Source organism: Amphiura filiformis, chromosome 2, assembly GCF_039555335.1.
Source record: "Amphiura filiformis chromosome 2, Afil_fr2py, whole genome shotgun sequence".
Taxonomy (NCBI): domain Eukaryota; kingdom Metazoa; phylum Echinodermata; class Ophiuroidea; order Amphilepidida; family Amphiuridae; genus Amphiura; species Amphiura filiformis.
In genome coordinates, this window is record NC_092629.1 from 88,269,542 (window position 1) to 88,341,630 (window position 72,089).

The 72,089-nt window shown below is 37.7% G+C and overlaps 1 protein-coding gene and 1 long non-coding RNA gene across 2 annotated transcripts; both read left to right on the plus strand.

Moving 5' to 3' along the window:
- The first annotated feature begins 4,043 nt into the window (after nucleotides 1-4,043).
- LOC140144400 (uncharacterized) lies at nucleotides 4,044-48,625 on the plus strand. Its single transcript, XM_072166214.1, has 16 exons — nucleotides 4,044-4,166; nucleotides 6,964-7,081; nucleotides 13,217-13,261; nucleotides 14,994-15,050; nucleotides 17,145-17,290; nucleotides 17,599-17,694; nucleotides 18,311-18,374; nucleotides 19,650-19,820; nucleotides 30,303-30,482; nucleotides 31,350-31,495; nucleotides 32,121-32,222; nucleotides 34,118-34,181; nucleotides 34,844-35,010; nucleotides 35,743-35,877; nucleotides 48,000-48,063; nucleotides 48,432-48,625. The coding sequence occupies exons 1-16, from the start codon at nucleotides 4,044-4,046 to the stop codon at nucleotides 48,623-48,625; spliced, it is 1,872 nt and encodes a 623-aa protein (XP_072022315.1).
- A 13,909-nt stretch (nucleotides 48,626-62,534) lies between these two features.
- On the plus strand, nucleotides 62,535-66,661 carry LOC140137527 (uncharacterized). Its single transcript, XR_011856859.1, has 3 exons — nucleotides 62,535-62,673; nucleotides 63,541-63,555; nucleotides 66,628-66,661. It is a non-coding gene; the product is annotated as an uncharacterized lncRNA (long non-coding RNA).
- The last annotated feature ends 5,428 nt before the right edge of the window (nucleotides 66,662-72,089 follow it).

Consider the following 72,089-nt stretch of genomic DNA (forward strand, 5'->3'; position numbering starts at 1 on the left):
GAAGATCTTTTTGGATCTGGATGCCTAAATACTGACAAGTGTCAGTATTTTCCAGGTCGACTCCAAGCATGTTGTAGGTAGGAATATCTTGGTCTCTGCGTCTTGTAATTCTCATGGTCTGGCATTTACTCGGGTTGAATCTCATACCCCAGGTCTCAGCCCACTTCACCATGGTGTTTAAGTCATCCTGTAGAATCCGCGCATCTTCGGGTGTCTTGATGGATCTGTAGACTAGACAATCGTCAGCGAAGAGCCGGGTGGTACTGGAGACGTTTTGATGAATATCATTTATGTGAAGGAGGAAGAGGTGCGGTCCCAAGACCGTACCCTTAGGTGCACCACTCAACACGGGGACCCAGTCATAAGTTTTTCCATTCACAACTACACGCTGGAATCTCTTGGTCAGGAAAGTACTAATCCAATTTTTGGTATTAGAACGAACTCCGTAGTAATCTAACTTGGTCAGAAGACGTTGATGGGGCATGACGTCAAAGGCTTTAGAAAAGTCAAGTATAGCCATGTCGGTAGAAAGTCCTTTGTCAATATTTGATGCTAAGTCATGGGTTGTTAAAATCAGCTGTGTTTCACATGATCTGGCTCGGCGAAAAGCGTGTTGGTTTTCAGCAAGAATATTAAATTTGGTGAGGTGCTTCATGAGGTTACTATCGATGATGTGTTCGATAAGTTTGCAGCAGGTACACGTTAAAGAAACAGGTCTGTAATTTGCTGGTGCAATGGTGGAACCTTTTTTGAAAATTGGAGTTATGTTTGCTCTACGCCAGTCCAGCGGAAGATCACCAGTGTCCAACGTCTGCTGGAAAATATGCTGCAGAATTGGCGCTACTTCATCAGAAGCAATCTTTAAGGCCTGGTTCGCAATCAGGTCAGGTCCGATGGCTTTGGATACATTGATGTTCTGAAGAAGTTTCCTAACGCCATCTACGTTGATCGTAATTGGAGGCATATCAGGATACGGACTTGGTTGCATCTGAGGCAGTGTTGCGGGATCAGGATCTTCATGTGTGAAGACACTTTCAAATTGCTTACCAAGGACTTGGGCTTTTTCTTGATCATCTGTGTAAAGTGTACCATTAACCTTCAAAGTCTGGACACCAATGTTGTCGCTTCTGCGAGAACGGACATATCGCCAAAAGCCTCTGGGGTTATCTGATTCCATAATGTTTTTAACATAAATTCTGTGGGCACTCCTAATCTTCCGGTCAGTGTCTTTTTGCACTCTGTGATACTTCACCCAATCGGATTTCTTTCCTGACTTCTTAGCTCTGATGTAGAACTTTTCCTTTTTACTGCACAGCCTTTTCAATTTTGAAGAGAACCAAGGAACACGGTTGTTCCCTCTGATTAGTCTATGGGGAACATTTGTAAAGACTCAGTTGGTTAAATTATCTCTGAACCAAGTCCAATTTTCCTCAACTGTTTTAGAGGATGGATTTCTCTCAAAAAAGTCTTGCTGGAGATCATTTACTTTGGTCTTGAAAAGATCATCATCCAAAGGGGGATCTTACGAGATGGTTTCTGCTGAAGTTTAGTCTTTGCAGCGAGGTTGGCCAACACTATGCTGTGATCACTTATGCCAGCGTAGGGTCTAACATCAGATACCAAGGATGGGTGACTTGTGAGCAGCAAGTCAAGGACGTTTTCAGTTCCATTTGCATCCCTTCTGGTAGGGAAATCTACTAACTGAGACAAATGATTGTCATCTATGACATTCAAGAGAGTCTGTTGCATGGGATTTTTGTTCGCCATACTGGGAGTTTCTTGCCATGTCAAACCAGGGACGTTGAAGTCACCACCAACTATAATTAGTGGTGAGCTAGATGAGTCAGTGATCTTACTGAGTGAAATACCAAGTCTTTCAATGGGTTCAGCGGTGTCATCCGGAGGTCTGTAAAAACTACCAATGAGGACGGTTTGCCCGGGCAAGGTTGCCTGGCACCAGAGGAGTTCAATGTCATCCACAGAGAGATCTGTCCTTTCAAAACAGGGGATGGTGTTTCGCACAGCCACAAACACTCCGCCACCATGGGAAACTCGGTCTTTTCTGAAGATTTGGAGATAACTCGGGAAAACTTCAGCGGATGAAATGGTAGAATCTAACCAAGACTCAGTCCCTATGATGATGTCACTGGTATTTGTTTGCAGAAAGGTTTCAAGGAGGGCTGCTTTGCCACGAATACTACGGCAGTTCACAATGGCAATCTTCAACTTGCTGGATGAGTTAATTGTCTTTTTATTTATGTTTTTATTTTGAGGGGGATTTGAGCGAGCACATGGTTGGTCACTGTTCCGGAAGGGGGGCAAGGCCCTAGCGGATGTATTACCAACAGGGGTATTCATCGGTCCACCAACACAACCCGACGGTTTACCGACAACTTTCCATTCACCTTCAGATCTTTTAATGGTGATGGGGGAAATAGTATGCTTGCTTGTTTTTTCACACTTCCAAAGTCTGTCAGATCTGCGCAGTTTGATTGGCGAGACCTTAGCGTTCGGAGCACACCTCGTAGATTTAACAGGGCTAGAGGTTGCACCAGGAGGAATATCTGTATCATTTAATGAGTATAAACTATCAAAAGAGTTACTAAGCTCAAAACTATCGCTGACACTGTATGCAGAGATGAAAAATGTTGAGTCAGTAAGGTTAACAACACTACACGCTGGACAATGCCAAACAGCATCTGGGTTAGCCTCATGAAAAATCAAGGTGGTATCGGAGGCTTCGGAGCAGTTAAAGTGGAACCAAGTGTCACAATACGAGCACTGGATGCACTCAGTTTTTACTCCATATCCACAAAGACCACAGGGCCATTTAGGTTTTCTTCCTCTGCGCTTGCGGTCATTTACTGCCGCTGATGTTGAGGGAATGGTGGTACTGACTGAATTAACAGATGGAGGACCAGGGTTCAAGTTTATGTCACCTGCAAGTAAATTAACCAAGATGAACAAGGGAAGCCTACCTCTGGGGTAGCCAGTAAGAGGAGATGAGCTTGTTTTTAAGCCATTAGCTTGAAATTGTTTGAGAGCACTTGAGGTTGAGATGACGTACGCTGACTGCAAATTTACAACAGTCGAATTTGGCAGGGATGGAGGATGAGGAACAACAAAGTCAATGTCAATTGAGTTAAAAGTTGCATCAAAAAACGGAAGGATCCTACCGTAATTACAGGAACCAAAGGTGAAGGATGTAGCATTTAAATCCAGGCGGAGACGCAATCCAATAAGACCAGACACAATGCACACAAGCAGTTGTGAACTGGGTGGCGAAGTAACCTTTCCGGCGATGTAACGTCGATTAAAAAACATGGCACCCAAACTTTGTAAACAACAATGGCGGCCGGTCACGTGAGCCTCGTTCACAATACACAATTAATTAAAAACTGCAGGTAAAAAGTCACTGGTTAAAAAGTCACTCGAAGGCGATATCAAAATGGCGAAAATTTAATAACACTTAATCAATAAAGAGACGGTTAAAATCCACGGATGAGGATGGCAAGAACAGTGGTCAGAAAATTGCGGTGGAATTGCGATGAAGAAAAATTTCACGACTGCGGAATTCAGCAGACTGTTATGACGCAACTGCATATGGCTTCCAAATCCAATGGCGCGAAAACAAAAGTCAGTTAAAATACAGCTCATGTGGTCGTCAAAAATCCAGAAAAATGTAATCCATGTATGCGCAAATGTTCATATAAACTGCGGTAGGGTAAAAATCTCGATGAGAAAACCAAAAGGGGAAATTTATACAATTTTAAAAACTAAAAACGGGAGCTTCTGAAAGTATGACCACTCTCCTCCGCGAGGGCGCTCTAAAACCAATTGACCAATAAGGTAGCGCGGTTTTCCCAACGCTGAAAAACAAATCGCTATCACTCCGCGATATAATATAAATTCCACTTAATTGTACATCTTATACATCACATTTTCGAATTCCTAACTTTTACGATTCATAGTAATATTGTTGTTCCTTATTTGAAATAGGCGATAAGTACACGTTTCCTGCGGTCTTTCCCATTGCTGGTCTGATGCCTCAAAAGGAAGATTTGAAGAACTACTTCTACTATGAAGGTTCTATAACCACACCAATGTGTAACGAAGGCGTCCAATGGATTGTGTACGAGACACCAATAGAAGTATCGTTGGAACAGGTTTGTTGATTGTTTGTTCGTTTGCATTGGGGACTTGTGTATATTTCAAGGTTGATAACATGTCGTATCTTATTCGGAATGCAATTTGGGGTCTGATATGCTTTCAAAAAATACTGTGCAAACGTTGCTATCCCTTTTTGAATAAACGTTTTCGCCTTTCGTGCGAGTGGTCACGTGTTCTTATCTCCGCAGGAAAAACAATCGCTCGATTTACTGAGCTCCTTACTACTTGAAACCCTATGTTTTAATACAGATATTAAAAGATTGAGCTGCTTGTTGAGCACCTTAATAAACTCAGGAGAGTAATTAACAGAGCTCCTGCAATTTTCAAAAATGAAGGCCTGCCTGTAGCTCATCTGGAACAGGCGGGGCAGATGACCCATGATAAAATATTTCTTTATAGTCGGTTCCGATCAGGGTATTAAGCCCGATTGTTGGCTACACTTATAAATGTCCCAATCAGCTATCTACGGCGACCCCTTTCACCGAGTGATTTTGTGCCTGGACATATTTTCGTGAATGTATCTCCTAGATTTCAGCTGTTAAGGGATGGGCCTATAGGATTAAATACCAAACAAACACATTCTTGTTTATGCCGTAATATTGTAGTCTTTCAACCCTTTCACAACTTCAGCTGTGTAACTTACACAAATTCCCGCTAAAAAGTGGTTCTTTTAATTTTAGATCGCATTGGACTTTTCGTACTGATCGTACTATAAATGACCACCAGCCTATATTGTTCTGATCACACTATAGACTGGGATTACATGTGACGTCATTGCCAGGCAATTTGTCTCTATTGTTCCTTGCCCGGAAATATGCCCACGCAGTCATGTTGTGTTCAGGGACCGTGCTTTTAAAACGCCCGCCAGATCACAATAAGGCCATTGAACTGTGTAGTGTTCATACGTATTCGCTGAAGTATAACGGTAGCACGTTCCCTTACCGACTCATTAATAATGTGTGGAAACAGGTCAGGGACGGCATTCTGATAATTCTAATCCTTTCTTTTGAGATCAATAGATAAAAGAAAGGCCTTGAACACAGGTGCGTGGTTGTAGATACTAGTAATTTTTGATCATCAAAGCTGCTGGCATAAGAAATTTTGAGGAGGCAGCGCTTATTATTTCTTGTAAACACAATCTAATGTGGTACTCACTACATGCAGAAGGCCGGGTCTGCAAATGTTCAGTGCATGAAGCTAGTAAAGATATAGCTTCATGTTCAGTGTAATCAATTAAAATACTATGGCTGGATATCAAAAAAATCTCGAGGCATTCCTTCTTGTTATAGACGACAAGTATTAATTTTTATATTATTATGACAAAATCCAGTCCCTTCTCAATTGACTAGGCTCCGGAATTTGGCTTTCGTTTCGAAAAATAAATCATAGGGCCTAGAGGCCATGATATAGGCCTAACCTAAACCCATATTCGGTATGCAGAAACCTTCACAGTCCGGGCGGCGCTTGCACTCGCATAGCATTAAACAGGCAAAGTTCGCTAAACTGAGGCCTGCTTCAATTGCCAACCTTTATCGAGGGGCGAGTTTGAGGTTTCATAGTCATCTATTACCTATACGTCAACGCGTTGAAACGGCTGTTTCGCTCGCGCATCTATGCGGTGTCTTTAAGCGCGTGCGAATGTACACCAGCGCTTTGATCGAACTCTAGCGAATGAGGCTTTACTTATTAAAATTCGTACAGTACTGACGTGACGTCACTGCCACATCAGGGGGAAAATGGTATTGAACATCGCAAACCAGCCAAAATTTGTCATAGGTTTGAATAGCTAGTAGAAAAACCGTGAATATAGTGTCAGAAAGTCTCACACATCTCAGTATAACCTTGTCGTTAATGTGACACCGAATGCGGCGCCATTTTTGGAATATATCATACATTTTTGGTCAAATGTAGGCTAAGTAGGCCTAAATCATGAAAATCGCTTAATCGGAATAATACCAACCAGCAACGGACATTAAGACAACACTACGTGAGAAGTTTGAGGTAAGTAAAGCTTTTCCTTGTTATAAAAAACAAGGAAAAAGCAGTCATTTTTATCACAACGCGATATATTAAAAAGTACATTTTGAGAGGGCCTACGCTGGTACTTTTGATTCTAGTTTAAAATCTGTTCATCACCTGCAGTCCGATTTGGTATCTATGGTTTCATCAAAGTCTTGGGAACTAATGTGGATGGTATTTTGGTTAACAAAAACGATACTGTTAAAAATATCGGTATTTATGCAAGCGACATTTCTAGTATGTAAAATACATTGAAAATTGTCGGCTAAAGAGTCCATAAGTTATAATCTACATTCCAAGCGGAAACGCTTTTCAAAAACATACCACCTTTTTTCGGGCAATCACTGAAACCGAAATATGAAATTCCAGGCCATCTGTAAAAAAGTGCGTGGGCGGAAATGACCATGAACTTGGGTCACCGAAACAAATGTTTATATTGGTGCCAGGCCTTTCATAGTGATACAACAATTAGCCCCCAATAATGGCTTTCAATTGAACCGTTATTTATTAAACTGCGATTTTTACTTTTTGAGAAATCAATGAACGTATCAAAAAACTTTTCGCAAATCGATTTAAAATTGCCCAACCCGTTAATGCTTAGATATGCTTGCTTAAGAAAAATTATCTATTTCTAAAAAGCTGCTCTGGAGTTTATATAAAACAAGTAAACATTAACAAGTTGCCCGTTGGAGACGAAACAATCCATATACACAACCATGTCCACATATTTGCCATTAACAAAAGATCTTTATTATCTTTTCTTTTTTCGCATAGTTGCAAGCTCTTCGTTCCGTGTATGAAAACAAGAACGAAGGTGGATCGACGAATACGCATCTGGCTGACAACTTCAGGCCACCGCAACTTTTGAACGGCAGGAAAGTTTACGTCGCTGGTAAAAACGTTTAAACAAATTATAAATCAAAACATGATGAATGTCCAATAATAAACAAATCAATGTTGATATTATTATTAATAAAAATTGCGGGGTATTATTGGTATTACTAAGGCGTACGTAGCAAGTTGGTGTATCAGAATGTCTGAAAGTTAAGTGCACCCTGCATGGTTTTATAAAATGCTGTAAAATAACTTGTAGGATAGCCATATTACTAGCGCACAACTGATGCGCGATTATGTTAGATCAAATTTTAGGGGTTTGAAGGGGGAAATCGGTTCTGAACTTTAAAGAAGTATATATTTGGTAAGAATGCACCATGCAGTAATATATGTAATAAAAATGCTGCATTATGTTTACATACATGCAAGCATGCCCCATTAGTCCTTACGGAATGAAGAACAACAATGTATTTATTCTTAACATGGTAACATATTATCGATGGCAAATTTACCTACGACGCATGTTTATTTATTAACATCGACCATCGGTCTACATTTTACCTGCATGCAACCTTGCAACGTCAAGTCGTAGTCGTCGTTGGTAACTCATTGATTAGTTAACAATGAGTGCGTCTATACGAGCACTACCTACGAAATTACTTTCGAGTAACTCTTCAGAACTTGGTCAGTTCACCACACACGAGGAGACAAAAATCCGTGATCGGTAAAAAATCCGTGAAAAATATGTAGTCCCACACATACTTTTCACGAATTTTTCAACTAGTCACAGATTGTTCACGTTAAAATGTCTCCCAGGGACAGAGGAACTGACTTACACCTGTTACTTTGATGCCAGACAGAACAGAATTTACATGGATAAACTTATCTATGCCTAAAGAACTTGAACCAAAAGTAGGATGGCCCCTTTTCTTCTTGCCAGCTTCTTAGTTCCCAAAGGAAAAATAATCTTTCTCTGTCCCTCCATGGACTGTCCCTCAGATGACCAGTTTGTCATAAAATACCATTATGGCGAAAAATTTCGAGATACTTTTCACTACTAGTGAAAGGTGGTTGAGCTAAATGTCCGCTCCAACATTGTTTCCAGAAATAGGAGTGGGAGTGTATTAAATACATAGCATAATCTATGAAACCCTAATGTATAACTTTCACAGGAATTTGATCTTCAAAACGTAAAGTATGCCAAAGATTTTCGCACATATGATTGCAGATGCGGAGTCACATTGTTCAGTCCAACTTTCCAGGAAGTGACCTTCGCCTGAGGAAATTCGTTGTTAAATGTTGACGGGTGGTAGCAGGTCATGTTGGAAGCAGCTTTTGGTCATGGTTTGCTTGAATTACCATTTTTTTAAACTTAAATGTTCAACTTAAGTGATTTGTTTATCATGTAAAAAGTGTCTCATCTGGCACACTCGAAATATTTTTGTGCAATGTATCCATTTATTACCAGCAAATAGATATATCGGAAATTCAAATGTGTTTACTCTTTGTGTTCATTCTTATTAGCTTATTATTAAAATTGTGAAGCAATTAATAAAACAAATTAGGTAGTCGCTTAATTGCGCAGTATCATCTTTCATCTCTCATTATTTCTGCCTTTCGTGTATTTCGTCAACAAAAACCTCATTTAGAGAGATGGTTACATACCACTAATAGGCCTGGGCGATACATGGAAATACGACGAGTAACTATTTGTTTGCATGGCATCTGAAAAGACTGCGCTGAAATTGTTCAAGTTATATAGCCAAAAAAGTACTTTTTAGGGTTTGATGCTTCAAAATGGTATATTTTCTCTCCTTATATGGCATTTTTGTTGTAATAGTACCAAAATCCATACGCACGGCTTCGGTTTTTAGTATATACATACTAGATTTCGCGGTTCTCGGGCTGGGTGGTTCTCATTATAGGCCTATCTCTAATTACCAGACACCCGTTACCCATATACCCGCCCTGACCTTTTAAACTACGATGATATAGGCCTGCGTCTCTTAGTGATCAATTATAATGGGCTATAGGCCTTTATACCTGGTTCAGGTCCGATGATGCTTTGCGATACCCGCACTGCGCCCGTCGGTACTCCGCGCACACGCCCGTTGATACGCCGCGTACGCGCTCTGCGAGCACGCGATAGCTCCGCGCGCACGCGATAGCGCGCGGACAGACGGACAAACTCTCTATAATTATTAGTACACTAGATTTCGCGGTTCTCGGATCGGGCAGTTCTTGTAATAGGCCTATGTCTAATACCAATATACCTGCCCTGACCTTTTTGACTACTATGATATAGGCCTAGGCCTACGTCTTCCAAGGAGGATCCCGAAAATACCCCGAAATTAGTAAACGCAATAACGCCTAATATAACGGGTTATAATGCCTTACCATAACTGATTATTTTAATGTTAACCATTTTGGAGGACCGCGGAAATAGTCATGTTCTACTGAAATAGGCCTATGCACTCGTTCCGTATTGAAATAGGCCTATTGGTCCGATGAGATGCACCTGGTAGTCACACTGTTAGGCCTAATGCTTTCAGTTGCACACACTGCTACCCGTTGCTACTCAGCGAAAGCGATCCGCGTGCACGCGATAGCGCGCGGACTCAGCGCAAGCGCTCCGCTCGACGCAATAGCGCGCGGACTCAGCGAAAGCGCTATGCGCGACGCGATAGCGCGCGGACGGACGGACGGACGGAAAACAAGAAAAGTCTCAGGTCAACCTGTGTTGAGTTTTTGATCATTTGGCATCTAAATCATATACGGTAGTTTCACCTGATATTAGTGGCATTTAACTGTGAGAGTTCTCAATATGAGAAAATTCCACCCGAAATAAGCCATGTTCCCATTGAAACCCGTGTAATACATAATTAGTGGTATTTAACGATATGCTTTATGCGTATATATGTGACACTGTGACACAATCTTGTCCATGGTGGTCAAATCTGGCTAATTTTAAATTGAGATAAAGGCAAAATATGGAGTAAAAACAATAAAAAACATAAGAAAAAAAGACGTTACAAAACGACAAAACTTTAGAACCTATTATGATAGACCTTTGGCGTTTGCATTATATGATAGGATAATGTTTGTAGAAGTTATATTCAAAAATGCTGTATTCAAAAAATATTGTATGATAATAATACATGTAGGCCCAATATGTAGAGGCCTGTAAAATGATAACATAATGTATTGAACATGAAATCCCAATCAAAAATATTGTATGATAATAATACATATAGGCCAATATGTATAGGCCTGTAAAATGATAACATGATGTATTGAATATGAAATCCCAAATCAAAAATATTGTATGAAAATAATATGAAAAGAGATAATAACAAAGAAATAAAGGCAATTTGCCTCACCTCTTTGAGGTTAAAGATAAAAAAAAACATTCAAAAATGCCTCCTTTGGTCTCCATGGACCAGATCTTGTCACATGTATAAACTGGGCTCAAAATAAAACTTATAAGGTCATATCTTAAAATCCTGTCCATAAAAATAAACCAGAATTACACACAGGATTACTTCAATACTCTAGTCTAAACACATGTCAGTAACCAAGCAGTTGTCCAACTAACACAACAGCAAAATGCACTGACACGGAACAGCTTCTTGGACCACATTCACATGCGAATAATTGGAACCCAGCAAAAGAAATATGTGAGAATGCGTACCAGATCCTTACACAGGTGATAATTTCCAAAGAGTAAGTGGAATAGTGTGGAACGGGACTGCTTTTCACACACTTTCTTCAAGAAACAGGACTTTTTCCACACTATTCCACTTACTCGCAGATTTCTTGTGTTGGGTGCCAATTATTGGGCTGTGAATGTGGTCCAGGAAACTGTTCCATGTTAGTGCATTTTTTATTGACAAGATTTTAAGATATGACCTTGTTTCTTTTTGAGCCCAGTTTACATAAGTATATAGACGATCGCCTATTCTAGTGGCGTGACACTCAGAGCAACGACTTTTAATATTCCGGAAGGTCTATACTTTAAATTTGTATACACTCTCCCTTTTTGGGATTGCGCACTTTATTCGAAAGATAACCGCGATAAATGTTGTAAATATATGCCTGACTTACATTGGTATATATTTATTATATGAATCATTCAGTCATAAAATCAGAAGGTAAAATTATAAATAAAATCTGGACTGGATCGCAATTGGAGACGGACCAAGTGTCAACCGGCAAGAAATATTCGCCGTAAAGTAGGTATGTAACAGGATTAAATATATACCAAAGGTGTGGGTTTACACTTTTAAATGTATTGCCCGCACTATAAGCAGGCTGCACTAACCTGTGTATGTGAGCTATTACCGTATTTAGTGAGCCAGCATATCCGTGAATATGGCAACCAGTCCAAAGATGGTGTCGTGCTTCTGGTTGCCATGTACTACCCCCCCCCCTCCCACGACGCACATGGGTTTCAGTTTTTAAGTTGCTAAATCGTTCTTCCCCTATTAGATGGTACGTGAACTCATAAGTTGTAATTTTTGTAATTAGTTTGTTATTATTTTTTCATATTCAATGGAGCTGATTTCCATGAAAGTGTAATTCATTATATTTTCCATCAAAAACTGCCTATTGTAAATAATAATTCAGCTGAATAAGATATGGAAGGCATCAATTGGTCAATGATGTTCACGTGACATGTCATATCGATCAGAAGAGAACTTGTCCCAACTCGGCGAAGAGACATTGCTATTGGAAAAGTGACAGGCATATGGTCTGTAAAAAATACGTATAAAGAACCAAACTTGTGCTTCATGCTTCTGAACTAGGATACTATGGTTAACATTTTGTTACGCCACTACTTGGTTTTTGGTATCCTGTTTGCCGGTATGTTTTTTAAGATTTTGTCTACTTATATCTGAGTTTGATCATAGCCTGTGTATTGTGTGAGGTTTATTTAGATTACGAAATTAAACTTCTAATCGACATGAAAGACGAAACTTGAAACCATGTTGAGACACTTTGTGCTTCGGGCTATGTCGTACTAGAGGGCTCTACCAAGCGCCCAAAGATTATATTTTCCCCTGCAATTAAACACTCAATTATGCGCTCAATTTTGCGCTAATGTTAAATCCATCCCTTGAGTCCATGCGTTGGTCGCAGTATTGAATCACGTGCGTAAAGTCAATCACACAGAGCGTGTACGCACGCACGCGTACAGGGCAGTTTGTCGGTACGCTTGCAATACAATCGTGGAAAAAAGCTTTGATGTGTACTACGTATACCGAACTTGAGGTAAACCCAAAATATAGCCAGAGGCTTCTCCATGAAAAGTCCAAGTTTTGATATATGTTTTCAAACTGTCAAAAGCTATCTTAAGAACCACTGAACCAATACAAGGCTCGTATTGTATGCATTTTTCATGCTGATTCCAAATATATATGGTCGTGAATACTTACAATTTTTATATAATTTAAAAAACAACATTGAAACTTGTCTTATGCAGTCGACACCAGTGTGGAAAGAGTTAATCATAAGATACCACTTCAGTCTATAACATTTTCAATTTTTTAATTAAAATTTTTAATAATTTTGAAATAAATAAAAAATAAACATAAATACAATTTATACTTTAGGAATTGAACACGAACTTGCCAGATGTCCTTCAATTTCAACTGATGATGCATGCAACATTTTTATTAACTTCAACTGCGTTTATCTCTTTATTAAAAAATCCCTATATTTAAGAAGAAATTCAATTTGTTCAAAACAAATAAACATGGGATTATTATTATAAAATTTCTAGTGCTATCTCAAACAATCATCACGTTTCTCACTGTGTATGGTAGATAAACAAGCAAAGTAGATTTTCAACAAAAACATATATTGAGATAGTTACCTCAATATTTCGATGTGTACAACACACATTCTCATCAGTAGGGCTGCAATGATGAACTGATGAAGTTGAATGTCCTGCTCTCGATTTCAATATATGTTTGTGTTGAATGACAGTTTAAATTTACTTTGCTTAATCATCACATTATTGTCACGTTTCTTGACTTTTCCAAGGCCTTCGACACCATCAATCATGACATTCTTCTCAGCAAGATCTATCACTGTGGTATCCGGGGAACACCCCTTGCTCTACTCTCCAACTATCTTCATGATAGAAAGCAGTTCACTTGTTCTCAACTCTTCTCTTCTCTTCTTGTCTCAGGTGGTGTGCGAATGGATCCATCAATGGCCCTCTTCCCTTTCTACTGTATGTTAATGATATCTCCTTTGATTCAAAATCATTTTCCTATGTATTTTTGCGGATGATACTAACATCATCTTTTCTCGTCCTAACTTGGACACTTGGTCAAAATTGGCAATGAAGAACTTGAACATATCTTAAATTGGCTTAAGTGACTTTTTTAAAACTTTACCTCAAAGAGTACACTCACGTACAGTTAAAATACCTTCAAATACAATTATCTGATTCATCATTTGTCGATGTTTCTACACGAATATTATTGACGTAAGTGTCAATATCTTCATCTTTAATTTCCTTTGACTTATACAAATTACTGTAATATTCTACGGTCTCATTGAGTATATCATCTATATTCGTAATACATGTATTGTTACCATTTTCGACTTCTAATTGAATTCTTAACTACATTATGTTTTTCAAGGCTCAAAAAGTATTTTGAATTGGTTTCACCCTCTTCAAACCATTTTACTCTAGTTTTGCTTTGGCTTTAATATATTAATTTTTGTACAATTTTGCATCTTTGTGGGTTAGCATACATTTCTTATTTTCCAACAGATTGTTTTTGGGACTTTTTCTTACAATAATCAATAGTAAAATCTCTTGTTTTTCTTTTACGCGACTTCCATATTAGTTATTTGGACAATCTTTCACCGTCCCTCTTGCATTTACTAATCACATGTCAAAGATTTTTTTTGCAATTTGGGTCTTCGGTGAGGAAAGAATTGAATTTCCAGTAACCAGAGCCTGATTTTATTGTTCTAACTTTCAATTTCAATGATATTGTGTTATAATCTGATTTTCTTGTAATCCTGTAGATTTATCGCGGTAGCTTTATTAAACCAAAACAATTATTTCAATCGGGTCATAACTTTTGAAGATATGGCCTTTTCAAGAAATGTACCAGTTTTCCACTCAGTCCATGGATGCGGTTTGCTACTTCATGCTACGGAGTGACCTGCTAGATCGCCAGACCTCATATCACTTGACTTCTTTCTTCTTTTTTCGGGGGGCCAAAACCAAAAAATGACGTCTATGAGCGAGGACCATCAGCTAGCCTCCAAGATCTTCGCAACCGTATTACTGCTGCATACGCATGTATCCGGTGCACAAGGATGGTACGCAACGCAATTGATACCAATTTCTGAAGCCTGAATTAATCAAGGAGGCAACAGTTAAGAACCAAAGACAACCCAAACAGCCCTTTTCAGGGCTAACTTTTATTCCAAAAAGAGAAATGACTTATGTTGTACGAATACGAAAGCTCAACATTTTCAATTGATCGTCGGCTTTTCATCCCACCTACATACACTTTAGGTAGAAATCATCAGATTTATAAAGTTTACTTCGAGTACTGTTAAATATCAAAAATAACAATTTTTAATGATTTGCCATAAAATGTGTATTACATTGCGAATTTCAAAAAATCAAAATTATTTGATATCAGAAGGCCATTCTTCGTATTCAGAATGCAATTCAATATGTCTGATGTGCTCTAATGTCCCACAATAAATACTGTTCAAACGTTCATACCCCTTCCCTTAAAGCTAATGATTAAATGTTTCTGTACATATCACACTATATTTGATTAACTTTTCGGAAATAGGAGAAAAATTACACAGGAGAAAGAAATAAGAGAAAAATGAGGGTTCGCTTTTTGGGGAGATACCCCAAACGTGATCCTTTCTGCGTCCTCAAGTTTCTTATAATAATATAACTCTTATCGTATTTGTATTTACAGCATCACATGCGGCAGACTGGAGCTACCACGGATCTAATGGTAATGAATTCATGTACTGTAAGATAGCAAACATTAATCAGAAAAATTCGAACCATGCTTTAATATCATTTATGAGGTTGCTGATAAAGATCGAGCCAAAGGTAGTTTTCCCACACTTGTCGCTATATTAAAATCATTTTGACATCGCTACTTTCCAAACCTGCAAATGGGCATATTACTGAAAAATTACCCATCAACATCAACATAGCAAATATCTGCAGACATCCACATCCACACACCCGTCACTCTCACCCCATACCCTCCAAATATACACTTTCACATAATTCCATGCACACCACTTACACACTCCGCCCGTCCATAAACCACTACACACATATCCGACACAAGAACAGGGCATACCTTAGATTTCAAACATATTAATAACTGTTGACCTCACACACCGACATCATCTGGTAAATAATTACATTGTACAGCAGAGAAACTAAAATCAATACACGGGATCGATACGCGTGTATGTGCTTTACATGATTTGATATTCTTTGATACCGGGGTAGAAAATAATATCTCCCGTAATTTTTTTTATTTTAAAGAAGCCAATTTTAAGGCTTGCACTTGAATATATGTGTTGAAAGAATATGCTAGTCGTTAGCTTGCGTATTGAGAAAGAACCGTGCGTTTTGAGCTCAAAAACTGACAAAAATTCAGATTCTATATGTGCCGAACAAAAAAAATGACAGCTGCCCTCATTCGTAAACACTCGGGTCACGGAAGATACACGGTACTATAGCGCAGTGTAGGCCACTGGTGGAGGCAGTCTAAAAGCAGATGACGCCATGACGTATGCCATGCTCACTGACATAGAGGCCAGTCACCAGGCTATTGTCAATAGCCTTAGTCGGATGTCCCTCGACCCATTATGCGTCTCAAAACTATTAAACAGGTCGGAACAAAATGGTCATGCGTGGCTGTGGATTCAACCTACCATCATGGCGATTTCTGCCATGAAGATATTGGGGCGATGACACTGTGCCTCACTCCCTACCTATAATCTGACCAGATAGTCATAATCATTGTTTTCCAGGACCCTCCAGTTGGCCTGATTTGATCCCGAAGCACTGTGCTGGTGCGGAACAATCACCAATAAACATCGTACCAATTACTGCAGAATACAGCACCTCTGGACGTATAGAGTTTCATGGATACAGTACCCATGATATACCTAATCCTTCACAGATGGATTTTACGAACACTGGACATAGCGGTAAGCTCTAGTGGTAAACACTAATCCTAGCCGAAGCCAATTATCATTCTGCTGCAATCACATGTATTCCATTTCCCATATACTACGATTTGTGGCCAAGGAAGCTATGGCCTGGGCTATGGCGTCTGGTTAAATATATAAAATAATAAAATACATTTTGGATTTATATAGCGCCCTTTTCCAGATCTTAGAGGACTCAAAGCGCTGTAATTTCACTGCCATGGTGAATCATCACAATCAGATCGCATCAACTACTAGGCCGCGGCCGGTTGCAGCTTAAACCTATCCGCACTTAGATTGTAGCATCCACCAATTTTTGATAACCAAACAACTATTCACCGATTTTTGAAAGCAGGAGGAGATCCCAGAGAAAACCTGCGAGAGCGAGCATGAAATCAGGATAAACCAAATGCACATACAGTGGTGCAAGGCGAGGGAACTAGCACTGCGCCAACTCGATCTCCCGCGAAATGGGTTATCTACATCCCCAGTAGCGTATAAGACAGGCATGGTGTTCTCTGTCGACCTGGTCTCCTTTTCCCGTGTAGTGGTGTATACAGGGCACTCTTTCTACAGGGTCCTTCCTCTGATATCCTGAGAATGTTTCCTAGGAATCGTAGCTGTCATGACCCTATCATAACTATCGTCTAATCATTTTCCTAAACCTAACATAACACTAACTAAACGCTATCCTTATTCGTAACCTAAAATGCTCTAAACTCTAACGTTAACCCTTTTCGGACAAAGGAGCTGATCCCATTAAAATAGCAAACTAATCCTGCATGAAGTACATAATGCAGTATCTATTAGTACATAACATGCAGCAGATACCGTCCCCTTATTTTTACTGCTGTCAAAAAAATATTTCTTGGTAATGTTTCTCATTTTAGTTCAAGTAGCCCTTACTGGAGATTTTTACATTCGAGGTGGTCCTCTAAAGGCGACCTATCAGACAGGACAATTTCATTTCCACGTGGGGAGCGACAACTCTAAAGGTTCGGAACATACAATGAATGGAGAGCAATATCCTGGAGAGGTTTGTATGTACAATGTGTTTTGGGCGTGGTGGGTGGGATGATGTGGAGGGTGTGTGGCTTTGAATGTAGAGTCGGTATGTGGATGGGGTGGGGTTGTGTAGGTATATACAAGGTGTTTGAAGTAGGGATGTATGTGTACGAGGTTGGATGGGGATATGTCGTGCCGGGTTGTGTGTGGAGGATTATACAAGCACTGAACATCTCATTGCAACAACTATCGATTTCTGATTATACATCATCATTCATAATGTGTTCCTTGCCGAGAACGTTAAAACAAAACATCATCATTCATATTTCCTTCAAACAGATGCACATCGTCCACTGGAATCGAGATAATTACAAGTCGTTTGAGGAAGCACTTGGGCATAAGAACGGTGTGGCAGTACTGGGAGTACTCATAAAGGTAAGACTATTTCAAGACCGTTAATCTTTTTTATCATTATTCTGTGCAGATCAAAATTTTAAGTCATAATGTATGATTTCGGTCACATTTTAATTTTGTTATTCTTTATCACATAACAATTAGTAACAACTGTCAAAAAATGACAAAATAAAACATTTTACGCCGAAATAATGAGGCACAGTTAACGAAAATTACTTAACTATGCCGCTCTGTGGGTTCGAACCCCGTCAGGGCCAACGCGTTGTATTTTAGCAAGCCACTTTTTCTTGCTTGCCCGACTCCACTACTAAGGTGTGAAATGAGAAGCTCAATAGTTAGGGTTATACCTGCGTCGTTATTGGTGGCCTCAAATGGTGGGATAGGCATATATTTTAGTGGCAGCGGAATAAATATAAAGCGCTTCCCATGAATCCAAGGCGGATCTTTATTCCGACTTTATTCCGTCTTTCATCAATAATAGTATTGATACTATAGTCATGTATCGAGTAAAGGGTTTATTTGACGTTGGTGCAGTTACAAATTATTGGGTTACTAATGTAAAATTGTGTCTTCGATCTATTTTAACTTTTATTCTAATTTGTTAACCTGACACTGTATATTCTTCTTTGATACGCAGATCGGCAAACGAAATCCTACATTTGATAAACTTGTGAATGTCATAGACAAAGTTAAGTTCAAAGGTATGCTCAAGGATTGCTATATTAGTCATTAAGATAATAAAAATGAGGCAAATATAACTCAAATGCTAGAGTGAACAATATAGCCCATGAGAGTGACAGGTCAAGATCTTATATAGATATAAGCATATAAAAGACAGCCACCTAAAAGCACTATAAAAGACAGCCACGTGGGCCAATCAGGGTTCACAACAGAGAGATGGGGCGGTACATAGATGCATTAGACTTCGAATCTCTTTAATGAATATGGATGACAGATGCAGTCTTGCACTGGCCTGGGAAAACTCCTTTGAGAAGCAAAGCTCAAACATCAGGATGAGTGGTCTTGCAAGTCCTAAGCTGCACTCCTTCAGGACTCTTGCATGGATTTCATTAGGACCAATAGCTTTTTCGGTTGCATTCCTAGGAAGCTTCCTAATATCTTTGACCTTGAAGGCTATATTTTCCATTGACTACGTTGCTGAATGCTGAACTTAAGGAGCAGGTTCTTCTACGCTGGCAAGCTGACATTTAGCGGCAAATGTCTGGCAAGATTTCAGCTTTGTCTTTTGATGTAGTGTAGATTTGACGCATATCCTTCAGCATAGGAAAAAACATATGATTGACAGAAAGAATAGCATACAAACATGACAAAGAATCACACCTAGTTGTAATATATATAGGTCAAGGGTTAATTGTCAGTTTTTATAGGGGTCAAAAATTAAAGTTGCTCTGATTTACCTGAAAAGTTGTAGCAAATGGTTCGTGTACCAAAAGGAATTCAGAAATATGATAGTTTACATTAGCCCCGATGTCTGGTTGATGATTTACGGAGACAATGATTGCATATAATGTCGATAATATCAATAGGATCAAATTGCAACTTATGGTGTTTGATCTGACTTCCCTTTGGTGAACGAACAATTGCTGTAACTTTCACGAAAATCGAAGTAACTTCAGACTATGCAAACTGGAAATTGACCTTTGAGCTACATGTCGTATTGAAAAAAACATATATGTCATCCATGAGCACAACCGAATAATTTTGAAGTAATATTTGAACGTTTTCAATTTTGACCCCTGTATAACCCAAGAGCTTCAGAATCAGTAGGTCTCCGAGATATAGAAACAACAAAGCGGGCACTACTTTTGAGTCAAGCTAAATATTCCCATTTCAGCACCAGTCTATAAATTTTAATGCTTCCACTGCCACTTGGTAAAACCTAAACTTGTGCGATCTGTTTTAGATCCACCCATGTTAATATTGTTTTATTGTTGTTGTTTTTTCTTTGGCATTAGGCGACCGTTACACGCTCCCTATGGTGTTTCCCATTGCTGCTCTAATGCCTGATGCTGAAGATTTACAGCATTACTTCTACTATAATGGTTCTCTAACCATGCCACACTGTAACGAAGGGTTCACATGGATTGTGTACAGGGAACCAATTGAACTATCATCGGATCAGGTGTGTTGGTTCTTTCTTTTATTTTATCCGAAATCACAAGGTGGATATTTTTCACGGTTCAGAATTAGCTTTCAATTAATATCATAAATGCATAGCCGTAGATCACGAGGGATAGAGGGATAAATCCCCCCCCCCAATATTTTGCCAGGGTGGTGGTCCATACAATCATCCCCCTCCCCATGTTAACACCTAGGAGTTTCTGACCAAAATACCTCATATTTGGTCATTAGCTCCAAAAGTGCAGATTTTTCACACTTTTACACCATATTTCATCAGTTTAGTTTCAATATGGCATAATTTTTCACGTGATTCACTATACTTCAAGAAATCTTTTCCAACCCTATCTCCCAATGTCCAAAAGAAATCTCCGCAACTGAAACGGACCTCAAAGAAATAAGCCTTGGTGGCAAAAAGGATCCTTGCTTAGAAAATATTGAACGGTCATGCAAGGATCAAATTCCAAAATTATTTAGAGCTTACTCGTACATAAAAGTTCTACGTGCTAACTTCAATCTAGATAGTTAAATTATAACTAATTTCTTTCTTATTTAGCCAAAATCTGGTGTTGATCGCATGTTCCTTTTTGGCCAGTCATTTTTGACATTTTTTTAAAATGACAGGGCAATATTATCAAATTATAGTCCAGTATCAACGATAAGTTAATAATGACACCCCCCCCACACACACACACAGGACTAAACCAAACCAACTTTTTTAGCTTTCATGGCTATATAACACATTCAAGATGTTACCATAAAATATTCACCGGCACTCCGGCCATATTTAAGGGCACACCAAATTATTTCTCTCATTGCAAGGATTCAGAAAAAGTATAGTTTGACCTACCTGTGAAATACCGTTCTTGAGTTATAAGCAAAAAGTCAAATTTTAGGGGTAGTCTTTTTTTTTTTGGCCACACAGGGGCCAAAAATTAAAAATGCTTCGATTTCAACGAAATTGGTCTCAAATTGCTTGTCACGTGGGACATAATTGTTCTCATGTCGCACAAAAAATACTGTTCAAACGCTCATACAAGTGCCCTTAACCATAATTATACATTATAAATTTACCCTGTCGAGGACGAAAATATCCACACCCACGACCATATCCACATGCATTCGCTCCTTAACAAACGATCGTCTTTCTTTCTGTGCAGTTGAATTCTCTTCGCTCAGTCTATGAAAACAAACTGGAAGATGGATCGACGAATACGCCTCTGGTTAACAACTTCAGACCAACGCAACCTTTGAACTCCCGGAAGGTTTACGTTGCTGGTGACGTCGACCCGTACGCAAGAATTCGTCTGTTTATAAAATAGAATTATTAGCTGATTATAATTGAAGACCGAGTTAAAAAAAAAAAAACTTGTTTGCGTCTGACGTCAGAGCAAAGGCGCGACGTGATTGGTTGCTGACCTGCGCAGTACGGAATTTTTTTTGGTCTGGTTGACAGGACGTCATACGCAAACTATTTTATTTTCAATTCGGTTATCAATTATAGTGATTGGAGCATTAACGTAGCGATCTCCGAAAAGTTTGTCGATAAGTTCATTAATTTCTCAAAAAGTACAAATCGCAATTTGACAAATAACGGTCAAAATGAAAGCCATTATTAGGGAGGCTAATTATTGTATCATTATAAACGTAAACATTTGTTTTCGGCGACCTAAGTTCATATTCATTTACGCTGTTAAAGATCGCATGAAATTGCATCAGCGATTGCTGAAGAAGAGATGATATGTTTCTGAAAAGGGTTTCCGCTTGGAATGTAGATACCTATTGTGAATCTAACTGTCCGTGATTTTATTTATAAGCTCTTTCATCTGACAATTTGCAACGTATTTTTTAAAGCACATTATTTTCTTTTGTCAAAATCGGAGCATTTTTTTATTTTTGACCATTATAAAGCTACAAATGTGACCTTGGGCCTTTTTTTAGCATAATATGTCAAACTATACATTTCCTACATCCTTATGACTAAAGAAGTACACTGGTATGGTTAGAGTAAACTTGAAATTTGACCCTCTGTAAAGTTTGATAAACTTTCCCCCATCCCCCAAAGTTACGGATTTGTATATCTCTTGATGTCCACTATCTCTTGTAGCAGTACCTGCAGCTTTTCTCCCAATTGGTATCAACCAAACCCCTCACAACCACCCACCCCTCCTCCAATTGAGGGATCGGACTCATACATTAAACCTGGCTTGCCAGTTTCCTGATGAAGATAAGTTGTGATCAAAAGTACGTCTTAAAATGTTTTGATAACTACTGAGATCATAGGTTAATATAATTATTTTATGAACTTTCATTCTATTATGTCTGCATGGTGCAGCTTTAAATCATCCGATATTCATTTTTTATTAGCCTGTCGTTGACGTATTCATAGATATGATATCAACATTATTATCTTTGATTGACTCGACATGTACACAGCCCACCAAATGTTGGAATGTGAAATGTTCTCATATAGACCATTAGGCCGAATTTTTACCCTGTCGCTGAGCGATGACTGATTGAATTTTGACCAATGAAGTGCCGCGCTTTCTGTTGCATCTGGAAAGCGGCTTACTTCATAAGACAATCCCTCATCGCGCAATTCGCGCAATTCAAATTATGACTCGTTAAGTTCACAAACTGATTATTGTCAATAATAATTGGCGAAATAAGATGGAAGGCAGCCATTGGTCAATTATGTTCACGTGACATAACAAGTCACATCGATCAGACGTGAAAATGTACCCACTCGGCGAAGAGACGTTGTTATTACAAAAGCGATAGGTACATTATCTGGAAAAATATATGTATTAAGAACCAAACTTGTGCTTCATTCTTCAAAATTTCGGATACAATGATTAACCTCTTTTTACACCATTACTTGGTTGTTGGTCTCCTGTTTGCCGGTACGTGAGTTTTTCAAAGATTTTGTGTGCTTTTGATTATGTAATGTGTATTGATCAATGTTTGTTTCTACTCTAGGTATTGATGAGGTGACCTATGGTGTCACATGGTTACATTCAGACCGCCCTCTGTTGTTTCAAAGCAGGCAAAATAACACAGAAGTGTCTATGACAGACCACATAAATCTCTTTAAAACTCAACTTTTAAAAACCTTTGAAGTTTTGTGTGATATTATGTATATAGCTTGATGCATTTATAAACAAGATTGATACCATTTTTTGTATTATTTGCTTTGAAACCAAAATTAATGAATAAAAATCAACTTCTTCCATGTAAACTATAGTGATTTTTGCCTGACAGTTTTGATCACAGACCAACAGAGGGCGTATCAAATGTAAACACATGTCACCTCATCTATAGAAATTAAAATGTAATCAATAAAATTGAAACATATTGAGATGATTTATGCGTTAGCCTTTGTTTTACTAAGATGAATTTATTTTAGCAACCATGCACTCCAAAGTTGGTGCACTAAAACGCTTAAAATGGACCATTCCATTTAATATCCACACTACCGCTGTGTAAGACTTTGGCAATAACTTCCACATAGGTTAGTATGAATTTCAAATGGAATGAAAACAATAACAGTTCCATTTGAAACTAACCTTCCCTCAGTGGACGATTCAGGTTGAATCTTTCGCAGAGGGTGCATGCAAATTGAGCTGTCTAAGTGTTCATTCTATTTGAAATCCATACTCCCCTTGTGGAAGATATTTCCAAAATCTTCCACAGGGGTATACCGATAGTGTGGATTTTATATGGAATAGCCCAATAAGCGACTCGGGATGATCTTGAATCCATCCCTTGTGCAATGCGCTCATGTTGTTAAAAAATACCACTTTACTCGTGGTGGTCAATAAAATTGCAAATGTTGACGCCCTGCGATAATTTATTTTTGCTCTTACAAAAAATAGTATAAGTGATATTGAACTCAAACTTGATATTTGAATTAGAATAGTGATATCATTTTAATATTTAGCGCAAATATTTCAGTATAAAATTTGGCACATAGCAAATTGTAAGATGTACAGTAAGCCAAAGAATTAAGGTACCAGTTATGTTCACCCTGTATATCCAAAATAAAGGCAAATTATGTCAACATTAAAACAAGCAGTCAATACATGTACTCATTATGCTCTGATTTAAGACCTTATTTGTTGAAATTGGTTGAGAAAAAAAGAAATGGTGATCTAAAAACCTAATGAAGAAACGAAATCAAAAGTTGCACTTTTGTGCTCTAATCAATGAAAGCACGACCCTAGTTTTAACGTGCAAATCAATGGAAGCGCAACGCTAGTTCTCATGTTCACGAACGCTTTGTGTACAAATCAATAGGGCATTTAATGCAGCAAACTTCCTTGGGTTTTGGGATCGCCGTGTCTTTATTTCTTGAACAATATCAACAAATGAGGTCTTAAATCGAGCTAAAAGATGCAGCTATTGGCTGCTGGTTCCAATTATGACATATCTGTCTTTGTTTAGGATATACGGGAAGTGAATATAAATTGGTACCTTAATTCTTTGGCTTACTGTATATTGTCGATACTGAAACCTGTACATATTATAAGACTTTTCCTGTGACATACGGGCATCTTTTGGGGGATTGTAATCATGCTGTGAAGATGTGGCACGGTTGTTTGATGGCATGTAGAATTGTATTCATTATTAAACAAAGTTGAACACTGATAGCGCTATTTATCTTAAATCTTGTTTGCATCTTTACAAGGGATAGGCACTTGAATGACAGTAAGACATCAGGAAAATGAATAACAACTAGAAACGAAATTTTCTATAAAAAATTATCATGAAATGAATGGAATAAATCATATTATTGGGCTAAATTAAATTTAAAATAATATAAATAGCGCCCTCAATTTTCACACAAATATACAATTTAGAGAATGAAAATCGGCCCATTATGCGTCTCAAAACTATTAAACAGGTCGGAACAAAATGGCCATGCGTTGCTGTGAAAAGGGCAGAAAAATTTGATAAAGAAAGGGAATTCTATGTTAAAAATAGCTTAACAATATGTGACCGTACAGCACGAATGTGTAAAATCTACATGAAGGTCGTATTCATCGGTACCTCTAGCTGGCGCTATTTTGATGTTCAAACACCAATTAATAATCCTATTGTTGAAGAGGATAATAAGCTTTCACCTTAGATGGCTATAGAATTTTTAATAGCTCTGGTCTTTGTTTGCTTTGGCTAAATCCTGTTCAAGTGGTGGGTTACCTTTCTTGAACCTCGTTGACTTGGGGATGATTTGAAATGACCGCCAATTATGACTGTTTGATATGTATTGCCAGCAATGTGGAAAAAGAGACACATGTTGAAACGAAAAAAGCTAAACGAACCACGCTTTTGGATATCGTTTGAAGTCAAATAATATACCATTTTAAAGCTTATGATGTATATTTTCTAATATCGAAATAAAATAAAATTGACCGGGGGAGGAATTTACGGCTCATTCGTCGTGTACGGTCACATATATTAGTATGATAACTGTTGGTATTGTCCAGGTCTGGAATTGAAAATTGTATAATATTTTGTTTTGAAAATGTTGACAATTTAGATTACAGCAAAATTCTTTTTGGTGTCGGTGTAATAAAAAATCAGGTAGGTTCATTAAAATATGCAAAATATTTAAAAGAACAATTTATGGCAGCACATTCAGGAATCAGATTCCTTCTTTAGTTCTTTTAAATAATTGACAAAGTTTCATTATAATTAAATTATTTAAATTTTTAGAAAAATAATATGTCGGACTTCATCAACAAGTGGAGTATTTAGGAAACATTTTGTATCCCGTGTATATGTCTGTAAACTTTGATCTGTTTGTAATCGGTATTCAAATGGGACAGCTTACAAAGTTGGTATTTGTTTTCAAGTTCAAAGACATGTTTGCATTATCAATCGCTAATGGAAGCATTATCTTATCACTGTGTGGGAAAAGACATATTGCTTGGGTCATAGATGTTATCATGATGCAGTTATGTCTACAGTAGAATTCACCACGACCTTTGCAGGACTTAAGCCCCATTAAAAGCAATTAAACCAAGATAACACTCATTGAAAACAGCTCAACTATGTTAAATCAGATCTTCTATGGTTAAAACCACACTACACATGTTTCAGTTTTACCTGTGCGATATTGCAATGAGCTGGTATTTAATATAGTTTCAGTTGGGTGAACGATTTTAAAGCAAAAGCGAAGGTAACAATATTGTGTGAGCCTTTGTTTCCCAAATGAGACAATAGAGTACATATTGTTAACCAGCATTCTTGAAAATGAGAAACATAATGGTTCAGGGAGGTACGACCATTTGCAGATGTCCAACCTCCTCAGTTTTTAGCGTGTAATGTATTCATTATTCTTGATTGACATCAAGTACAAATAAAAATTCCTTTAAAAAAGGAATGGGGCGCCCAAATTATGTGAGCTTGGACGTGATATGGTGAATTCCATGGCATGGTGTTTAGATTTGGTCCCGGGATTTGGTATCATAATGATTTTTTCTAGGGAAGAGTAGAAGATGATCAAATGCAAGACAAATGTGTTTGATTGGGGAAGGTGTATCACAGGACCGTTTTGGATGAAATAAATTGAATTGGAATGAAGCTGTCGTGTCAATTTGCGATTATGTGGGGTGGGGAGTTCAATTTTGGGGCATATTGTAGTGATGATATTGCTTTGGATATTGAATATTGTTGAATTTCGTTATGCAGGGGGTATATGATGGATAGTATAGAAGAGGATCTACCCTATGTTGACCAAAAGAAAAGTTTTTATGAATGTATAACGTCTGTGATACATATACATCATAACGTCTGTGATACATATACATCATCTACTTGCTAATACACTGAAAATCTAATAGAGATGAAGGATAAAAGACAATTACAGAACATTCATTCTTCAAAAGTAGCTATATGGGTATACAATGTTTACAAGATAAGAACGTTAATGTTTTGCACATGAACGTAACATCTTTGATACATAGTTGTTAACACACTGAAAATCTGACTAGAGATTTACAATTTGATGATATCCAAAAGAATACTTACTAACTTAGCATTGAAGAATTAAAATAATTACAGAACTTTCATTTGTTAACATACACGTAGCAATGATTAACAATGTTGAAAATACAAACGTAACGTTTTGTTCATAAACATAACATCCTCGACACATCTAGGATCCGCATAATTTGTTGATTAATGTCATAAACAGTCACAAAAGATTTATGGTCTGATCATTTTATCATTTTAAGGGAACCCGATATTGCATTTGGAAGAACCAGGCTTTTCAATTACTATCAAAACTGCTGGGTACCAAACTTTTTGATACAGCTTGTATAGTAATTTGTTCTAATTTCCATGCAAAAGGAGCCAGTTGTTTCATCCTTAAAACAAATAGGCTACACCATAATTTCCAATTACCCCATGCAGATAGATAAGACCTTGGTAAGATAAGCGTGTTAATTGTTATGTCACTATCACTATCTTGATCTTGATAAGATGCCTGACTTTGAAACTCATACTCTGCAAGTTAGGTCAAATTTTGCACTATGATTGTTTATTTGAGCTTATTGGACTATGCCATTCAGATTAGGCTATTGTAATCCATAGTGTTGGTCACCGTCTATCGGGTTCTAAGAGGCGGTAAACTGGTTACAAAGGTCAAAGTGGTTACAAAGGTCAAAGGTCTCGATTTATTTGGTGTTTTTACAAATCCATTAATTTTGTCTTTTAAACAAATAATATACGCACACCATTTTATCCTGTGCATAACAGAAAACAATAATAAAATCAAATCCAAGCATATTGTGGATTTATTTCTGAGCAAGGGCATAATTTTAGCAAAATAGCACAACAATTGCGGAGTAAATCTAGTAAGACTGAAATTAGAAGCTACTCACAAGTACATGCCAATATTGTGGGACGCCTCCGTAGAGGGCGCCCCAAAAATATCCGTTAAATGGTTTAGCTTTAATGCCCTTCGCAAGAGAGCGGTACACTTGTGGTGATCAGCCCCCCCCCCCCCCCTTAGTGTTTGTGAACGGTCCCTAAGGTTGAGTGGCAATAACAAACGGATATTCCGAATGGAAGAATCATGAGAATTGGGCGATATTTAGCTTGTACACGCGTCAAGCGCGTCTGTGTGGATTACTTCGCTCGGGAAGCTTTCGTGAAGCTTTCGCGGACGCATCGTTGTTAATCGGTGATGAACAACGGTGAAACAAGATTGAATCCCTAATGCATTCTCCAAGTTTCTAATAATAATGGGCTCTGATCGTATTTGTATTTTACAGGATCGCATGCGGCAGATTGGAGTTACAGCGGACCCAATGGTAAAATGTGTGAACTTTAAAAACGAATTGAGATTCGGGTAACATGAAGTCTTTCTGCTTATTCATTCATTTATCTGTATTTCATTCAAATATAAATCAGATTTAAAAGGGCATTTCGTGATCCACAGCCTCATCCCCCACTTTTCTAAAAAAAAAGTTGAGATTTTTATATCACTGGAAACCTCTGGCTACATAATGTTTATGTACAAAATATTTCTTGCAGATTAATTCGTTTAGCAAAGATATCGTGAAATTTGAATTTCGTTCTGGTGCACCAGAACGAAATTACAACGTATTGTCTATGGCAGGCCTTCTCAACTAGTTTATTTGAAGCGCCAACTGGAAAATTGGAGGACTTAGTGAGTTCGGGCGCATAGCGGGTACGGTGCAGTGGTGAAGCTTTATCGGGGGTCCAGGGGGCTAGCGCCCCCGGAATCTCCTGGATTTTAAGGTTTTTTAAAGGCCCAGATTGAGTATTTTCACCCCCTTTTTGGGTTTTTTTTCAAGATTTATGTGGACAAAATATTAAAATTACCGTGCGCCACTTCGTGCGCCACTTCAACTGATTCCAAGCGCCACAAGTGGCACGCGCGCCGCCAGTTGAGAAGGCCTAGTCTATGGAGCAGTGTAATACACATAATCATGCATAACTCGCAAACGCAATATCGGAATCAACTGAAATTTTGGGAATATGCTTTTTTCGTGGATATATACTGAAAAATGTCATAAAAAGAGGATGCTAGGATAACGAAATATTCCTTTAAAGCAAATAAGCTGTCTGTAAGCTGTACACATCACCCCACCACCACCACCACGTACACCTCTTCATACAACACCCACACACACACACCGCCACACCACATCCCCCGCACAGGGACAACGCCTGGTAAATAATAATATTTTACAGGTAGGGAAACTAAATCAATACACACTATGCACGAGTTGATATTCGATAAATCTTTGGATACTGGGGTATAATGATGAATATCTCCCGTAATTTATGCTTTTTAAACATGCTAAAGAAGCTAATTGTAAGGCTTACACTTGAATATATGTGTTGAAAGACATGATGGTCGTTATCGTGCGTATAGACAAACAACCGTGCGTTTTGAAATCAAAAACTGACAAATATTTGGATTTTATATGTGTACAACAAAAAGAATGAGAGCTGCCTTCATTCGTAAACACTCGGGTTATGGAACATAACACGGTACTAGCCCAGTGTTGACCATTGGTGGAGGCAGTCTAAATCAGATGACGTACGTGCTCATTGACATCTACATATCTCAGTCACCAGGTTATTTTCAAAAGCCTCAGTCGGATGTCCGTCGGCCCATTATGCGTCTCAAAACTATTAAACAGGTCGGAATAAAATGGCCATGCGTGGCTGTTGAGAGCAAGTGGATTCGATCTACTATCATGGCGATTTCTGCCATGAATATATCGGGGTGATGACACTGTGCCCTCAACCCACACACCAACATCGCCTGGTAAATAATTACATTGTAAAGCAGAGAAACTAAAATCAATGCCCGTTATCGATACACGTGTATGCGCTCTGCACGATTTGATATTCAGACGATAAATCTTTGGATACCGAGGTAGAAAATGATGAAACTCTCCCGTATTTTTTTATTCTAAAGAAACCAATTTCAAGGCTTGCACTTGAATATATGTGCTGAAAGAACATGATAGTCGTTAGCTTGCGTATTGAGAAAGAACCGTGCTTTTTGAAATCAAAAACTGACAAAAATGCTGATTTTATATGTGCCGAACAAACAAATGACAGCTGTCCTCATTCGTAAAGACTTGGGTCACGGAAGATACACGGTACTATAGCGCAGCGTAGGCCACTGGTGGAGGCAGTCTAAAAGCAGATGACGTCATGACGTATACAATGCTCACTGGCATCTATAGAGGTCAGTCACCAGGCTATTGTCAATAGGCTTAGTCGGATGTCCCTCTAAACTATTAAACAGGTCGGAACAAAATGGCCATGCGTGGCTGTGAATTGAACCTACCATATGGCGATTTCTGCCATGAAGGTATCGGGGCGATGACACTGTGCCCTGCACCCCACCGGTTTTTACATATTTCAAATTTATTATTACATGTTTGCTTCACTACTCAGCAACATATTTTGACAAGATTTTCATAATAATTGTTTTCCAGGGCCCGCCAATTGGCCTGCTATGTTCCCGCAGTACTGTGCTGGTGTGAATCAATCGCCAATAAACATCAAATCAATAGATGCAGAATACCAATATGCTGGACCTATAGAGCTCCATGGTTACAGAGCACATGACATACCCAATCCTTCCCAGATGGATTTTACTAACAATGGGCATACTGGTAAGCTCTGTCCTCACAAGTCAAAACAATATCTGAGAATAAATTACAAACTGAATTAGTTCGCACACAAATACGGCTATACCGGCATGTTATCAGGTCACTACGTTTTTAAGTTCTGGAGATGCTTTATTTGCTGGGAAAGGACCTGCCCTTTCTTTTAACATTAGGGCCCATGCCCAGGGGCCATGTGCCCATAATATTTGACCTATGGGGGCCCATGTACACACGTTAAAGCCATAGTATGTGATTTGCTCCACAGTGATGCCCTCATTTTTTCGAAATGTGTATATTTTTGCATGATTGTAATGCCTAATGGTGTACTAAAATATCGTGTTAAAGACTAAAGCCTGAAGTGGTTTAATAAAGAGTACAGTAAAATTCGGAGTTTTTATAATAGAGTACCGAAGTGTGACGTCATGAAATTTTCTTTTTTGCATTTCAGCATTTTCATGACCATATTTCAGTAGAACATGATGAAAAACATCCACAGTCCAAATTTGGTGGGAATCGCACCCGAGATATGGCCGCATGAATACCTAATTAGCCCCATTGAAATCAGTATAAATTGGCCTGGTTCATAACTGTTTGGAACCAGGCTATGAAAATGCTGAAATGCAAAAAAAGTTATTTGTGAAGTCATCACTTCGGTACACTATAAAACCGGGGATTTCCGGTCTTATTTGTGAATTTATTGATAGGGCTCTAAAACTCAGCGACTCTGTGTTTGTTTATGTTTTTACCTCATTATTTCGGCTTAAAAGGATCAGAAAACCTCCTTGACAGTTGTTACTAATATTATTTAACAATTTTTGACAAAATATCAAAATCAACATTTTAACTTTGATGGTCAAAATTTTCTTATTTCAGTTGTAGTAGGCCTTATTGGCGATTTCTTTATTCGAGGTGGTCCGCTGAAGGCAACCTATCAGGCAGCGCAATTTCACTTCCACTGGGGGAGCATCGACTCTCAAGGTTCTGAACATACACTGAATGGAAAACAATATCCTGCTGAGGTTTGTATGCGCGGGGTGTGTTGGGTGGGTGTGTGGGGGTGTGTGGGTGTGTGTGTGACTGTGACTGTGGGGTAAGGATATGGGTGTATTGGGAAAGTGTGGAGTTGTTATGGGGTGGGTTGGGTTTGTGTAAGTACCTGGTGTTTGTGTTGGGAGAGGGGATATGTGCGGAGCCAGGTGGGGTGTGCCGACGTTTGTAAATGCCGTCAAACGAGGACCTACATATGGATACACACCGTAAAACGAGGACACACCTCTAAATGAGGACGTCCTCGGTTTGAAACTATGACCAAGATGACGTAAATGATGCAAATATGCATATAAGATAGCATATAAGATAGGTCCCCCATAGGCGGTATAGGACGGGTCTCGGTTGGATAGTAAGTTGTCTGGTGTGTTTGTGAGAAGTCCACGGTGTGTCGAAAAAACGGATGTGTAAATCCTCGGTTAGATTCTCCTAAAGTCGAGGTCCTCGTTTGAAGGTATTTACAAACAGATGTGGGTGTGTGTGATAGAAATTATGCAAGCAGACATTTCAAAACAACAACATTTCTTGTTTATCTGCATCATCAGCATTCACGTACATTTTGAAACAAAACTGACAAATCATTTTTCCTTCAAATAGATGCACATCGTCCATTGGGATCGAGACAATTATAAGACGATTGAGGATGCACTTAATTCAGGAGACTCAAATGCTGTGGCAGTACTTGGGGTATTCTTTGAAGTAAGAACATTATTGCGATTAAAACTTTTTTTCTGTAAAAATTATTGATACTCGCGTGCCGAAGCAAGTGTTCGTGCAGTTACTAATTTAATGATGAACCATTTGTCCGAAACGCTGTGTCTCCGTCTCAGGTGGTGCTGTGGAGCCCTGCTGTATTCACTGGAATACACTATCTCGCTCGATCTGATGCCAAATACGTTGCACCGTGCATCCTATGATAGGAAACTACAGCTTTAGGTTATCATGGTTATTAGTCCAAAATGTTGACGGACGTCCCCTTCTACGCCGGTTTTCCATAGCTTCTTGCAAAAACTGTTTCTATACTCCTCCATATTTTTGGACAATATGACCAAAATTTTTAGCTTTCTCTCCATTATCCCATTTCTGATGGTTAAATGTACCTATTTTGTCTACGGTGGGTGGTCGAGCAGGTCCTTCTGTACTAACAGTATAGCCCCATTCCCGAGTCCTTACAGTACTGGCCTCATCTTAACACAAACCATCATCCTGAATACCAGTTATGAGCCTTGTGCAATTGTGTTCGTTGACCATACCAATATTTCTGTCGACCATTGACCATAGCTGGATTTCTTATAGAAATGACTTCGCCATCAGAGTCAGTCTAGTCTTCGCCATTTGGCCTACAGCTGGATGAATGGTCTGGATTGCTTCCTTGTACTCCTGTCCATTCAATCAGGAAACATCACGTCAGATCTTGTTCTTTTCCTGGCAGGGGGTCCAGTGGCCCCTCCATACTCTGGGTAGGATCACCCAGATTGCGGACCTTGGGTTTGATGCCAGTGGACTTGACCGTTTAACAGCCAGTTTATCAGACAGCACTGTGTTACATAATATGGTACAGTGGCATTGGACTGGCAAGAGCAATCGCTGGCGGCGCGTCGTATTGTACAAAACTATCAGGCGGCATAGGAAGCGCAACACGTGACGTACGAGGCTGGCGAAGATACAGGGCTGACAGCCCCATTCAAAATACACGGTTAGCAATTACAAATGGAAAATTAACATACTTGCAGTGGGGTACTTTGTCGAACCCCGACGGTTTTAGAGTAAGATAATTTTGCTTTGACACCACATAACAAATTTAGAATTGTTTGTGAAGATTTCATGATTATGTGTTAATCCAATGGCGACCTCAAAATTGGCGATATCGCTTCCATCACCGCCTGAAACTATGATATAAAGCCCCGTATGATATTCTTAGGAGCTTGAAATGCCAAGTTCAAGCCTGTCACACATCTTAGAAGGACTTAATTTCATGCCTATACTTAAAAAAAAACGTGTATGCAAGTATGGTTTTATCCAACATAACTGAATAATGGAAAGTAGTGTCTTTCTTTTGCCTGAGAATATAGATTTTAAAGTAAAAAGTTGTATCTCAGAATTGTATTGATGTCAAAGTGTATCAGTCGACTATACAGCATCGACTCCACCACTAGCCGATAACTGTGGCCTTATAATACTATAATACTCATTTTTCCTAGTATTACATGCTTGAACGAAGATTTAGTATTACATGCTTGAACGAAGACAGTTTTTTCATTGTAAAACGAGTGCAGTTCAAGATATATGGACAATCAACTTGAAATAAATTTTCAGACTTCGGGCGTATTTCCTTTCACAATTTCCACAGAAGATCATTTCTCACGTACGTTGCAGGCATATGAAATGACCCTATCAAAATTTGCAGAGCATCAAGTGAGATGGTAATAGCAATCTTTGTGCTAAGGCCAATGTTTATTGAACCATTAGTGTAAATGCTGTCTTGACTTTTGGCAAGTTCACTAACAAAATTCGATGATCATCAATCAATTATAAATTGTATTTTCCTTTTTCATCTATGAAATTGACACGATATGTTCTTCTTTGATGCAAAGGTTGGTGAACAAAATCCTACATTTGATAACCTTGTGCATGCCATAGACAAGGTTAAGTTTAAAGGTATGTGTTTTTTTAGTCATCTTCATGTAATGCCATGATGCCACTGCCACTCTCACTTCAAAATGCTTAGACGTCCATTCGCCAATATTGTCCGCCGCCATTCTTGATTCATTGCAGTACTAGTCGCATCTTAACAAAACCCATCATCCTGGATAGAGTTATGAGCCTTGTGTAACTGTGTTTAGTCATTGACCTTAACATTGACTCTTCCGGCGCTACGCAAACATCATTGTTGTTCACCATTGACGACTTTTTAAACCATTGCTGGATACATTGCAGAAAATGACTCCGCTATAGTCAGACTTCACTATTTAGCCCGCAGCTGGGGTTATATGCTAGGTGGCTTCCTGTGACTCCTGTCCATTCAATCAGGAAACCTTAAGTCAGACATTGTTATCATTTCTGACGGGAGGTCCAGTAGACCTCAGTTTAGTCGCTAGTGAGCTACACCATGTGGCAGACAGCACTGGGTTACATGGTACCAGTGACAGGTGAAGGAGAAAGAAGGTAATGTCCACTGTCCTTCAGAAGATACTAGACGTTTATTTGTTTGTAGCATTACACAGAGCCCAAGTATACATCTTATAAGCCTACACCAGTCTCGAAAGCCCAGCTTTGGTGATCCATGGTCATAATTTGTTATTGTTCTTTGTTTGAGCTAGACGATAAATACACGTTGCCTACGGTGTTTCCCATTGCTGGTCTGATGCCCCAAGATGAAGATCTGGAAGAGTATTTCTACTATAATGGTTCTCTAACCTCACCATACTGTAACGAAGTAATCCAATGGATTGTATACGGAACACCAATAGAAGTATCATCGGATCAGGTTTGTTGAATATTTGTTCATTTTACCCGAGGGCACTGGAGTATGAACTATTTTCTTCTATAGCATGCAAGAAACATCCCGTGAAATTGTTGTAATAAAGGTTTGGAATCCGCTTTAATTTATTGAACCCAAAGAATCGGAAAAACTTCGACGGCAAATGCACCTTGCTCAGAAAATACTTAGGATCATGAAAGAAATGAATTTCAAATCTTAGTTTGGCACAGTATACATGTATTTGCGGTGTATGGTGCTCGGGTTATAAGAAAAAATGTCACGGGTCAGATTTCACAGAAAAAACAACCTATAAAGATGCTCCTTTTTAATAACAAAATGTTTCTGATACCTATTCAAATAAAGAAAAATAGGAAGTCTCGTTATTGGAAGACGAACAATAATTGAGACCATTTTGATTATTGGAGTATTATTTAGGTTTCGACTTCCTGCACTAAATAAGCATTTGCTATACATTTTAAGTTGGATTGGCGTATACGTAGAAGGATTGAAAGTTCTGGGCGAAATACTAATTAGAATATTGTGGTGACAATTAATGGGTTTAAAGTAATCGACCAATATAGAATAGAAAGGACAAAGACCCCTGCCCTATAGCTATTGCATCACTGCAATAGCTTACAAATATGAAACCCGTTTACCCGATCTCTCAATCCAATAACCTTTAACCTAAAACGCTGCACACCTTCCTAATTGTTTTCCAAATATTTCTTTCTTCTGCAGATTGCCGCATTTCGCTCCGTGTACGAAAATGAGACAGACACAAGTCGCAACTTGGTGGATAATTTTCGTCCAACGCAACCACTAAATGACAGGATTTTCTATTCAGCTAAAGCTTCGATATTAACGCACCCATCAGTAAAGTCTCTTGTAACCTTTTCTTTGATAATTAATCTAGTTGTTCTGAGGAACCACTGAAGTAAACAGCTACAGAGAGTAGCATTTTCACATTAAAGCACTTTCTACAACCCACTGGGGCTAACATTTTTATAGGTACCTCAATGAACAAACATAACAAAGACAAATGCACACTGCAAATCGGTTTGTGGTGAAGTGATGCATTTGAGCTAACATTTGCGATCGATGCTGTTTGTAATCTCACTCGTTTGTGTTTTTACTATCATGATACCCACACCTCCTCGTTTCCTTCAACTATCTTTTCCAGAATAGATGAACACATTTCCATCATCTTTTGGGAGCCTCCTTTGGCCAAGCCCCTACTCTGACACTCCTAGGATCTCAATATCATTTGCACCTAAGTTCTGCTCCACAATGTCAGCCTTTCCATCTGATATATATTCCATAAAGGAGTGATGTTCTTTTCCTTCCTGGGACCATTAAGATTAGGGTGCCTTGTAACAAGGTTTAATGCTGGTCTCTCATCACCAACAGGTGTACTCTGAGTAGCTTCTCCACAGTACCTACTGACGTATCTTCCGGTCTGCGGATCGCACCTTCTGATACCTACGTCTTCTTTTAACTTTGTACTCTCGTGTTTACAAACAAGGCCAAATAATACTTTAGGTGGCCAGGTCATTTCGTATCAACAGTAAAGTGCAATTTTAGCCTAATTGGGTGGCTGAGCTGGATGGCTTCCTCAGACTCCTATCCATTCAGATCTAGGAAGTACCCAGATTGTGGACATCGACTTAGTCGCTAGTGGGTTCGACCATGTGGCAGGCAGCACTGGGTTACATGGCACCAGTGGCAGCTAAAGAAGAGACGTTATTATCCGAAATAATGGCATCAATTTTATAAATGGCCTATCCACTTAGAACAATAGTCGCCCTCTTATTACTGTTATCCAAGATTCAATCAGTGATTTAATTACGTGTTTATTTACGTGTTTAATTACTTTAACGGTGGAATTCAAAATTATGACACAACTACGATATATCGCCCCGTATGATGTTCTTCAGAGAGGTTGGATACACATTGCATTACCGAACCGTATTAGTTTAAAAAATTAGGAACGTAACCAACAAAATGCTCGCGGGCCAAGTTCAAGCCTGTCGAAAATCTTACACTAAAGGACATAATAAGTATTTCATGCCTAATTTTTAACACGGGAATTATGGTGTAAATTTTAGCTGACATTACTGAAGAAAAAGTATATATTTTGTTTCATTTGGCTGAGTAAAGTAAAAAGGTGTATCTCCGAATTGTATTGATTTCACCATTGTATTAATCAAATCGATTCCAGTATGACTTTAAATGAGTAGCGTTTTCATTGTGCCGGCAAATAAATTCGGCACAATTCGTTTATGTAATGCATTGCATATCCGTGTGTACTAATTTTCCCCATGAAAACGTATCATCATAATATTGGTAATAAAGTCATGATATGCATGTAGTGGTCCTTAAGGGTACAGCCTATAGGAATAAAGACCAATCGAACATATTCTTGTTTATGCCATAATATTGTAGTCTTTCAACCCTTTCATAACTTCAGCTGTGTAACTTACGAAAATTTCCGCTAAAAAGTGGTTCTTTTAAATTTTGAAAATCTGGATTTTTCGTACTGATCATACTATAATGATCACCAGACAATAATGTTCTAATCACACTATAGACTGTGTTGACATGAGACGTCAATTGCTAGGCAATTTCGGTCATATGCCCACGGATATGTTATGTTCAGTACGGTTTTTTTACAAACTCAAATGATTTTTTACAAACTCGAATAATTATTACAAACTTTAATTTTTGTTGTTGCAAACTTTAATATAATGTATTGTGCATGTAGAGGCCCATTTATTGTCCGATTTCTGTATTTAGATCACGCAGGGGACGCACCATTAGATTCTCAGGGGTGCATGGGAGTTTGGGTCAGGCAGAATTTTTTTTGTATTTTTTTATCGCCTCCAAAGGGAGGATTTATTTTCACCGCCTTTTTTTATTTATTTATTTATTTTTCAATTATAATGTATACCTTTATACGAAGTTGGGTGGGAGAAATTTGTTTTACTCACCAGTGAGGCAAAAAAAATTTCCATCTCACTAGTGGGCGAAGTTATTTTTTCGTCTCACTAGTGGGCGAAGTTTTTTTCAAAAACTCCCATGCCCCTTGAAATCAAATGGTGCGCCTCTTAACGCGGCTGTGTACTCTAGACATTGTTTCTTTCGCAAAATTGAGGTTTTTGATGTTTGCACTTTGTTATGTTTTTTATAAATAAAAGGAATGAAAATCCAGATTTGTAAACTCCAACTGCAATATTTTAAGGATTTTATTTCACTATTCCACTCGTGTTTGAAATTGAAAAGGAAAGAAAATCTTTGTTGAACCAGCAGGTTACACCTGCCCAACAACGCATCGCGTTGCGTATCGCGCAATTTGTTAACGCACAAATACGCTACGCATACGCGACGCTTATCTGCATGCGCGGCGCATCTTATGGAAACACCACGGAAGCACTGATTTCACAAAAACCTAGTGGTCAAATGGCTCCGTTTTAGCTGATAAAATGTGGGTTTTTCAAGTTCTTTCCCCGATTTAAATATCAAGTTATGAATGGATTTCGCTCAAACTTCTCAAGGGGCTGTGGATTTACCCGATGTTCACGTAATATAAGGTACAAAACGAAAACTGCCCTATTCCCCTGTGAAATTCGATGAAAGTGCAAAATGTGACCACTTTAAACTTCAACGGCCATCATTTCAATGTTCATTTTCTCGGTAAAATGACGATTTAGGTACACGATAACTCAATAAATACAGCATCTATAGGTAAGCAAATATGATCATCGTAAAAAGCACGATTGACTCAAGAAACGGTTTTCTCATTTTTTTATATTTTGGTCTATTTCCGATTTTAGGCATCATTTTGTGCAAATAGGCGTTTGTGAATTTTAAAAAGTTCAATTTGATGTCTTATATGGTCAATATCTCAAAATATAAGGCCAATTGATATAAAAAAATATAAAAAAACCGTTTTTGGAATGGAGCCTCAAGTTTGAGCTAAAAACAAAATAAAATATTTTGGAAAGAGTGTTTTTTTATGATGTACCTAACAAATATTGCCAAAAACTCACTTTTTGTGATTTTCTTCAGAATTGTTGTTTTTACCCCAAATCTGTATTTATATTAAGATTTATTGATGTCTTGCCTTCATAAAAATGTATACTTTTATATGTCTTGTGCGAATAATTACAAAGTTATTGCACTTTTACTACATGCATGTCTGAGAGTACACAGCCTCCTTAACAACAATTGGGCGCTATTAATACACATTAATGTTTTTAAGCAAATAAAATTCCAAAATATGGTACGTTTTCTGCCTTTGCTTGCCACGTGGTAAGCCTATGTTGAGGTTGCGATTATATGTATAAAAAAATTCAAGATGGATACCAACAAGTCGTGTGGCCGAGCGGTCTAAGACCCTTCTTTAAAAAAAAAAAATATCGCATCGCGCATAGACTCAATCTCGATAGCCTGAGTCTCGCTGGGAGTCTTGCTCTCTCGTGAAAATTATTAAAATTTGAAAAAAAAAAAATTGAGTTTGTAGAAAATCATTTCAGTTTGCAAAAAAATATTTGAGTTTGTGAAAAATAATTTTAAGTTTGCATGTCCCTCATGGTACACCGTAGTTCAGGGACCGTGCTTTTAAAAAACCCGCCAGATCGCAATCAGGCCATTGACCTGTGTAGTGGTCATACGTTGCTCGCTCAACCATAACATCATGACTGTCCCTAATAGCTACTCATTAATAATGCGTTGCGTCAGGTCATGGACTCTATTCAATAAGTTTAATCCTTTCTTAAATGTCAATAGATGAAAGTGACACCTTGAAAAACAGATGCGTGTTTCTTGATAATATTTTATCATCCAAGCTGGTGATCTAGGATATTTCTAGGAGGCGACACTTATTAATTCATACCGCTCACATCTTTCTTCATCCAATGGACTTTGGGGAACTGCTGAGATAATTTAGGGATTCAATCATGTTTCACCGTTGTTCATCACCGTTTAACAATAGTCCATACAGGACCAACGCAATATGTAGCACTATTATCAACGCCGTCAGGCGTTGGTCCTTATAGATTGGTGCTCTACCCCCAGCAGCGCAATCGAATTACCATAAGCAGTGACCTGATCCAACCCAGTTAATGACAACGTAATAACTCCAAATATGGTTGGTAACCACGCCCATCATTTAACCGCATCTGTTATGTAACTGGGACGAGTACGCTCTAGTCATCTCAATCGATTGATTTTGAGATTGCATGGATCAAAACACTTCACACTTTTGAAGTAGCTGGGTTTCGATAGACCAGCAGTGTAGGCCTAAACTGTGATATCATATTAATTTATTTTGTAAAATCAGTGTTATTTTATTAGTCATACTGCAGTTACTGTCCGTTTTCCTATACACAATACACAGTGCTCTTTCCCATTGACGCGTGACCTCTACAAATAGCCCTACGTTAAAAGTATGGGGATATGACTAGTTAACGTCGCTGTGTGAAAATAACCGGCCAATATTAAAAGTACTCTTCTAAAGTTCTAGAAAATATAGTTTTTAACATGTCCTAAATTTTAGCTAATTTAGATGTTTGGAAATATTCGTACTTTGGTGTTTTAGTTAATGTTATAGGTAATAGTACATTGCCTAGTTAACGTCGCTGTGTGAAAAATAACCGGCCAATATTAAAAGTACTCTTCTAAAATTCTAGACAATATAGTTTTGTAACATGTCCTAAATTTTTAGCTAATTTAGGTGTTTGGAGAGGGTCGCACTTTTGTGTTTTAGGAAGGATATGTAAACGACAGATAACACCAAAAATATGAAGAAATTATTTCCAAACCGTGTTAAGTCAACAATCATTATGTTGCTCATTTTCAAGAATGCTGGTTTACAAAAAGCAGCCCATTGTCTCATTTCGTGAACAAAGGTACACATACCATTGTTTCCTTTCGTTTCCTTTATAATCGGTTACCCAACTGAAGCTATAATACCAGCTTTATTGCAATATCGCACATGAAAACAGACACTTGTGCACAACCAGAGAAGATCCGATTTAATCAGTTGCGCTGTTTCAATGAGTGTTATCTTGGTTTAATAGCTTTTAATGGGGTTAAGTCCTGCAAAGGTCGAGATGAATTCTACTGTAGACATGACTGCATCATGTCTGGTTCTATTTTGGAAATGTGCTTATTTAAGCATCAAGCGGCAAGTTCGCGTAAAAGCTGGCAACCAAATTGTTTTGTTTCATTCGGGTATGCTGAATTCAAAACTTTTGTCAACCATTGGAACTCCGTGACCCTCAAAAAAGACCCTCAAACACCCTACATGCTCATAGTCATATAGGGGCAAAAATTAAACATGCTCCAAATTCACTAAAAACATGTCAAATTATTTGTCTAGGTCCAAGGATTACAAAAGTAAAACATATTTGCACGTAGGACATATAGTTACCAAGTAGGCTCGACAGGTCCAAGGTCAATTTGCATGCTAGGGGTGAAAAAGTAAAAGTCACTCCGATTTTCGAAAAATGGATGCAAACTGTTCTTCAAGTTCAAGGGATTCTTTGATTAATCACTCAATCGTTGTTTCATTCAACCAACATCCGCCCAATAAGTATTCAACAAACAATCAATAAAATAATCAGAATCATTTAATGAATTGATTAATGAATTATTTGATATGGAGGTCATCCAATCAATCAATATAATATAATAGAATCACAATAATTTAATAGTCAGTCTGATGAAATTAAATTTGAACTACTCATCAAGCATCAATCAATAATCATTCGTTCGATCAATCGATCAATTATTAACAAATTACATTGTAGTCTCGCAATTAATGTACCGTATCTTGGTGTTAAAATATCAATCAATCAAGTAATCGAGTCAAGCAACCACTCAATTTATAATCAGTCTCTCAATTGTCTCTTCATGGTCTTACACTAGGATCCACAACATGCTCATCTATAATTAATAAGGGCACAATTCTTTAACCCCAATACATTTGTATAGTCATTGAATGACCTTTGAAAATTTGGATACAAAACTCATACTCTGAAACTTGAGGTCAAATTTGCACTATTGAGTATTTAATTGAGGTTATTGAACTATGTCATTTGGATGAGGCCATTGTGCTCCATAGTGTTAGATCTGGCAATCTCAATCAGTCAGCCAAATAGTTATTGACCGCTCATAACTTCATCAATCTCAAATTAATCAGTCTCTCAATCAACCAATCTACCAATCATTCATTCTATAATTCAATTACAAATTGCATTCGTTTGTAATTCATATGCATGATATTCATTCATTAGTGACTGATTAAGCATCAATAATCATTAATACTCTGGTTCTGATATGATTAGTCTTTGATCTAAAAATCTCTAAACAAAAAAGTAAGCAAGCAAAAATGAAATCATAATTTCTCGATATAAGCTATATAAGCCTGATCAATATATAAATCAATCAACGAAAATAAAATAAATAAATGAATAATTAATGAACACACATTAATAATAAAACATAAATGATGATACATGAAATAAATGTAATTATAGGCCAGTATTAAATAATGAAAAGAAGAAAGAGAGAAGGAAAGAAAGAAAGAAGGAAAGAAAGAAAGAACTTGCTGAACTTCTTTTTTTTTCAAGAAAAGGAATTAAAGTAAATAAATGAGTGAAACCCAAAGTTTTTATGAAGCGTGTGTCTTCCAATTCTATATTTTTCTTAAACATGTTAAACGAATAGGTCAACTATCCCAATTAATAGAGGTTGCGCATATGACGTATCATACCGTAAATATGGTGGTATACTCAAATCCATTCAACAAAAGCATGATTGCAATCTGCCGAGACAGTTCGTCTCACACACATAACAAATGCACTACGATCAAATAGGTTTATGACAACATTTGATTGAATGGACTGCACTGCAATCAATAATTTCAAGCACAACCTTTATACAAAAATAGTAAGGAATCGAGGTTAACCAGGACAATATTAAATGTAGTGATGACAAAAGGAATTGATTGTGTGCAACCTACAGGTCAGTGAACTGAGGGTAAGAAGAAAACCGAGTATTATAACAGGATTAACACATGCAACTGAAGAGGGTTAATAATCAATTTTGTTACGCAATACTGAAGCTGGAAGCTAGTGTTCTGGTAGCAGGTAGGCAAGCCACACCTACTGACAGCTATTGATGATATTTAGTCAATCGGATTGGCTGAATATCATTAGTAGCTGTCAGTAGGCGTGGTTAATCAGTTTGAGATTTCCTCGACTTTCCAGGTCAGGATATGTCTAATTTAGAAGGACCCACGCCTGACGGCGTGGACTATCGTACTAAATGGAGCGTGGTCCTCCTTGAAGGACTATTTAACAACGATGCGGCCGCGTCGTCTGCGTGGTTTACTCGCGAGGGCAGCTTTAGCTGCCCGAGCGAAGTAAACCACGCAGACGTGCCGGACGCAGTTGTTAAACGGTGATGAACAACGGTGAAACATGATTGAATCCCTTTCAACAACGAAAAGAAGCTAAATATCGTATAATTCACGATTATTTTACGAGGAATGTCAGTTAATCATTGCCACTCAGCCTTACAAAAACTTCGATGATTTCTCTTTTGATATCAACAATAAAACTGCAGAATAAAACGGCAATGTTTAGCCGCTATCTGAAAATACTGAATTCAACTTGTAAGCTGGCATACGCACAAAGGTTCCAGGCATGACGAATTTTACGCGCTCTCGCGTAACGCGTAGTCTCGCTCGCGTTCGCGTATACGCTACAGTAAAAGTGTGGATTCATCACGGTTTAACAACGGTTGGCTCCTGTACAAAGGTATAGGAAGAGTTGTTGAAAAGTGGATGTTACAATCTAATCGGCTACAATCGGCATAGTTGATGATATCTGATTCTGATAATTCACTAGTAGCAGCGAAATTACAGCGCTTTGTATCCTCTGGTGCACTATATAAATCTTATATGGATTCATGTTATTTATTTATTTTATAAATATTTCTTGTAAACACAATCTAATGTGGTGCTCACTACATGTAGAAGGCCTGGTCTGCAAATGTTCAGTGCATAAATCTAGTAAAGATAAAGCTTCATATGTTTAGTGTAATCAAATGAAATACCAAAGCTGGATATTATACAATCGTGATGCATTCCTTCTTGTTATGGACGACAAGTATTAACTTTGATATTATTATGGCAATATACATTCACTTCTCAATTGATTATGCTTTTTTTCGAAAAATAAACCATGAGGCCTAGAGGCCATGATATAAACCTATATTCGGTATGCGGAAACCTTCCACGGTTAGGACGGCGCTTGCACTCGCATATTCACTAAACTACTGCCGCCTCCTTCATTTGCCAACCTTTATCGAGGGGCGTGTTTGAGGTTTTATAGTCATACATGTAGGCCTACCATTTTTCACCCTGATGTGGCAGTCAACGTCAACGCGTTGAAGCAGCTGTTTCGCTCGCGCATCTATGTGGCGTATTAAGCGTGTGCATGTGTACACCAGCGCTTTGACCGAACGCTAGTAATTATTTGGCTGTGCCCAATTAAATGCTCACTGTACTGACATCACTACCACATCAGGATGAAAAATCGCATATCGCAAACCAGCCAAATTTGTCATAGGTTTGAATTGTAATAGGAAAACCGTGAATATATGGTCTCAAACTCTGAAACATCTGAGCAGAAACGTGTCCTTTTTACTGGTTTAAAGTGAGTCTGTAGCTGTCGCCATCTTTGGAATATAATACAACATTCTCTGGCCAAACATCGGGTTAAATGTCAGTAAATAGTTCAAATCGTCTAAATTCAATAATATCAAACAGTCACGGACATTAAGTCAAGGCTACATGAGAAGTTTGGGGTAGGTCACGCATTTCCTTGGTATAAAAAACAGCCAAAAGGATGTCCAAAATTCCCTCTTTTTATCACAACGCGATTTATTACGAAACAGCATTTTCATAGTGCATACGCTGGTTCTTTCAATTCTAGTTTAAAATATGTTCGTCACATGCAGTCTGATTTGGTATCTATGTTTTCATCAAAGTCTTGGGAACTAATGTGGACAGTAGTTTCGTTTAAAAAACGGATACTGTTTAAAATATCAGTATTTACGCGAGCGACATTTTGAGTGTGTAAAATGCATTGAAAATTGTCGGCTAAAGAATGCATAAATTAAAATCGCGAACAATAACTAAACTATCTACATTCCAAGCGGAAACGCTTTTCATAAGCATACCACCTATTTTTGGGCAATCGCTGCAACCGAAATATGAAATTCCAGGCCATCTGTAAAAAAGAGCGTGAGCATATTTTACTATGAACTTGGGACATCAAAACACATGTTTTAATTGGTGTCAGACCTATTTTAATGATACGATAATTATGCCCCCAATAATGGCTTTCATTTGAACTATTATTTGTTAAACTGCTATTTTTACTTTTTGAGAAATTAATGAATTTATCGAAAAACTCGACGGAGAGTGTCACTTTAACAGCTACATGCCTTAATCTGCCGAAATATTTGTATTTTGGCAACCATAATTCGTGAAGCATTGCAATACATTTACTTTTATGCGGCATGATATTGATAGCCTTGTTTGTAGTTTTAATCAAAAGCATGCTTAATTAAAGTAGACATAAGGTTAAATACCACTAATAGGCCTGGGCGATACATTGAAATACGATGAGGAACTATTTGTTTTCATGGCATTCAAAAAGACTGCATTAAAATCGCTGAAATTGATCAAGTTATATAGCCAAAAAAGTACTTTTCAGAGTTTGATGCTTCAAAATGGTACATTTTCTCTCATTATATGACATTTTTGATGTAATAGTACCAAAATTCATACGCACGGCTTCGGTTTTAGTAAATAGTCGCCTTATCATATTGTAACTTTCAGCTTCGAGGGCGCACTGTCATTTTAAGGTGTTTACGGTTCAGTGCGTTAAAACAAGAAAAGTCTCAGGTCAACCTATGTTGAATTTTTGATCATTTGGCATCTAAATCATATAGTTTCACCTGATATTGGTGGCATTGAACTGTGAGAGTTCGGAATATGAGAAAATTCCACCCGAAATTAGGCATTTTCCCATTGAAACACGTGTAATACATAATTAGTGGTATTTAACCATAAGACCCCAGAGATCACTTAATAAACATCTCAAAAAAGGAACTCCCCCCCCCCCCTTGAATAATTGCCATTATTCAAAAAGGGGCTTTTGTATTACAAATCTGTAAAATGCGTTGGAAGTAGATTTATTTCTGCGCATTTTGACACCTCATTTGATACGATAGCCAAGAAAACAACAAAACACTGGTCAATTTAATGTAGTGAGGTCCAGATTTGAAAGTTGCACTTACATACAAACTTTTACAACACAAAACACTCAGATATCATTACACAGATTTCCTTCCATTACACTCAATGCAAAATCAATAGAATTTACTGCAACTTTCAAATTTTGGGCTACATTGATTAAAATGTATACCGTGACGTCAATATTTAGTCAATTGTTACAAATGAGGTGCCAAAATATGCAAAAATAAATTCTGCTTCCAACGCATTTTACAGATTTGTAATACAATTACCCGTTTTTTAATAACAGACATTATTTAAGGGGGGTCAGTTACTTTTTTTGAGATGTTTATATTGTCAGTCTTCCTCATGTGGCCAGATGTATAGATAGCCTCGGTCCCAGCCGCCTTGCGCTCCTATTGAAAATGCTGTCTATGACTTAAATCAGTTCATGAATCAACTCGACGACCATCAATCAAATTTAACTTGTATTCTATACTTCGTCGGCCGTATCACATACTGACCACGGTTGTTTGATGTGATTATGTGTTGGTTTTTTCAAAACAAAACATCATGTACAACTCAAATTTAAGCTTAAAAGCTTAAAGCGGTATCATGCTAATTTGTTCAGATCCTTTTGAGTCATTTTCAACTTTAATTTCTTCTTAATCCCCTTATTATTATTCACTTTCACAGCATTTTTTAAAGCTTTTTCGGATATAAAATGTATCTATTTATGACAAGATTTGTGGCGCTATTTAGATACTGGAAATTACTCTTTTAGGCCTTTACAAATAATTTCTTTAATTTTTTGATGAAATATGTTTATAAAATTTCTTTGTTCTTTACTTCACCTATTCCACCTGTTGCAATGGAAGTATTGATTACCTACCCCTTGCAAATTAAGAAATATGATTTATGATAAATAGCGCCACCTATATTTTGCATTTACTTAATAATGAAGCCAATTCTATATACATCAAACAACCATGTGACGTATTCGACATTTTTGAGAAAATTGGTATATTAGTTTGTTATGTTATGCTCTATATATTCACCAAAAACCATGCCTCAAAGTGGCTTAATTAGTAAGATATTAATTAATTTAATTATGTCGTATTTACAAAACCTTGAAACGTCTGCATCACATAACGACGTATTTGCCTATCATCTATACTGCACAAGCCCAGTATATCGTATCTGCAATTTGAAGAATTTGCCGTTTCACATACTGACGTATTTGCGGTATGTATTTGCGCGACTCTGTCATTGTACGGCAAAATGGCTGTTTTGTCCTTTTCACATACTGACGAATTTGCGCAACTGTTTCACATACTGAAGTATTTGTGCGAAGTATTTGTCATATGAACGGCGAAATTGACGTTAGTCCTTTTCACATAGTGACGTATTTTATTTAATTTGTTATTGATTTTTTGCAGAATAAGTTATGCTCTGATAGTGATAAGTGAATTATATTGAAATTATGGTATATTTGTATTACTGTTAACCCGGTTTTCATCGACAATAATATTTTAATCAAGATTATGCAGCAAATGAAAATCGCTAGATTTTCAAGTTCGATTTTCTCGAAATGCGTATTTTTCAAATACGTCAGTATGTGATACGGCCGACGACTTGTTCTATGATTGTTTTAAACTGACACGGTATGTTCTTCTTTGATACAAAGGTTGGCGAACAAAATCTTATATTTGACAAACTTGTGGATGTCATAGACAAAGTTAAGTTCAAAGGTATGTGGATCTTTTCCTCTTTTTTTTTCTTTTTTTTCATCCACATGTAATACCCTGACGGCTAACTACTTTATACGTCCATGCATCAATATTGTCTGCTGTCCTTCGGAAGATACTAGACAATTATTATTGTCGGTATCGTTTACAAAGAGAATAAGTTTACATCAATGATAAGAGGTCTTCCAGGACCTCATGACTTTTGACCTCGTGATCCATGAGCTTGGTTGACCTTTGACCGTGTGACCTTGAAGATGTCCTGGAAGACCTTCTTACTACTTACATCATAATTACATCAGTTTCGAAAAAAACACCTAACTTTCACGTTCCGTTGTCATATTTTGTTCAGTATTTTTCTTTGTTTGAACTAGACGATCAATACACGTTCCCTCAGGAGAAGGTGTTCCCCATTGCTGGTCTTATGCCTGATGCAGAAGATCTACAGCATTATTACTACTATGATGGTTCTCTAACCACACCACACTGTAACGAAGTAGTTCAATGGATTGTATACGCAGAGCCAATAGAAGTATCATCGGATCAGGTTTGTTGGTTGTTTAATTAATTGTTAATTTTACCCGAGGGCACTTTCATTTCAATGTGGATATCATGATGGAGTACGAACTATATTCCCCTATAATGAAGTCAGTAGCAGCATGCAAGAAAGTATCTTTGAATCAAATGTTTTTGTTCGTTTCAACCAGCGAGGTGGAGGGGCACTAATTATTAGGATAAGACAGTGGAAACGTAAATAAACGTTAATACTGCTGAGGACACATTATTTGGGTATAAAGGATAATGCTGCACCTTTTATATCTATTCTATTACCACAAAACAGTGCGATTTGCCAAAAACTACTGAGCCATATTTTGTAACACGGACTACGAAGGGGGTAGACTATGCCATAGTCGATTTTTGATAAATAAAAATGTTATTAATCATGATGAACGCATTCAGTTGAACTCGAAATTATACTGATATTTAGTAGGCCTACATCAAAATACTAGTATAAAATGGTTATGAAAAAGTTTAGGCTATATAATTATATTTGTGACAGTAAAAGTAAAGTATAGGCCCTACGTAGGCTTATATCATTGAATGCAACATATCATAATGGCATAATAATGACACTTCAATACTGAACAATTCTAATTTTAGAATCTGCCAGTTTATTATCCGAAAAACCGACTATGGACTTTCACTTTTAAGCAGAACTTTACCCCGGACTCACACACTGTCAATCATACTTGTTTATCAATAAAATCTAACCACAAGACTAAGCATGGTGGTACAATACGCGCTAGATGCATACGTTCATCCACCAGCACAAAAGCGCCGCATTCCCTAGATAGTTGTGTACCATGTATAGTTATAATGGTACCAGTACGCGTCGGGAGGATTTAAACAATAACGAGATCTGGGCGACCAATCACAAGCCAGATTCATTTTTAAAGATGCATTACATCATCACCAATTTTAGTTAGGCCAGAAATTGGCCTAACTCTCAAGGCAAAGTCAGTAGTCCACTTGGGAAGCTAACAAACAGAGGGCGTACGGTGACTGAAAAGATCAGTTGTGAAAATCTATCAATTGTGCACTCATTAATTAAATCAGAGTTTTAAGCTTAATGTAATAGCCAGACTAGTGCACAATTGGCAAGTGGACTACGGAGAAGTCTACGAAGGGGGTAGCTATGGGCCATCTCTATCCAGTGATACCAAAATAAGTACAAACATTCCTCACATAATATCGCTATGACGTCATAATGTGAGGGCGCCCATGCAAATTTGGGAAATTCTGGCTTTGTACAGAATAGGCAAAATTGATTTTCTAATAAAAATTCTACAAAAATGCGATTTTCACCTATTTTTTTCATAAATATGAAAGGAGATGCGTAACAAGTAATAAGTCAGTAGCTCTTAGAATAATTTCACAAGAGCGAAATGAAAATCATTGGGGCCTCATCAACCCACTCTATGGTCATTTGATGGCCGGTCCTACCCCCGGGTTAGGTGCTGGGGTAATAATTTTATCACTAAAATGAGCGCAGAGAATGAATCTACGATTAGCTTAGATCGTTTGGATGTAAACGGGTGCGGTTTTTTTTTAATCGAAAACCTCTGATGGCAGAAATGCCCTGGCAAAAATTCAACGAAGTATGGTTTGGCATGCGAGGTATAAGCAAGAAGGTCATTCAAAACGCTTCGATTTTTATAAATGTTCTCTTACTGTATTGTTTTTGATACCAATTCAAATCAAAGAATAGTTTTCTATGACGTCTGGCAAACTATTCTTCATTTGAATTGTTTTTGCGAGACGAACAATAATCGAGATCATTTTGGTTGCAATTTGAATATTTTGGGTTTCTATTTCCTATAATCAATAAACACTTGGTACAAACTTTAAAGGATGACTCCGGCAATCACAAAATATGTTAAAAAAATTAATTATCAAGCACGAATTACGTGGTTTTATTTTAAACAAACTCATATTGACCATAAAAACGAATTAAAACACACGATATTCAAAATTCCCGGGCGCCGAGTTTGTCGAGTGAAATGACGTCCCAGTAATACAATGAAGGCTGACAACAATTGAGCACAAATAACCACGACGTCATTACACTGGACAATTCGGCGCGGGAATTTTGAATATCGCGTGTTGAGAGCCGGCTGTTTTTTATTCATTTTTATGGTCAATATGAGTTTGCTTTAAATAAAACCATGTGATTTGTGCATAATTATTTTTCTAACATTGACCATAAAAACGAATTAAAACACGCGATATTCAAAATTCCCGGGCGCCGAGATTGTCGAGTGCAATGACGTCCCAGTAATACAATGAAGGCTAACAACAAATGAGCACAAAATAACCACGACGTCATTGCACTGGGCAATTTCAGCGCGGGAATTTTCAATATCGCGTATTGAGAGCGGCTGTTTTTATTCATTTTTATGGTCAATACACTCTGAACGATGGTCAACAATGGGCCTATTGTTGTACAAGGCTCACTCAGTCATTTAATGAGGCAATACAAACGATCGAATTTGGTGTTGAAATGAGCAAAATTTTGAGTTACACCTTTCCAATGTAAAATTTTCTCGGCCAAATGAAAAGCAATAATTTTCATTTTTTTAGTTAAATGTCAGGAAAAACTGTAATGCTTGATACTGTATTTTTTTTCAAATCCTAGTGTTAAACTTAGGCGTAAAATTCAGTCCTTTAGTGTAAGATTTTCGATTTTGAAAAGCTTCAACTCTGCCCGCGAGCCTTTTTTGGATCAACCTTTTAGCTTTTCAAAGTAATATAGTTCGCTAATGAAGGATTTTTCCCAACTTTCTAACGCACATCACCGTGGGCGATATATCATAGTTTTGTCAGAATTTCCGTTTTAATTTTCACCATTTTTTACTGCCGGCTGATTTTTTTTAAAAATCAACGCGTGAAATCTGAGGCTAATACTATCATTGTGGATCGATATCTCTGGGTGCCATAGAAAGACCGGCCTGGCTACAGTGTTGCCAGAACTTCAATATAGCAAAGAAATTCTCAGGCACGTGCGTGATTAATTATTTGATTTCATCATCACCGTGAGCATCGGACCAATGTGTTGAAATTTGCTTCTCCTCAAAACAACTTTGCCCAACATTTGGTTAAAAAAATCATTAATCTTACATGCAATTGGGCAATATTTTTAACAAAACTTTCATTTACAAAACATAAATATTACGCTCTATGTTTTATCAAGCAAACTGTTTGGAACACACTTCCAAATAACCTTCGTAACATCCCCAGACTTTCGTTATTTAAACGCCAGCTTAAAACCAATCTGATTGTTTTTATGTTTGTTTGTCAATTTCGTGCTTTACGCGCTTTGAGTTCCTCGTCGGAAGAGATTGTGCCTAAGAACCATTCAGAGTGCCTAAGGCATAGTTTTGTGATTGCTGGAGTCATCTTTTAAGTTTGGCGTATACGTGTAGATTGGATGTAACCCTAATATGGTGACAATGAGCGTTGAGTGATCGACTAAAAACGGAATAGAAAGGAAAAGTTAACAATTGCGGGCGAGATACTTTTTAAATTGGATGTATTATGGTCATAATGGGTATTAAGTGATTGGTCAAAATGGAAATAAAGGGAAAGTTGATTGGCTATTGATCGTGATATGTCCCGTATAAAACCTATTAATTTATGCACCTAAATTACACATGAGACGATGTACTGTCAAGAGGGTTAATTGTAAGCGATAATGTGAGGCATCGGTGAAGATATGGTAAGCCATAATTGTAATTTTTGTTCCGACAATTTGTGCGGCAACAATGAGACTTTCTCTAAATAGTCTTATTTGAAAGTAAACTAAACGTAAACGTTACAAAGTCCCAAAGTTAGGGATAGCTTTGCTCCAAAGCTGACCTATTTTCCATCCAATAGAAATAAAAATGAAAAACCATGATGCCATATCCCCTCTGACACTATAGTATGAAGACCGGCCGTGGATTTAGTGAACTTTCGCGGTTAGTGGGGTGGGGTATACAGTGGTCTTTACTGAAGTGTGGCCCTGTTGTGATTTTGGTGACCCACTGGCTCGCTTCGCTCGCGTGTCTTGATTGCCTTCGGCAAGGGGATAGTGCAGTGGTCTGTTACTTCTGAGCACAGATGTGTTGGTGATTTATGTAGTTTGCCTAATTGTACCCGGAGTACAGATCCCGGATCAGTGAATCGGAGTGGTATTAATCTTTTAGCTTGTTTACTATACATTTTCTTTACTAATCAGTGCTTATTTTACTCGGGGATCACTGGATCTTCTTAAAGGTACACCGAGGGCTCTGATCAAGAGCTAAGTTAGGGATGAAATCACACATCTCCATAAAGCACATCATTCACCCCTAAACCAAAGATCTTTATTATTTTTCTTTCTTCTCAGTTGGTTGCTCTTCGTTCCGTGTACGTAGATGATGGGTCGACGAATGATCGTCTGGTTGACAACTTCAGGCCAACGCAACCTTTCAATCGGCCACTTTATTTTACACGGTAAAGGATGCGTGAAGCGGGGCGTGAAGTCATTAGCACACCTGATAATTGAATGTCATTAATGAAATCAATATAGATATAACAGACTGCAGTATAAATTTCAATTGAATGAACATAGCCTGACATAGCGTGACGATTTTCGCGTTCACTGCGCGATGTAGGCCTACACCAACGTGTGCAATTGTGCATGCGTAACGCGGAAGTGATTCCAACCATGCCAACTCACTCGTGATTGGTAAGGTCGGGCGTTCGCGTCGTAATTTTAAATACGTGATATACGATCGCAGTTGAATCGCGTACAGCTGTGGAGAGATGTGTTCATTCAATTTTCTAGTATAATAAGCGGTATTATTTAAATTTTCGAGGGCATTATTGGTGTCACTAAATAGGTAGCAAGTCGGCATATGAATATTTTAGAAAATTTAATGCAGGTTGTGAATGTTGAAAAATATCTTTCAGGATATAACACTAATTATGTTACAGCGGGCCACTGTAACGCATCCAACTCATAATTTGAGTGGAATAAATCTGAGGAAATCAGATACGGGCTTTAAAACCGAGCTTTAAAAAAAATTAAGGTAATAGTGCATCATGCGGAATATAGACGAATCCAACGAGCCAAGTCATGGTCAGGATTTGGTCGGTCATCTTTGGGTAGCCGCTAGCACCAACCTGGTGTTTTGAGCGTCCAATTGTGCAAATAAAAGCCGCCTAACACCTAGAGAAGATGCAAGGACGAGGAGGGTTAATAGAATAATAGATGATAATATATATAATGGAGATAATTCCGCAGGTAATCCCGTCGCATCTATTCATTTGTTTGCAAGTACATCAATGCATAGACACCGCGTGTAGTTAATCCGATTATTATGTCACTTCAACAGCGAATAGACCAGCTGTGTGTTTTGTCGAAGGGAACTGTATTGTGTTGTAAACTTTAATCTTTCTTTTGTCTACCTGTGTTTTCGCGGAAGGCGTAAAACGGGTGATGGAATGCAGTTTAAAATTTCCGCCAAGGCCAACTCATTTCACATTTTGAGTGCATTGTAGCCGACGGCTACCCAACTAAAGGCTGCAAGTCAGGTGTAGAAATGCGTGAATAGAGGTAATCCTGTCGCATCTATTCATACATAGTCCTTTTGTTCATCCATTTGTACATCTATGAATAGATGCGACGGGATTACCTGCGGAATTATCACTATTGTATTATTCTATTAACCCTCCTCGACCTTCTCTAGTTGTAAGGCGGCTTTTATTTGCACAACTGTTGGAACTGTATTGTGTTGTAAACTTTATTCATTCTTTTGTCTACCTGCGTTTTCGCGGAAGGTGTAAAACGGGTGATGGAATGCAGTTTAAAATTTCCGCCAAGGCCGAATCATTTCACATTTTGGGTGCATTGTAGCCGACGGGGACCCAACTAAAGGCTGCTAGTCAGGTGTAGGAATGCGTGTATTTGGATTCGTCTATAGACGAATCCAACGAGCCAAGTCATGGTCAGGATTTGGTCGGCCATGACGGGTCCCCGCATGCACCAAACTGATGTAGTGACTGCCCAATTGGGTGGATTAAAGCCGCTTAAAATTCGATGTTAAATTCTTTTGTGTTGTACACTGTCATTATTATTTTGTCTACGTGTAACACGGGTGATAGAATGCAGTTTAAAATACCCTCCAAGGCCGCATCATTTCACATTTTATGTGGGATGGAGCCGACGGGGACCCAACTTTGGCAGCCATTAAGGTGCAGGAATGCGTGAAATTGGATTCCTCTATAGAAGAAAGTTGCATGCAGCTCATGATGTTTTACCTACATACAACATACAGGGAAAAGAAGAATCACGTATCGCACACTAGCATAATCAAACATGAAATTACAAATGGAAACATGCATGCATAGGCAGATATACCAGAGAAAAAACTCCGGACATACCTGCCTGTGCGGGAACTTGAACGAGCGCTCTAATTACTAAGCTAAACAGATTGTCCCTAATACATTTCGATTTGAATTTGGAAGATACCTTCTCTTAAATAACAGTATTGCGAACCACCAGCATACATAACTCGATGTAGAGAGTCTTTCCTATTCAGAGGAAATATTGCAATTACACACCTTATTGCCTTTTAACAATAACCATTGACACTATCAGAGAAGATGTAAGAAAAGGAGGGAGAACAGAATTATATCCTTGAGATAATCCCGTAGGTAATCCTGTTGCACCTATTCATAGTCCTTTATTCTCAAGTGGTGGGTTAACCAACAATTAACAATGAGAGGACATTCCTGAACCTCGTTCAGTTGGGGATGATTTGAAGTGACCGCCAATTATGACCATTTGATATTTAATACCAGCAATGTGAAAAAAAAGAAAGAAATAATGTAGTGCCAAAATAATGTACCCTTTTACGGAAGGAGTAAAGTTTAACAAGTTGTAACTCCGCTTCTGCAGTACGAATGTCAGCGGCGAATGTCAGGTCATTATTTCCCAGTCTTTAAAAAAAATTCAGGCAGAGGTGGGAATCGATCTCGGTACCTCCCGGTTAAACAGCACTGTGCAAGATCACTAAGCCAACTAAATATCTGTTGTGAGATGTGTGACATTAATCTTTGATATTGCTTAATGGAACAAATCGCGGAATTAAATCAGTAATAAAAGAAGTAGATTCTTATATAGCGGTCAAATGGGATAAAAGGGGAAATATTTGTCCCTGCTCTAAAGAAAATATAGGTTAGAAAATTATCAAATAAATTTAAATTAAAAATTGAGATTTTATATTTCTTTCTTTCACGAGGCGGCATTATCACAGACAAACACTGTATAAGCTAAAAACTCGACCCTCATCACTAGATGCTGTCATAGCTCAATGGTAGAGCATCAGACTGCTGATATCAATATCGTTGGTTCGAGTCCTCCTGCCAGCAATGGTTATATTTATGATTTTAATGCTACGCTAAAATTTGTTCAATTTTTTTCGTTTGTTTATTTATTTATTTATTTATTTATTTATTTATTTATTTATTTATTTGTTTTTATTTATGTAAATAATTTGATATATTTGAAAGAGGTATTTGAGCAATTCGAAATTTTGATTTTATAATCCTATGGGGTCATTTTGAACCCCACCCCTCCCCAAATTGCCAAACGCACAACACCTATGAGTTTGCATCATGCATAATGATCAGTGCGTCCATGTCATCATCATAAAAAAAACATTCTATGTATACCTGACGCCGGCAACTAGACTACTATAAAAAAATAGTATCACATCTTTCCTGCTCAATCAAAATCATACTTGCAAATAGATCATAGTTTACTAATCTAATCCTGTAATATATAGACCTGTAATATCACCTGTAATATAGGTGATCATTGTTTACATGGTTTGTTATGGTTGGGATTAGTGTCCGATCTCTGTAATGTAATGTAAATGAAGCATATTGATATGCAGGAAGAATCGATCAGGGCGCCAGCTTTATTGTCCTATGAGATTAGGGAAAGATGAACACTATTCAAAATATCAATAGATATAGGGATTTAGAGATTTGTAAGGTTCTTTCCAAAACCCAAACGTAATGAAAAATAACTAAAATCTGGTACCAATATTTTTCTTCTCCAGGGAGTGCCATGGGAGTTTTTTTGAAAAAAACTTCGCCCACTAGTGAGACGAAAAAAATCGCCCACTAGTCACTGAAAAAAAATTCTCCCATTCAACTCTGTACAAAGGTGTACATTAAAATTGAAGAAAAGACGTTTCCGCCAAAGGCAGCGAAAAAAAATCCGCCTTGCCAAAACTCTCATGCCTATTCATATCATATCATATCATATCATATCATATTCATATCATGCTAATAGCTGATAAATCGGTACCAGAAATTATGAATTTGTGAATATTTAAAGAATAGGAAAACAGAGAACATTACTAAACCATGTGACTTGAGGATGATTTGAAGTGACCTCCAGTTGGTATGAGTCTGGTATTTATTCCTTGCTATTATGTGAAAAAAAGAGACTCATGTAGCAGCCGATAAGTACATTGCTTCGAAAATCCCGAAAGCCTTTTCTGATTGGAGCCCTGGTGACGTATATTCATGACATTATGGAGTTTTCGATTTGCACGACGGATGGTTCTGCAACGGTAAAACACCAAACGTTGTCGTCGCGTCATGACGGTTGTCACGCATTACAAAGTCGACGACAACAACGTGTTGGTGTTTTATCGATTTGCTCGGAGATGTCCAAAAGCCCTAGTCCATACAGGACCAACGGAATATTTAGCACCATAATCAACGCCGTCAGGCGTTGGTCTCTCCCACATAGGGTCGCTACCCCCAGCAGTGCACCCTCATTATAATAAACAGTGACCAAAACCAAACCAGTCGATGAGTTACGTCATGAATCCAAATATGGAAAATAGCCCCGCCCACCATTCGGGCCATCATTCAACCGCATCTATTACATAACTGGGACTCTCAAGTCATCTCTAGTACTTGGTATCTCAATCGATTGATTTTGATAATGCAATAAAAGCAATACAAACTTTTGAGGTCGCTTACCAGTGCATAGTAGATATCTACTATTTCCATGACCAGGGTAAATCGGGCTAGTATGAATTAAATGAAAGTTTTTTGTTGCTATATCAGTGCAGAGATAATGTAGGCATAATCAGTGTTAACAAAAAGTCATTTATATGATTCTAGGTTTGTTTTCTTTTTTATTTAAAATTGTCACATTTGTCGATAGGCCTAACCGTGATACAATTAAAAAAGCTAAAAGAACATTAATTCTACACACCGTTTATTTGGAACTGAACTTTGATTTATTAAAGTCTAAAAGTCATAATGTACGATCTTATATAAATATGATTTTTTTTTTTTTTTCAAACCTGATTTTTTTGGCATATTTGTAATGTATACACATGTCTCAACTTCCACCTGAATGGAATCAGCCAAATTTGTTGTGTTTGTATGTAAACAGAGCAAAGTTTGACATAAAGTCATAATTCAAGAATTATGACTTTATGTCCTCCTATAGAACTGCGTGTTAAACGGCCAAAATAACAAGCAGTGTTTACCTCGTTATTTCCGCTCAAAATGGACAGAAACCATTCCCGATAATTAGGGCCTATTACTGGTATTATTTCAGCATTTTGAATATATAATGACAAATTTAAAATTTGAAGGAAATCGTACATTAAGGGATCCAAAATGAGCGTTTATTGCGTTTCGACAGTATTTTTGTGGGACATGAGAGCACCTCAGACCTATCGAATTGCATTCTGAATACGAAGCATGTCTTTCTGATATCAAATAATTTTCATTTTTGAAAATCACAATATAATACAAATTTTATGACAAATTATAAAAATTGATATTTTTCAAATTTTTGATATATAACAGTCCTTGAAGTAAATTATATAAATCTAAAGATATATTCTTAAAGTGTATGTAGCAGGAGGAAAAGCCGACGGTCAATTGAAAATTTTGACCTTTCATATTGAAGATATGGATTTTTTCCCAAAAAGACCTAATTTTTTTTGGTGTTTTGGGAAAAAAAATCCATATCTTCAATACGAAAGGTCAAAATTTTCAATTGAACGTCGGCTTTTCATCCCACCTACATACACTTTAAGTATAAATCATCAGATTTATAAAGTTTACATCAAGTACTGTAAATATCAAAAATATCAATTTTTAACGATTTGCCATAAAATGTGTATTAAATTGCGAATTTCAAAAATCAAAATTATTTGATATCAGAATGACATTCTTCGTATTCAGAATGCAATTCGATATGTCTGATGTGCTCTAATGTCCCAAAATAAGTACTGTCCAAACGTTCATACCCCAGCCCTTAAGCCTTTAACACCTAACTGGAAATAATAGAGTGAGTAAAATAAAACAAAAGGCGATACAACTCGCAAGTACTGTTGATATTTCAAATGCATGTGAAGAAAAAAAGGAACGGAAAAATTACAGTATATTTCTTTAATCCCGAAGGCATGAAAGGGCCTGTGATTACTATTTGAATTTAGGGTTTTGATTTAAACTATTTTAATATCAACTCTTTAAAAACAACATGGTCCTCTCGTTTTAACCGAGGGCATGGGATTCACCACTTTTAATTGATCAATCGAAAAATGAATTGATGATTTAATAAAATAATATAAATTTAATGTAAATAAATAAATATTTTCTTTCTATAAATAAATGGATAAATAAATCAACAAATAATTCGAATAAAATAAATAACAACCATAAGCCTGAAAATGGCAATATATAAATCAATAAATGAATAGAAAATAAATAAATGAATAATAAAACCAATTCAGTATCGAAGTTACGTAATGTTACTATGTCAACGGGATCACGCGCTAGAGTAATGAACCACGATCGAAATGATCACCACATAAAGTATATGGCACTCGAAGGCATACCAAAGTAGCGTGATCCGGTAACCAAGAGAATTACGTAACCACTTCGATGCTGAATACTGATGAATAGAAATAAATATATATATTAACGAATAATTAATGAATACACATTAGGTTAATTCCTTTTCTTGAAAATAATAAGTTCAGCAAGTTCTTTCTTTCTTTCCTTCCTTCCTTTTTTTTTTTTCTTTCTTTCTTTCCTTCCTTCCTTCCTTCCTTCCTTCCTTCCTTCTTTCTTTCTTTCCTTCTTTCTTTCTTTCTTTCCTTCTTTCTTTCTTTCTTTCCTTCTTTCTTTCTTTCTTTCTTTCTTTCTTTCTTTCTTTCTTTCTTTCTTTCTTTCTTTCGTTGTTTCTTCCTTTCTTTCTTTCTTTCTTTCTTTCTTTCTTTCTTTCTTTTCTTTTATGAGTGAAACCCAAAGTTTTTATGAAGCGTGTGCCTCCAATTCTATATTTTTCTTAAACATGTTAAACGAATAGGCCAACTATCACAGTTAATAGAGGTTGTGCATATGACGTATCATATACCGTAAATATGGCGGACTACTCAAATCCATTCAACAAAAGCATGAGTGCAATCTACCGAGACAGTTCGTCTCACATACATAACAAATGCACTACGATCAAATAGGTTGATTACAACATTTGATTAAATGGACTGCACTGGCCCATGATTACGGTGAAGGACACCGGTTCAAATCCTTTGTTTGTAGCCAATCACTAATTTCAAGCACAATCTCTATACAAAAATAGTAACGAATCGTGGTTAACCAGGACAATATTAAATGTAGTGATGACAAACAAAAGGAATTGATTGTATGCAACCTACAGGTCAGTGAACTGAGGGTAAGAAGAAAACCGAGTATTATAATATCATTAACACATATCAACTGAAGAGGATTAATAATCAATTTCGTTACGCAATACTTGTGTCAATCCCAAGCTAGAAGCTAGTGTTCTGGTAGCAGGTAGGCAAGCCACACCTACTGACAGCTATTGATGATATTCAGTCAATCGGATTGGCTGAATATCACTAGTAGCTGTCAGTAGGCGTGGTTAATCAGTTTGACATTTCCCCCGACTTTCCGGGAAGGATATGTCTAATGTAGAAGGACCCACGCCTGACGGCGTGGACTATCGTACTAAATGGAGCGTGGTCCTCCTTGAAGGACTAAAAAGCCCCGGCGGCCGACAAAAAACCCAGTAACTCGATCCAATGGTGCCGGCTGAAAAACGGACGCGCGCAAAACATAAAAACTTATTGTAGTTATTAGAAAAAAAGCTTGCTACTAAAATTGCATGCATGCTATTGCACTGCCAATTTGTTAACAAAAACAATTGATATTCGGCGCGGACTGTTCGAAAAATAAAATTGTAAGCAACCCCTTGATGTGCCCACCAGCTACTCCCAATCATCGTTCGCAGGCTACTTGGGGAGAGCTATTATAGTTGACGCAGCGGTTGTTTCCTCGCCTTGCACCACTGAGGTCCCGGGTTCTATCCCCGGTCGTACCCCAGGACTGTATGTGCACTTGATTTATTCCGACCCATGCTAGCTCTCGCAGGTTTCCCCCGGGAATGGAATTTGGGGAGCTGCACAGAAAAAGATAATTGGGGGATGTTACAATCTAAGGGCGGATAGCTTTGCGCCGGGTTCGGCTGCAACCGGCCTAGTTGATGCATCTGATTGTGATGAATCACTGATGATTTTTCAGTGAAATTACAGGACTTTGAATCCTCTGAGATCTAGAAAAAGGCGCTATAAATCCAAAATCTGGAAGAGCATATTTGGTATTTTCCGAAAAAGTCTTATTAGAAGGAAAAATTCCGCTATATGGCCATTTGTTTCTGCGGTATATATTCCATTTTGATTTCAAAGAAAGCCAATCAGGCGAGTAATTATTTGATACCTTGGAAGAAGTAGATCTTTCTAAAGTTTCAAGCTGATACCAACACCGCAACAACCGAACAAATAATCGTATCTACCACATAAAAAAGCATAAATACCGTAGAACTAGACATTTCCAGTAACATTTCGAGGAAACACAACTAGTTAAAGCCATATTATAACATTTTCATACAAAATAGATTGGTATTTCTTTGCCATAAAATGTTAGCTTCTATTGTCAGATATATCCCCTTTTAATTTTGAGCCGAGCAACTAAGGCAAAGCAAAGAAAATTAGAATTTACTACCAGCGCTAATGTCGCCAATACGTATCACTCCTTCGGTCGTGTTCCTTTGTTGTGTAGATCACCGTCCTGCACGCCATGCACGTACTGTGTTATGAACATCGCGTATGCGTTCGACTAATATTTCCAACGTAATAATAAAACGACGGTTCCTGCGTTTTATTCAAAATCTCAGATTTTAACACAAATACAGCACCTAGGGTCTTGATTTTTGAAGGGTATGTTGGTTTAATAAACTACAATAATCGTGTGGAAAAAAACAGAATTTTGAAAAATATTGAGGCGTCCTCCTCAAATGTTATAATATGGCTTTAAGTTGGATACAGCTCAGTCAAAAAAAAAATATGAAGAATCGAGTTTAAAATATATACCAGTTGCCTGCCTTTTTAGAAGCAATTTAATATCAATTGCTGTCAATTTTTAATTTTCCTCTCACGTCATAATTAGTGCATTAAAAGACATAACCTTAATCTCCCACACAGGGCGTCTGAAATTCAAATGGGGTCACCTGAATGGGTGGCACCATTTGAAATCTACACTCCCTGTCTTCCATAGAGGTGTATGGATTTCAACTGGAATAGCCCAATTCGATGGTAACCAAAGCTTTACAACGCATGATAAATTTTAGTCATAACAGAAAAGTTTGTTGAGGTATAAAATCTTCCTCCCAAACCAAACAATCCAACCATAAAACGTGTAAAATAATCTTTACTATCTATTCTCAAATATATACATTTAGACATGATAAGTATTTGAGTATGATCTTTGACCAGCGTTTAATAATCGGACATTGGCCCATATGGATATATATAAAGTACCATTCTGAATATAGGCCTATCATATTTACGGGTGAGTATAGGCCCTGCTATAATTAAGAATTAGCTGTCTAATATTATTGGATATTATACAAAATGGAATCATTCTTGCTGATTTCGGTCATTCTTGCCACCAGTTTTACCAATGGTAAGTTAAAATCTTATTTTTATCTTTTTAATTTATAAAGTTTGTTACGATCCTTCCCATGGTTTAAATTGATATAAAATCGATAATGGGTAATACGATATAGGGACTAAAGTCCATGCAAATATAGCAAAGTTCAACTGAACGGTTTTGACATGTTTTATGCGCTCTTGCAGTGGCGTAGCGAAAAGTTGCCCCAGTCGACTGCAAAATTTAGATAATCCCATAACAAATTGTTGAAAACGGCGGCTTGTGCCCCCTCCCCACATTAGACCCGGTGCCCCCGCCACTTCATGGTCGGCTCACCCCGATATAATGACTCACGCTACGCCACTGCGCTAAATTGAATGATAATAATTGTATTGTCTTATTCCAATTAAAATGCCATAGGCATACATGTTAGCAACAATTATATAAATTGATATTGTCCTATTCTAGATATTATGATATTGAGTATTGCTTCATTTATTTTGAACAAGACGTTTAAAATTACGTACACGTATTTTAGGCTACATACAAAGTTAATTCGCCTCACATCCGCCCCAACCCCTTACTTTTTGGGATTAGTTCATATTTTTTTCCATTCTCATATTAAATTGAAGTTTCTAATACTTAGGCCTAAGTAAATGTTAATGCTGAAACAAGTTATATTAGTGTTTTTGTGGCACTCTATGTGTGTCTAATTACCCCTCGTAATTTTAAAATCAAAAAGGGCCACATCATTTTCCACGAAAACGTGAGGACGAGAAACGAATTTTGAATTTTATGTGGCCTAAAATAGGTTTCACTCACTTCTCTCTGACACTTCTGCCATTTTCACTGTGATTTTTATTTGTGTTTTTACCCTATATTGCGTCGTGGAATGGACAGTGTTACTTCAAGATTGTAAGTATATCTCTAACATATAAAAAATTCCAAAAAGAACCTTCCTTGACATATGAAAAGGTTTGACTACAAAACCGATTCTCTTATAATATAAATGTACCTATACGTGCAGTTTCCACCTCGATACACACGAGGGCGGGTTAGTGTAGTGGTCTTCTCACTCGCTTCTCACCACTGTGGCCCGGGTTCAATTCCCCGCGGTGCCACATGTGAGTTTGGTTGCCGATCCATGCTCGTCCTTGCAGGTTTTTCTCCGGGTGCTCCGGTTTTCCTCCTGCTTCTAAAATCGGACCTCTTTCCATATCCCTGTCCCGTCATATCTGGAGGCATCCCTTGAATTTAGTAGCCTCTGAGCACTATTGGGTTTAGCCTGGCTTCGGCCGAATGTTATAAATAAATAAATAAATTTCCAGCACAGCGAGCCTACTCTCCACGCAAGACGATTTAATGCATGGCATCATAATCTGTGATTGGTTTTGCCAAAACCTCAAGTGTTCCCTTCATCCAATCAGAATTTTTTTTATATGAACGAAAGCTAGTTAACACTTCCCTCCTAAAAATACTTTTTTTCATTAGGTCAACCGATAACGCAATTCAAAGTTATAGCCAGGCGAATGTGGTAAATATGTTGAAAGCTACCTATCCAAACACAAGTGTGCAATATTTGTTTGTCTTTTACCATGTCTTGAGTGACAAAGAGAACAGTATTTATCATGATAAAATCATTGGCATGCACATGTATTTAATTTTACAGCAAAATGTGAAATATTTGTTCATCTTTTAATCTGTTTTAAGTGGAAAAAGAGAATCGTTATACCTATATCATGATAAAAGAGTAAAAACAGTAAAAACAATTTTGGATTGTTGTGTAATTGATGCATTCTTTTGATTTCACGAAGGAACTCTTGATAAACTTGATGCGGGACTTGATGCTATCATTGATTTACATGAACAGCTCTCTTCCCTAGTAAAAGTGGCACAATTGTGATTTTACCCTTTCGTTGTTTTAACTAAACATATCTTGAGATTAATACAATCAAATCGAACAGAACAAACGGCATTTGAGAGCTAAGACTGCGCCCTTGACGGTGATGTAAGCATCATGTCACAACGGTATTTTATAACTGCCAAAGAGGGCGCTTTACACTTGCACAATTGTGTTTGAGACAGGCTGTATAATAGCTTCATTAGAATGAGCAATGGCCAAATTCTCTCTAAATTACAAATCTTGTGCAAAAAATTACTGTTTTTGCTTGTTTTGTCGAGTCATCTACGATTGTAAATTCAATGACTTTGCTAAAAGCGCTTACACATTGATATGAGGCTCTTATTGAACCTCATTGATGAGGTTCTCCTCGCATTTGGAACCAACTGAAAATCGAAAAACTCATCTTTTCACTATTGCTTACAACCAATGACATTGTTGCTTTTAATCTGTTGTAGTAGTAGTGGTATATTTTGCTTGTATCACCTTCATTGTATAATAATTGGGTTTTTTTCTTTGCTTTTTGTGCCTAGTTCATAGCGCCTTATAGTGCAATTTTTTTTGGTTTTGGCGCTCTATAAATGTCAGTGATTGATTGATCTTATATGCGGAAGACACTGATAACCTTTTTTGGCTATCTCAAAGTCAGGTTGAACCATTTTTGGTTCTCCATTTAAGGTTCTACATTTTAAAGATCCCTTTAGAACCTTCAAATTCAAAGGTTGCTCGTGAAAATCCAATGAGACTTTTGTAGAATCAATAAAGGTTCATGAGTTTCAGAGGACCAAAAACTGCTCTTCAGAGTACCCTATAATTAAAGACAGAGATAAAAACAATTCATCGCGTCTGATGTCACTGTCAATTACGATCCTTGATTGGTTTACACAGGTTACACCGATCTATCTGGTGCTGATCGGAGAAAAGGAATAGCAGCAAATGGCGAAAAATTACGTACTTTTACAAGGCAAAAGGCAGCTTTTCTATAGGCATTGTCGACATGGTGCCTTCACCAAAGAAAGTTTCCTACTATAGGGTCTAAAGACGTAACTTTTGAGATGGTTTGCATGTTGAAAGGTGCAAAATTAACAATAAGGCGCCCGGTTATAAATCCGCGTTCAGCAAGTCATCATCACGACACTTGTAAACAAACCGTGCACGAGTTTGATTGACAGGTGACGTCAGACGCTATAAATTGTCTTTATCTTTGTCTCTCATTATAAGATCCTTTACTCCAAGGGTTCATCAAAGGTTGTTTCTGGAACTTTCTTTTCTAATAGTATAAAGTACAAATCGCAGCAGGTATTTATAAAGAATAATCTAAAAACAAGCATATTATATACAAAGAAAAGCAACGAAACGAACAAACATCTAAAAACGAATACTAAAATAAAGATTGACACGACTACGTGAAGTTTTTAATAGGTCGGGTTTAAATTAATTTGAGAGAGAAGAAATATTAACAAATTTTGGATTTAATTATAATAAAGGCTGACCCGACTTCAATAAGTTTTTGAATAGCTCAGGTTTAGAGAAGTATCAACATAGGACTTAAAATTCTAAAAACAAGTTAAACTATTAAACAACAACACATGGACTTGCAGTTAAGAAGCGCACACCCTAGACATTCCACATTAAACTTCGCAGCCAGATCAGCTCCCCGAGTTTCGTACAGGGTTACAACGAGACAATAATTTAGCAATAGGCTGCTTGTCCAGGAGAATTTCATAACCCAACTTTAAACACGAGAATGTACTAATCACCGCCAGGGTTCGAACCCTCAACTTCTCATCCCATAGTTGAACGCCGCGCCATATCGATTGAGCGAACTAAGCTGATACCAACCTTGATAATAGAGGTTATCAGTATTCTATAAGTTGCATATCCTATGAGCGACTACTATACCTTGTGTAGGACTTTCAAAAGAAGTAACTGCATGTGCAACCATAACTTCTTTTGTTAGAAGTCACGCATGGGTAAAGTGGATAACCTCTATATTATATAAAGAGACAAACTTATCATATCATGTATATCAACAATGAGTTTTAACATAATTATTACCCTCCTCTTAATCTCAATTTTTCTTACAGTAAGTCCCGACTTCGCGTACCATGGACCAACCGGTAAGTAGAAGTCCTATAATTTATTGTAAAGAGCAGAATAATGAGTTTCTACAATATCAATCTTGAGCGATAAAACTCACCTATCTATACACTGTAAACACTGCAGAACATGCGTCCGAGAACACATACAGAACACATTTTTAGAACACATACAGAACACATTTTCCATTCATCTGACCGTCGGAGGTCAACATCAGTTGCTACTTCCAGTCAGATGACCCAATCTCCCGCTACCAACAAAACCAACATCATCAGTCGGCATTGAAGACCAGTGGATGCTGGTCGCAGGCCACCAACCTCCACAATCTAAGTGGTGAGAACTTTGTTTAAATTTGTACTTTCTCGATACATTTTTAGGTGTTCAAATGTAACAGATTTAAAACACGCTTAACGCTTTTGGTGTATGTTCGAGTAATTTGTGAGAGCATCAGAAGAACACATCCAGAACATAATACTCGATGGCTGTTTTGCAAGCACTTCTGTCATGTCTGTAGAATTAACACTATCACTGCACATCAAGAACACGCAAAGAATACATTAAGAACACACCAAGAACGTGTCCAAGAACCAAGGTCCCACTAAAAGGCATAGCTTTATGTCGAAATTGCTCTGCTAACCTATATACAAACACAACGAATGTGGCCGATTCCATTTAGGTACAAGTTGGGACTTTTGTAAACAATACATCTATGCAAAAACTAAATTGAAAACAATTAACCATTTTTCTATTATAAGATCGTACATTATGGTTTTAAATATGTTCTGCATGGTTTCTTTGTTTGCGTCCGATGTGTTCTACATACATCTACCTGTGTTTCCTCCACAGGACCTCAATATTGGCCTGAGTTATGGCCAGAATACTGTGCAGAGAAGACGCAGTCTCCTATCAATATAATGTCACCAGAAGCTGAAGATACCGGTGTCTTACCAATCGGCTTCTATGGATATGGGCCCGATGACACACCGCCAAATGCTAACATGAAAATCGTCAACAATGGACACTCTGGTAAGGGCCATACATACTCTGAATACAAACAGCAGCGGCGGAACGATTTTGAAAGTGTGTGGGTGTGTGTGTGTGGGGGGTAGTTAGTGACGGATGTATGTCCCCGACCATCGTGGCGGGTTTGCGTGACGCAGCGGGATGTGCCCCCTCCCCATGGAGTATAAGAACGTTTTGCAAAATGAAGGCCCAATAATGCTTGAAAATTTTGGTACTATTATTGCGTACAATTTTGACTTTGAAAACTGCCGAAAATTGGTCAAATGAAGGCCGAATTAAACCATTCGTAGCCAACTTCTCAGTATTATCATAAATTATAATTATTGCTTTAAACATCAAGTGTCGCGTATCCAAATCAAAAATGAAAAGGGTGAACACAGGGGGTGTATGAGGGGATGTGCCCCCTAAGAAGTGAGAAACTTCTGCAAATTGAAGGCCCGATTGAAGCCATTTGGTGGACCATTTTCGCACTATTGTTGTGTACAATTTTAGTTTGAAAAATCTGAAAATGGGTTAATGAAGGCCCAAATTGTAAGTCTGCGCAGAAGCACGGTAATACTAGACGTAATATTTTCAGATTCGCTTTTCATTCCACATTACACAATCGTTTACTGAATTTAATGCTGTTTGTTTGATATTTATGTTAATCAGACGAGGCGCTAAATCAACATGCCATACAAATACTCGAAAACCAAAGTTGGATATGCCAACCAAACAAGTTTCAACAGGATGCATTTAGGGATAATAATATTGAAACAAATCCATCACCCAAAGTTGATAAAATCGCTCATAATTGACAATTTATCATTCATCATTGATGCAGTCCAACTCGATCTGCAAGGCGACTACCATTTGGAGGGTGGTCCCCTATCGTCCATCTTTCAAGCAACTCAGTTACATTTTCACTGGGGGAGCCAAGACGACCAGGGATCTGAGCATAGAGTAGATGAGAAACAATATTCGGCCGAGGTTAGTACATTAATCGACTATACTGCCTATATACTGCGCACGAAAAGTTTCCGAACACTTAAAACGAAAGCTATGTTTTAAAGACACTAACACTAAGTTAGTCGATAGATGGAAAATTTTGCCCTGCGTACTTTGACACCTTATTCGACACGATGCCATTTTATCCACAAAGCTATACTCATTTGAATAACAAAAGGTCGAGTTTTAAAAGTGACAAATTTAGATATTTCCTCCTTCAAGGCGATTTCTGCTTCCTTTTGTTACGGGTTCAATAAAGCCTGGCGGATGAACACTCACTCCGCTGTGCTCAATCTGCTGCGAGGGAAAAGTCAATGCAAATTTGTGTCAATTTTGAAAAGCTCCCTTTTTTATTCAAATTACTGTAAGAAAAATAAAGTTGTTTCGTACCAAATGAGATATCCATACGCTGAATGCATTCGACTACTTGAATTTGTAATTTAGTTTGAGTGTCCTTACCATGCCTTAAGCAATGACATTTGTTTTGAGTGTTCGGGTACTTTCTGTGCGCAGTAAAATTATTTAATATCTATTTCATTATTTTCAACAGTGTTGCGTGCTCAACAGAGTTGATTTTTCAGCAGGGCCTCATAGATAAAGAACTTTTGGGTTATTCCACTTGGAATCCATACACCCACTCTGAAAACATGACTTTTTCTTCCACAGAGGGACTCAGAATGTAATTTGGCGTGTCTGATGCTCCCAGATCCCACAAAAATACTGTTCAACATGTTCAAACGTCGCTATCCGATCCCTTTTAAGGATATCTCGAAAACATTTTACTCGACATCAGATACTATGATAATGATATCATATTTTAACATTAAAAACTCTTTACTATTCACATGTAAATATTAATGCTGATCATACCATATTGATGACTTCCCTATTGCACAATGTTTACAAAAAGAACATATTGCGTCGTCTGCATCACATATTGTCGTATCTCAAAAGGCTGCCTTGGGTGATTTTTATTATCATTGTTGTATTTTTGATTGTTATCTTATATTTCAGCATGCTTCTTTCTTTTACGAATATAGACATGAGGTGTATAAATTTATGATAACACCTCAAAATTAATATATGAAGTTAATTTACAGTGTATCGCATCACCATTTGATGACAATAAGAAAAATCACACAAGGCAGCCTTCAGAGTATGTGAAGCAGAGTTAGCAGACGACGATATGTCTAGTTTTATGTGACATGGATATTCCAATGTAGCGTTTCTATGGTAATATTGTCTTCAATTTCCGTTCGTTCTTAAGGGATAGTGTAATATTTGAGGAAAATTTGATATATGGCCTATGTTGCCAATATATATATACTATACCCTTATAAGAGCATCGGCACAGCTATTTTGTGTTCCTTTGATTTAGAGAGGTGGTGAGCACATGGCACTGTATATAGTGCAAGTGCCAATCTCTATTGCTGTTCCAGCTCGAATGGGGCACGATTTAATAGAGAGATTGCGATGTTCCATACGCAGCACGTGGACCGTACGTTTTAACGTACGTTTTTACGTACGTTAATACGGTGTTAAATATTGCTAGTCTCGGTTCGAAACTGGATTGTGCTCATTCGTCACCAAGGAGAACTTGACGCCTGGAACAAAGACTATAAGCTATTATATACCTCATATATAGATTCCTCTCATCTGATTGGTTAAAAGTGGAGTCATTAAAATAGCTGTGCCCCCTTTTTCTATCAAGATGACGTCATACAACAACTGTGCCCCGGGCACAGTTGATTCTATGCCCGGAAAATAATTGGATATTCCATCATATTCGCAACCCCGATTACACAGATCGCTCGTATACATTGCGCACCCACTATACGGCCGGCGTTGATTACGAGTGTTGAGACTATCGCGGTCACAGTTCGCAATGAATTTGACCTCTACTCTTGCAGACGACGTTTTATCGCGTAGGGCAGTGATTTGTTTTGATTTTGATTTTGATTTTGTTTACAATCTGTTACATGTCACGTCAAACTTGTGATAATGGCTGAAAATTCAAGATTTCATATCGTTGATGATGAAGAACTGAAGGCGATCATGGAAGCCGCTGATAGTAAAAGCACTAAAAACCAAGTGAAATACGCGGTGAAAGTGTTCAGTGACTATCTTAAGCTTATCAACATGGATATGGCAATGGTGGCCGCCTTGCCAAATTCCGAGTTGGATGACATCATTGGCAAGTTTTATTGTGGCGCACGTAAACAGGATGGTGAATTGTACTGCAAGAAAACCATGCAGGCAATTCGTTTCGGCCTTCAACGCCATTTCATCAATGAAGGTAAATGTGACATCGTCATGAACGAGGATTTTGCTAGTTCATCAAGAGTCTTCAAAAGCTACTCAGCGACATTGAAGCAGAAGGAAAGGGGTTTGTAAAACACAAGATGGCAATTAGAGAGGAAGATATGAGTATCATTCAAGATTCTTTGGATGTAACTGATCCATTGGGCCTTCAGAACAAGGTATTTTTGGATTTCATGTTATACTTTTGTAACAGAGGACGGGAGAATCTTCGAGAAATGACGCGCGATAGTTTTGAGATGAAAGTTGAGTCAGGTACTGGAAAGCGATGCATAACTTTGAAAGATACTCTCACAAAAACAACCGTGAAGATGATCTTGAAAAGAGCCAAGGTGGTGTGATGATCGAAACAAATAATGCAAGGTGTCCAGTGGCTTCTTTCTTGTCATATGTGGAAAAGCTAAACCCAGAGTGTGAATCGTTCTGGCAGAAACCAAAGTCAAAAGTGTCAACGTCAGGTCCATGGTACTGCAACTCTCCACTCGGGAAAAATAAGCTGGGTGATAAGATGAAGGAGATTTCCCTGAAAGCTGGAACCCGCGTGTATACAAATCACTGTCTGCGTGCAACAAGCATCACATTCCTGAGAGATGCTGGTTTTAAAGACAGGGACATAATGTCAGTGTCTGGTCATCATTCAGAATCCAGTTTGAAGCACTACGCAAGAACCACTGATAAGAAAAAGGAAGAAATGGCCCATGCCATAAGTTCAACAATCAACCCAAACCAACAAATCCAAATCGCGGGACCTCGCGCTGGACCGTCTGCTTCAGTTAGGCCAAACCAGCAAATCCAAATCGCACCTGGATCTGCTGGACCATCTGCTATAGTTGACCCAAACCAACAAATCCAAATCGCATCATCTGCCGGACCGTCAGCTGTAGACATCCCTTCAACTTCCTCGGTTGGTCAGGATCTTGATCTGGAGGCAATTTTGCGTGATATAGCTAATTCACCACGGGGCACAATGAACATCCCTGTCAATATTACCAACACCAGTAGCCAGGAGAATAAACCCACCAGTTTCAATTTTCACAACTGTGTGGTGCATTTTCATCAACAGTAATTTCAAAAATATGAAATCAACCACCTGTAAATATGTTTGACTGTTTTTGACTGT

Bases quoted from the DNA above. Each gene is read 5' to 3' on its own strand.
- LOC140144400 (XM_072166214.1), top strand. From the start codon at position 4,044: ATGCCTCAAAAGGAAGATTTGAAGAACTACTTCTACTATGAAGGTTCT. The intron at 31,496-32,120 runs GTTTGTATGCGC...TCCTTCAAATAG, and splicing joins GAAAACAATATCCTGCTGAG to ATGCACATCGTCCATTGGGA. The intron at 32,223-34,117 runs GTAAGAACATTA...TTTGATGCAAAG, and splicing joins TACTTGGGGTATTCTTTGAA to GTTGGTGAACAAAATCCTAC.